The 72,089-nt window shown below is 43.5% G+C and overlaps 3 protein-coding genes and 1 long non-coding RNA gene across 6 annotated transcripts; 1 reads left to right on the plus strand and 3 right to left on the minus strand.

The window, feature by feature from the left end:
* Positions 1 to 3,332: 3,332 nt before the first annotated feature.
* Positions 3,333 to 41,608, minus strand: LOC147857752 (uncharacterized). The gene is made up of 2 exons (XR_015530527.1): positions 41,539 to 41,608; positions 3,333 to 3,629 (listed from the first exon to the last, which is right to left on the minus strand). It is a non-coding gene; the product is annotated as an uncharacterized LOC147857752 (long non-coding RNA).
* Positions 3,677 to 6,775, minus strand: LOC147857753 (NAD(P)-binding Rossmann-fold superfamily protein). Its single transcript, XM_087327799.1, has 6 exons — positions 6,631 to 6,775; positions 5,988 to 6,168; positions 5,312 to 5,424; positions 4,232 to 4,504; positions 3,909 to 4,068; positions 3,677 to 3,821 (listed from the first exon to the last, which is right to left on the minus strand). Exons 1-5 carry the CDS (start codon positions 6,724 to 6,726, stop codon positions 3,910 to 3,912), a joined length of 822 nt encoding a protein of 273 aa, XP_087183925.1. The 5' UTR covers positions 6,727 to 6,775; the 3' UTR covers positions 3,677 to 3,821; position 3,909.
* Positions 24,722 to 33,376, plus strand: LOC147857754 (protein-S-isoprenylcysteine O-methyltransferase B-like). The gene is made up of 5 exons (XM_087327781.1): positions 24,722 to 24,879; positions 31,754 to 31,997; positions 32,096 to 32,224; positions 32,351 to 32,466; positions 33,099 to 33,376. The coding sequence occupies exons 1-4, from the start codon at positions 24,777 to 24,779 to the stop codon at positions 32,439 to 32,441; spliced, it is 567 nt and encodes a 188-aa protein (XP_087183907.1). The 5' UTR covers positions 24,722 to 24,776; the 3' UTR covers positions 32,442 to 32,466; positions 33,099 to 33,376.
* On the minus strand, positions 33,848 to 40,233 carry LOC147857755 (WD repeat-containing protein slp1-like). Of its 3 annotated transcripts, none has more exons than XM_087327405.1 (12): positions 40,182 to 40,233; positions 39,934 to 40,015; positions 37,509 to 37,641; positions 37,278 to 37,417; positions 36,745 to 36,797; positions 36,527 to 36,632; positions 36,259 to 36,390; positions 36,081 to 36,143; positions 35,413 to 35,523; positions 35,062 to 35,092; positions 34,446 to 34,581; positions 33,848 to 34,245 (listed from the first exon to the last, which is right to left on the minus strand). In XM_087327405.1, the coding sequence occupies exons 1-11, from the start codon at positions 40,229 to 40,231 to the stop codon at positions 34,457 to 34,459; spliced, it is 1,026 nt and encodes a 341-aa protein (XP_087183531.1). In that variant the 5' UTR covers positions 40,232 to 40,233; the 3' UTR covers positions 33,848 to 34,245; positions 34,446 to 34,456. The 3 variants fall into 3 exon arrangements, with proteins under 3 accessions (XP_087183531.1, XP_087183532.1, XP_087183533.1); XM_087327406.1 differs by having other exon boundaries at positions 33,849 to 34,245; positions 39,934 to 40,010; positions 40,182 to 40,229; XM_087327407.1 differs by lacking the exons at positions 33,848 to 34,245; positions 34,446 to 34,581 and having other exon boundaries at positions 35,080 to 35,220.
* Positions 41,609 to 72,089: the final 30,481 nt, after the last annotated feature.

Consider the following 72,089-nt stretch of genomic DNA (forward strand, 5'->3'; position numbering starts at 1 on the left):
CCATAGGTCTTTGCATACGAGCATGTCTTTCATCTTTGACTTCCAGATTGAATAGTTGGAGCCGATTAGCTTGAACATCCCTCCGAAGGATTCATTATGGATGATAAAAATTCTAATTCTAATTCTAATCCATATCTCTACAACTTGGAGGTTATAAACCTCTACTTTGGTACCAGTTTGATATAATATGGAACTAGACACAACCAATTCTCATGCAAGAATAAGAAAGATAACAATTGAACACCCTCAAAAGACTCCAAGGAAGTACACAGAGACACGAGATATTTAACGTGGAAACCCTGAATGGGGAAAACCACGAGAGCTCACCAACTCCGAATAGAATCACTATATGGATGAGAATACATGAGACTCTAAGGCAACAACCTTGAGCTCACCTTCGTCTTCTAGACGGTTACAAAACTCTCACACTAACTGTACATACAATGATTACAACCTCACATAATGATTTGCCCTAGGTGTATTTATACTCATACACCTTATGGGTTATTTACAAAATGTGGCCTCTAATCAGTTACAGCCTAATCGGCATTCGGCTTTTAGCCGACCAACATCCAATTCGACTGTTATCCGATTCGGATTGGCATTCGAATCGACCCTCAAACTCATCCCATCCGAAGGGACTAGTTATCCCAATAGATCCTTTGTTATAAAGAAACTTGTAGCCTTGAGATACAACCTACTACTACCTAAAATGGTAGCTCTTTTGCGTTCATCTAGGATTGTAAAAACAATAACTTAGACAAGATGTTCCTTTTGACCTTTTCAAACCAACCCCATGTGTGGCATATAAGATAACATCTTGCATAACAAAGGGATCTTCAAATAATTTTGTAATATTCTCTATAAGAGAAAGCACATTCTCTGGTTCAACCTCTTACATGCCTCTAATAACAACATTATTCTTTCTTCTTTTAATTTGATATTGGTCTTTTGCATCTTGTACATTTGTTCTGTTAGAATTCATGGCAAGATTTGTATGCACCATGGTTTTTGGTGCTTCTCTTAAGAGAGCATCTTTCCACTTTGTCATGATTATATCTTCCTTTGCTACAACATTAATTATGTTTCCTTATAAGCATGTAATTTCACTTTGCAAATTCATAATTATTTCTTGCATCGGTATATACATGGTGCCATTTTCTTGATCGATAGATTATGCACATCCTTTATTTGGGCTTTTGTTTACATCATCAATAGCTCTTCCGTCCCTTGGCATATTTACTCCTAGTGTACAAACAAGTAAAACAGAATGTACCTTGTTGTTGTCAAACTAGGGTCACGAAAATCAACCTTTAGTTGTAGAAAAATGTGGAGTTGCGAGGACAACATAGAGAATCAATCATAACTTCTCATGACGGTAATAGAACACATTGTCTGAACATGCATTAGAAAACTCTTTGAAAGATCTTTGGCGAGCTAAAGAACACGAAAAATGGTGTATTAATAGAAGGTAGAGTCGCAAATAATTTTTATTAAATTGAGAAAACCTTCTCCGCACGGTTGGATCCCCATTCAAATGTAGCATCCTTATCGAGTTGTTGGGGATAAAGAAAATGGAGGTGAAGGGATGAAGCACGCACATCGATACATGCTAGAGCCCATACCATTATTTGCCATTCAAACCATTGCTTCCATGCAACTTAGCTCACATGCATTGCGATGTGAGACAAGGCGTTGGGGCAAAAGTGATGAGAGTGGCCGGCTATACACACTTTGCCCCAAACAAGTTCGCAAGCCTGAGTATCACACTTTGATACAATGCTCTGCCTTTGATCATATTCGACCATGCTTTCCACATCTTTGACCAAACCCAACCCTTGCATGAATTCCTCTCACAACCACAATGTGCACTCTCGATTGCAACATTCATTGGTAAAGTTCTTGAACATCGAGAGTGACTACTCACTTTCACATGTATCATGTGAAATGTAATATTTTTGGTCTCATAGGTCATATTTGACCTCCGAAGACGATAATATAATCTCTCTCTCTCTCTCTCTCTCTCTCTCTCTCTCCTTCTCTCTCTCTCTCCTTCTCTCTCTCTCTCTGCCTTTGAGAAGTGGGAGAGGGTGAACAACTACCCAAGCACTCGAAGGAAGGCTCTTGGTTTACGTGCGTACGTTCGCACGCCTTCTTCAAGGTTTGAAGGAAGGCTTGAGGTACATACTCTGAGCCTTCGAAGGTTGCAAGCATATAAGCTAATAACAATGGAAGGGTCATGAAATGGGGTTGCCTCTCACTCTCAAACTTTTGGATCACTCCCTTCACACCATCAGCAATTAGAGGATGTGTAGCTCAAGGCTCAATTGAACCTTGAAGAAATTAACTTGAGAATACACACTCGCTCCCATCTACAATGCTTGACTTTATTGATTTTTCCTCATACTCTCATGTCTTCTTAACATGCAAATCCCACTAGGCTAGTGTGGTGTCGATTTTTTCACCTCCCGCAATTCGTAAAACTTTTTTTTGTTCAGATGTTTTGTAGAGAGCTCCAATTCACAACTAAGAATTCCACAATGATTCTCGTAAAATTTGTGAGACATTCACATGAAGAAGAGCCAGCTTCAATATGAACAACCAAGTTTCTTAAAATGAGTCTCCAAAGTCCATCAAAGTGAGGGTTTGAAGTTTCAAGTAACCAACAAAGAGTTAAATGAGCATGGCAAAGCTAGCTAGGGACTTGAATGAGGCTCATCAAGAACTCCAATAAGGCTTGTGACAAGTTATGTCCAACCACTTGACTCCTATTGCATTTGTACAATTGTAGTTCTCAATTACATGAATTTTATTGTTTGCCTCATCTACATGCAAAATAGGTACATCCACATTGGTCCTAATCGTGATTATGTGGGTAGCAACATCAAAGGGAGTAAAATTGTGCAAGGGGAGACATTTGCAATGATTGAGTTAACATTTCCTATAATTTTCTTTAATGGGGTCTTCACACAACATAGGCCATTTAACAAAAGAAGGAAGCACCACAATGTCATACAAGGTCAAAATTTAAAGCAAAGCATTGAAATGTACATTACCCATAATTTGTAATTTATAAGGTGAATGCTGATTAAACAAGCAAAGTTGTTTGATTTTTTTGATCAATTATTTTACAATGTAGCCCTATCAATCTCACCTTATAATTACTATAATTACATTTTGAGAAGGCTGGTGAGTAATCAATGAACAAAATAGTCTAATTTTCCACTATGTTGTGACTTTCTCATATACAAATTATCTACAAATTACTTTGTGATTGATAATTAATTTGTTAATGCATCATCTAGCAATATCCATGTTATAAATTCTATAACGATGATTAATCTAGGATTTTATGTTATGTATGATCAAGCAATCTACTATGACCATGCTAAGATGTTTATTACATTTTGGTTCTCTTTTAGGAATCAAAACCTTTTATGCTAATGGTAACATTGGCCAACAACTTTGAATTATAGCTTATTTGACTCCCATAGCAAATTACTCATATGATCTAGATGCGTTTCATTCCGTCATTTTCTTCCAATAACTCTATTGCGCTAATAGTTATAAGCCATTGCTTGAGGTATCCTTTTGCCCATGTGTTGTAAAGATGAATGCCCCTATACTATCTTTACGACATATACAGACTTCAATATCTTGAAATTTTGGGAACCAAATGAACAAAAAACATTAACCATCTTCATGGAAAAAGAATAAAGGCATGGGAAAATTATCTGTACACAGTTTATTTGGCCCAAATTTAAGCATTTATCTTTTGTTTTCTTTCCCTTAATACATCAGCTTGAGTTACACACAAGATCCTGCAACATGATCAAGGTTATATATTTTCAATCGGCTTTAATTGATCTCGAACGGGATTTTTATTGAGAAAGAGTAAAGAGAAATACCTCATTTTACTGCACCAAAGAGTTCTTTGACAGATTTGGCCGGTGCATCTATGCGCGATACAATCTCCACAACTTTGAACGAAGCTTCCGGATACTTCAGAGCTTCGACAGCAACATGGGCAACAGAATCTCGTGAAATGGAGCCCTCGTAAAGTGTATCCTGGGAAACCAATGTGATTGAGATAATATTATGATAGCAAGCTTCCCAACTTCATCATTCAGAATCAAAGAGTTTGCCAACAATATCACCATGGAACTCTGCAAACCTCACTTTTTTTTTGTTAGTTCAAAGTATGTGTTGAAGTTACAGAAGTATTTGTTACCTCTGGTGACATAACAATGTTGCCTTTAGGTGGGTCATTCGTTAAACCTCCAGGTCTTATGATTGTATAATCAATGCCAGAACTTCGTATGTAATTCTCCGCTTGCAACTTGGCGATAAGTGTTAATCCAAGTAAATTGAGTACCACATATGCAGGATTCAAAATTTGGCCCATGGAAGCACCATTTACCAAGATTGAGCTAATCAAAATAAACCTTTTTATTCCATTCTTCTTGCAAGCATCAACCAGATTAACTGTTCCAAAGTTGTCAACCTGACGTATTGCATATACAAGGACCACCATGCATAGGTAAGCACAATATTTAACAAAACACAGAGAGAAGAGAAAACGTGAAAGTTGTCTCTCATGATAATATATTATGTGTATAACACTCTCACATAGATTCTAGTAGCAACTCAATCATGCACCTGTTTGCACACATACAGGAACATAGAAGATTGCATGCACATAGTCTTATAATACACGTGAATATCGGATCAAATAACAATAAGAAATCCAGTATAATGATGACAGAATACAAGCCACAAAACGCATAGAGAAGGAAAATATGAAAGTTATCTCCCATGATAGTAGTATGCCTAGAGCACTCACACAAATAGCTTCTAGTAAGCACTCAATCATACACTTGCTTGCACACATACAGGGTGTAGAAAAGTGCAACCATACATTCATGTATATATCAATCAAATAACAGTAAGAAATCCAGTATAATGATGATATAATACAAACCAAATTATTGGACACAGAATCATTCAGGGCTTTGATTACTCTCATATTTTCTCAAATGCCCTGAGACACCATACGGAAGATTTCAATGTTGTTGAGTACTTAGGCATGATGAACTTCCACAAAACAAAGAGTTTTGCCAAGAATGGCTTTCTCTTAAAACTTGAAGAATGTCGAATGCATTTAAATTCCTTCATATCAGCACAACACTATCCATGGGTTGCTATACATATCATTGAGGCAGACATGTACCTTCTTCAGGATCTCCTTGTTATCTATTATTTTATATTAACCTAGGCATAGAACATGGTGACAAAACAAAACAAATATCACCTTCCAAGGAGCAAATAGGTCAAGAGAACGATTATATCCAGTTGCACATATAACAGTCTCCACATTTCCAATTGCTAGTGCTAGTTTCTCAGCACCCTCTGTAACATCCGCTTCTACCTGTGCACATACATTGTAAAGCAACAAGAAGTATATGACACATATTTACTTATATGAAACACCTTTAAGTTGAGAATAATCTATATTTGTGATTTTCTTTCTGAAAAAACCTGATTTGCAAACAAATTTTCTGCTAGCCATCAATCGTGTTTCCATTTTCATGTGTAGAATAATACAAATTTATGGGAAAACAGGAGTTAACTGAGGATTTAAACACTATTAATTCAAAAGCGCCCAATAGATTTAAAAAAATACAAGCTTTGCTTCAAAAATCCTCGACAGTCCAATGCCTCTTCATTAGCTGGAATCTTAGTTGATGCCATTATAAAAATAAAATGGTAAACCTCTGAAACTTTACCTCATTTTGTGAGCAAGAAGCACACAATAGCGCCAAATCAAATGTTTAAAAATGAATATGATTATGATTACTTACACACATTATACACAATTTATATTGCACGGCATGCAAATTAGAATGAAGCAGAAAAATGTGATTGCTTGCAAATTCAACACAAATGTGGTTATATGCAAAGAAAAGGAAGGATTTGGATGTGGTAACTTACAAGTTCAACATTGGCATTGGTTGGAAGGATGTTAGAAGCGGTCTTGAGGTCTCGAACCCCTGCTCGCACTTTATATCCACAAGAAAGCAGCTCTTTCACGATACGTTTTCCGGTATTTCCACTCGCCCCTGCAACAAACACTCTTCTGGTACCTGTTTCTTCTTCTGGTGCATTGTCCTGGATGTACAGTTCAAGCGAAGTAATACAATGAAGGGCAATATGAAGCAAGAATGCATTCAGAGAGTCAAAAATACAAAGGGAGAAAGAAAGAAAGAAAAATACATTCAAGAAGCTAAAGAAAGATAATGCATACAAGAGAAGCTAAAGAGAGACAGGAAAACATGCTCTTGATTTTGTGTCTCCATATCGTTCACTGTAGCCCCCCAACTAGAGAGAGAGAGAGAGAGAGAGAGAGAGAGAGAGAGATTGAGATAAGCTAAAGAATATAGAAATACATGCATTAAGAGAACATATGGAGCATGAAAATTCCGGTGAGCCAGAACGAAGACAGGACGAAAACGAATGAATAAAAGAAGAAAGAAGAAAGGGCAGAAGCACAGAAAGACATAGATTCACAAGAGAAGGTGAATGTTAAGGAAAGACAGAAAAGGGAAGAGCCAGTGAGCTTTAGTAGAATACCTTGACAGAGGCTCTTGCAAAAGCAGATTGCCGAGGAATGAATGCAGAAGAGGTGTAGAAGGTTCCATGGAATGGCAGGAGCAAAGACTTCATCATCACCACTATCTCATCTCCGAGGCTCCTCTGTGTTCTTTCTGTTTCTTTTATATATATATATATATATGAAATGAATCTGAGGTGAGAAAGAAGGAAAGAAGAAGAGTGTAGAGTAGAAGGAATGGCACTCAAGACAAAAATTATGGAGACCAAAGAAAGGCTCTTCTGAGTTCACCGATCCGGGAGTTCTCGAATGGACAGGCAAGGCAGGGCGATTAATCTACACTTGACTTCACATATGGACAGGCAAGGCAAGGCGATGTTGAGAGACCAAAGAAAGACTCTTGTGAGTTCACCGATTCGGAGTTCAGGAATGGATAGGCAAGGCAGGGCGATGAATCTACACTTGACTTCACATATGGACAGGCAAGGCAGAGCGATGAATCTACACTAACTTCACATATGGCTAGGCAGGGTCATGATGAGTCCATGATCTCATCGTCTTGCCTATCATGTCCATTCGAGACGGAAAGCTCAATCAGCTATGCACACGAACTTCATGTCCTACTCGAAATTCACCGATTTTATACCACATTATTGAGTTGCCCCTACGAGCTCAACTCCAAATCCACCTTTCCTTGTAACGGGTGTAGCGTCCATGGGAACTATAGATTCCTTGAGCCCGACGATGACCTCCATCTCTCCGATTGTCATGGAATGTGTCGGTGCCGAGATATTGAAATGTGAATGTTATACCCAATATGCAGTCATTATGGGAGTAACAGATTCTTTGTTGACATTGAATCAACAGGCATTCAACCTAATGAATACTTTACCGAATATTCTGGAACCAATGTTATGACCTGAAATATGCACTATTAGTTGGCCCTTGGATGGATGGTGGAAGGAGAGAATGCATAGTTGTTTGCCACAAGGATAAACCATCATTATTACACATAGTTTTGGAACTAGCAGTTATAGACAATAAGACTTTTTTTACCAAGGTTAAGAAAATGAGAGCATCTACATGAAAACATGCTCTATCTTGCAAAGTTCTTAATGTTATCTCATACAATACACGACATTTCTTGCATATCCTTGAGAAAATTTTGTGTTCTCTCTATTTCATCTTGATGAATAATCAATATTGATAAGGGCTTGTGGCTAAAAACCGTACATCAACATAAAAGAGTTATATCTAGTTGGAGTATGTTTAGAACGATTACAAGGTAACTCTAACAAGTGGAGACATTTCTCCCATTTTGTCAGCTTCTTTCCACATAGGCTTGAAGCGTATTGTTAATAATTAGGTGATTAACTACGGGTTAATTAGTACCTAAATATGTGATTAGTTGATAAGCGGAAGATTAAGTGATATGTGTGTCTATGTGTGTGAGAGGAAGAGAGAGAGAGAGAGAGAGAGAGAGAGAGAGAGAGAGAGAGAGACACACACACACACACACACACACTTATGAACAACACAAGATGGGGGATGAGTAAGTATATTAAATTAGCATTATCATCATCCCCCATCTTGTGTTATTCATAAGTGTATCTCTCTCTCTCTCTCTCTCTCTCTCTCTCTCTCTCTCTCACACACACACACACACACACACACACACATATCACTTAATCTTCCGCTTATCAACTAATCATATAATTAGGTACTAATTAACCCATAGTTAATCACCTAATTATTAACATGGTATCAGAGCGTGTGGTTTAGAAAATCCACTAAGCCCACCCGACTCTGTGATTGTGTGTTCAAGACGCCGACGACAAAATCCAGCTATCAGCTACCGTAGTGCCGCTACGTAGCACGTGTACGTGATCGAAGGAAGAAAAGCAAAAGAAGAGAAGACACTACAATCAACATGAACACACAAATGGGTAGCTCGCTCCCTAGTGAAAAGCTAGACCGGAGCAATTATTCATCTTGGGAGTACAAGATGACCCAATACCTCGTCAACCAAGGGTATTGGAGCTACCTCAACAACGCACAAGAAAATCGACCCGACCCAAAGAATGCCGACTACGCAACATGGGAGCAAGCGGCTAGTCGAGTCATGTATTGCTTGGCAACATGTGTCCAAGACCACATGCTTAGCAATATTCGAGACGCCAAAACGCCTAAAGAAGCATGGGTGAACTTAAAGAAAATGTTCGCCGCCAACACAACTGCCCGAAAGCTTCAACTCCGACAAGAGTTGAACAACATTCGGCAAAAAGACATGTTTGTGTCGGACTACACCACCAAGATCAAGAGCATTTGTGACTCGCTTGGCTCCATCAAAATAAACGTCGACGAAGACGAGATGAATCGGAAAAACAAACCGGTTTCATCCATATTGTAAGCATTGTTAGGATCATACTCATTGACTATAGCATAAAGCTTTTCCAAAGAAGCCAACAATTCAAGGTCATTTCTATCAACTACCCCTCCTTCCCCATATAAATTAATAGTATTCAAACATTGACGATGACGAAATTTCCTAAACCAGCCCCAAGTTGCTTTGAAGTCATTGTCAGAAATATTCATTTCTGATGCCAATCATCGAGCCTTCTCCATAATAACGGATGGAGGAATGCAATTGACAATCGATGAGATGCATCAATCCTAGCATACAAGTATTCCTCTAATTCAGGATATGTTCCTTTTGATCCTCTAAAAGTTGTTTTTCTTGCATTGTGATCTTTTTGTTGAGCACGCAATCGTATCTCATCTTTCTTCTTGATCAAACTTCTAATACCGGATTCACTTACACCAAATTGTCTACCTATGTTACGAAGAGAAGGAAATGATGGTTGTTCCAATAACTCCAAATTTTGTAGCCTTTGTTCATCATTCAAACGAAGTCCAACACCTCGCTTATGGGTTAAATTCATCTCTGTAATATGCAATGCTAATTAGCTAAATTCACCTCAATATTTCGTTCCCTATATGCTTGGGTGGCCTCGCACAATGATTCGACTCGTTGAGGATGGCAATCTTGGCTAGGGAAAACCCTCCTTCATTCTTTGACCTCCAATCAATGCTATTGGTCGAAGAGAACCACGTCCGAACCAAAAGAAAGACGTCGAAAGGACAAATGTTCTTCTCGAATTCGGACGGTGGCTGACGAGGAGGTCACAGCGGTAGAAGAGGTCAATTCGACCCATCACACGAAGGGAACTCAAACCTTCACGGAAGCCATCGAGGAACCTTCAGAAGAAGGGGGGAGCTTCCACACCGAACATGGTCGGCAAACGAGGCCCGCAACTTGCAATTATTGCGGCAAAATCGGCCACTACGAGTCAGAGTGTCGGAAAAAGAGAAGTGAGTCGACTTCAACAAGTCGACAACTCACAAACTACGCATCGAACTCCAACTACGAAAATCGTAGTGGAATGTTCACGAATCACGCATCGAATTCCGACTACGACGATCATAGTGAAATGTTTACAAAGTACGCCACAAATTCCGACTACGGCAACCGTGGTGGAATGTTCGTAATGAGGCATAGAACGAACTCTATGACGGCCTCCAACTCCACAAGCACCTCCAACTTGGAAGACGTGTGGTTCGTCAATTCCGGCGCCTCACATCACATGACATCTCACAAAGAGTGGTTTCGTGGTTTATGAACGCTGGATCGACCTGACTACATAGAGATGGGAGACGACACCACGCATCCCATTCGGCACATCGGAACCGTTCCATTCGGCAACGATGGCAAGAACAATTGCATCAAGAATGTCTTGCATGTGCCCACGATAACGACGAATTTGGTCTCGGTAGGCCAAATCATGGAGCAAGGAATGGAAGTTCGCTTCAACAAAGAAAGATGCTTCATCGAGAAAGATGGCCAACTCATAGCGAAGGGGCGGAGAGACGGTCGAATGTTCATCCTTGATTCAAACGAGGTGAAATCGGCAATGTATGCTAAAGGTCTCAAAACTGAGACAAGTATCGAGTTGTGGCACAAGAGAATCAACCACATAAACTTCCAATGGCTCCGAGCAATGCAAACCAAGGGAGTCGTCATCGGACTTCTAACATTCGAGTCAAAACGAGTTGACCGAGTATGCGAAGCGTGTCAACTCGGCAAACAACTTCGACTCCCATTCCCGAAGGAGAGCCACGCGAGCAAAGGCCTCCTCAACGTTGTCGTAGTGTATTTCGTACACTACGTGAAAAAGTAAAAATAATATAACCGATTTAATTACATATAAATAAATAAAATAATATATCAAGATATTTATCACGTACATAGGGCAAGATTCGAACCCTATACCTCCACATAGCCAAACCTCAACTTTACCATTATGCTACCTTATCTTTAATGTTCTACAAATAGATTTAATAACTATAAGTGCTTTATTTGCGCCTACCTTTATTAAAAGGTAAATCATGCATTTTTAGAGTGCGTGAATATTTTATAGAAAAACGCAAGCAACCAAAAAGTGACTCATGCACATCTAGCGTGCATGAGCACTATATTTAGCAAATAAAAGCAAGGATTAGAAAAGCATCACATGCACATTTAGTGTGCATGAACATATTAGAAAAAAGCATGTAGCTATGCTTAGTCTCTCCCATCACTATATAAGGATGGGGAGCACAATGTAATAGGCGTGTGAAATATTTGGAAATTGGATATATTTCCGAAAACACCAACCGATTAATATAATCGTGGGATTCACGAAAATAATATAATCTATACTTGTGGGATTCACAAGTTTCTTATATCTTTCTTTCAATCTAAATACATATTCTTATCTAAATATTGATTAATCGAATAAAATACACTCGTGGGATTCACGAAATTTCTATCTCTCTTTCTAATAATCTATACATTACTAGCCTCATCTCATATTCTTCTTTCTCCTAGTCCAAAACCTCGGTGGTTCCCACCCGACTCACGCAAACGATCCGGAGCCGAAAGGCACGACAACGTCATACACTTGGATGTATGGGGACCAGCTCAAACGCCGACGATCGGCGGATGCCGATACTACGTAACCTTCATCGACGACTACTCCCGCTACATGTGGATCTACCCGATGAAGAAGAAAAGCGAAGTGCTCTCCCACTTCCAAAAGCTCAAGCGTCAAGTCGAAAAAGAAACCGGTCGGCACATTCAATGCCTACGATCGGATGGAGGAAAGGAGTACTTCTTTGACGAATTCACCTCCTACCTCCAAAGTGAAGGCATTCAAAGAGAATTCTCGTGCCGACACACACCCCAACAAAATGGAGTCGCCAAAAGGAAGAATCGACAAATGCTCGAGGTCGCACGTGCCATGATGCATGAAAAGCACATGCCGAATTTCTATTGGGTCGAAGCAGCATCCACGACCGTCTATCTCATGAATCGATGCACCACCAATGGACTCCATGAGCTAACTCCCTACGAGCTCCTTGTCGGAAGGAAGTTGATCCTGTCGCACCTCAAGGTGTTTGAAAGCATTGCGAATGTACGCATCCCGAACCAACACCGAGGGAAGCCTGATGCGAAGTAAGAGGAATGTATCCTCATAGGATACTCATCCGCGAAGAAGGCATACAAGTGCTACAACCCTTCTACCCGAGCGGTTCGAGTAAGTCAAGATGTAGTCTTCAACGAGTCCGCATCTTGGTACGCACCAGAGACAACTTCGACTCCGACTCTACTCGACCCGGAATCCACCGAACAAGAGGTAGAAGATGGAGATCGCTTCGAACACATGTTCGAAGAAAGTTCGATTACGGCAAGGCCTAGTGGGCCACAAGAGCCCCCTCGCGGCCCAGGCACGTCGTGGCCAAGTACGAACTTGGACAAAGGCAAAGGTAAGATGCTCGAATACGAAGTCGACCACCCTGACGACAATGATTCGGATGGATCGGCTCCCTCATTAGACAGTGAGTTTGGTGTACCCATCATGCGTACACCCGGAGTAAAGAAGGCGCTCACATCGGCGAGCGAAAAACTTCGACACTCTTCTAGAGAGAAGAATCTCGTCACTCGGCTCAGCTACAATGAGTATATGGCCCATCATTACACCTTCGCAATGAAGGTAGCGGTTGAACAAGAGCCTGAGAGCTCTACAGAAGTAGTTTGTAACCCGTGATGGGTGAAAGCACTCGGCCAATTTTGCACAAGCCTTCACCACAGGCTTGAGGGGGAGGAACCGAAACTGCCACAAAGAAGTCAACGCTGAAAGAAACAATACCGACCATCCAAAGCCGAAGCCGATTCAACCGAATCGACGATCGTGCTTGAGCTTGAGGGGGCGTGTTGAGAGATCAAGCTCGTCAACATTTCTAACTAGATTCTATCTAGGTAACTACGAAGTTACACGGTTGACTAACTAACTAAACTAAGTTGAGCTTGATCTCTCAACACATATCTTCAATTATTTGGTTAACACATTTATTTTGTCCATTACATTACTAATAATATGAGGAACTTGTGCTCAAAGTGGTTTCCGCCTTTTGAAAGACTTGGGTTCAAATCAAATAGTATACTGACTACATCCATCGGTAACATGTAAAATTGGAATATCTTGACAAAAAACTTGTAAGCCAATTCATGAGTTGTTATTGTGATTTTAGTTGGTATAAACCTCACTAGTTTTGTAAGTTGATTGATAACAATTCATGTAGAGTCATGACATCTTTTTGTTCAATGTAGGTTAACAATAATAACAATAAACCCCATACATTAACTTTACGCCACTCAACCCTAATAGTTGTTACTTTGTTAAAGCTTTGCTTTATGATTTTATATAGAAAAACAAACAAAGATGCTAAGGATAATGTAAAACAGAATGTTGTGGAGGTGGTGATGGAGACCAAGTCCATGTTGGCAACATTTCACTGGTTTTATAGATTGCGGAGTTAATTTGTATTTCACTAGTAAACTTCCTTTGGTATTAAGGATTAAGCAATGGTTGAATTCATTCATAATGCCTAATTGTGTTGATCATGTACATGTGAACCCAAAGAGGTTTCTATGATGTGTTTTTTCGATCATTAGAACATTGTATTGCTTTGATGGGAAAGGTACCAATCCTTTTTTATAAAAGGTTAGTGCATATGATTAAATGGGTTCTTGTGGTCAATTAAAAAGATTTATTGAAATAACAATGTGCAAATTGGTAATTCTTGATTATAGTAATACATTTTTTTTAGAATTGTTACAAGAATTGATGCCTCAAATTGGTAAACTTTTGGTTGATCCCCATTTTAATTATTTAAAGAAATGTAGATTTTGCATGTCATGGGACACAAGTTGCAAGCTTCATAAGGAGAATTTTGCAAGACATTGTTAAAAATGTGGTCAATTGGGGCATTTTATGGTTATCATGGCAAACCATACCAAAAAAATATATGTTAGAGAAAAAGATAACGAATATGTTTAGAATAATATTATCTTATCAATGGTTTATACGGTCATGGATGAGGGACATGTCATGGGTTAGAGTGAGATTCTTAAGTTCAAGGTCATGGAGGTGTTGGTGAGGATAGTAGAGTACATACTAGTGTAGAACCAAATGTTGTTGAAGAACAATAGTGGCATTAAGTGCAATATAATATAAAAGGGAAGGGTGTTGCCAAACAAAGGGACAGAATAAGTACTAATGGTAATGCATTACCAAAAGGTAATGGGAGAATGAAGGAGGGGTTTAAGAGAAATTTGTGGCAAAAACAAGTGTGAAATTAGAGATTGTCTAACTAATTAAAGTTTGATTCTTTAGAAGGGTGATGCAACTCAATTTAATAAAGGATTTCATACTCATGGGGCTAGACAACAAAATTCTATGATTGATGTAGTACACACAAATCCTTATGCAGTTCTTAAACAAGTAGTTACTACATTTATGCATACGTTTGCTCGTAAAGAGCAAATTCTTACTAAAGGTGTTCAGTAAGCGTGGTATCATGGAATGTGCGAGGGGCATCTTCTCCTCATAAGAAATATATATCATATAAAAAATATTTATTAACGAATGGGATATTTTATGTGTAGTTGGCCATAAGTTTCATGATTTAGTAAGATCTCTGATACATTTGCATGGATATATCCACATATTATGCAAGCCAATTATCACATCATTATTTGGGTGTAGCCATGATTATTCATGATTTGTTTTGTCCACATATAGTGCATATATGATCCATAGTGATCAAAGTCAAAACCTTTCAATGTTTTGATATGATTTGTAAGAACTTATGCACCCAACATTGCTAATCAACGCATCGAGTTGAGTTTTCTATGTATCCAAGGTTATCAATGGGTCGGACTGGTTTGTTGATGGGTGATTTTAACATGTGATTGCTGAGTTCTTTTGAACAAGTTGTTTGGGACAAGCTTGCATTAGAGGTTTTGAAGTTGGATGTATGGAAATGGTTGCATCAAGATAAGTGTGGATTTATATTTTAAGTCTATATAATATACAGAAACACAAAGTAGGTTGGACCAAATGTATGTTATACACGATGAGTCCTTTTTGCCAGAGATGCTTAATATGTCAATTGTGCAAGAGGTTGTATCCTCAAGATCATTTTTCCATAGGTTTCGTGTTTAATAAATATGTTGTATATATGTACAAAACATTGTTTGATAGGGTCCCTTTGAAGTTTAACTCTTATTTATTGTTTCATTCCTTGTTTGATGCTTGTGTGTGACAAATGTTCTATAGGTTTTCAGAACATGTTAATTCAAGGGGATGGCATGCATGGGATACAATATTTAAAAACATCGAGATATTTAAAAACAGACAGGACACCTAGCTAAGGAGTGTCCTTGTAAGATTGGAAAGGGAAGCTCGGGACCACGACCCTCGGGCAAAGTCGGGACAACCAAGGGTGAAGAAGCTCCTTGGCTACCCGTTAAGAAGAAGGGGAAACTTGGAGGCCTAGGTGCCTCCTCTCCCGCCCTTTTTCATGACCACCCCCTTGAAAGAAGTCCTGCCACCTTGTCACCAGCAAGCGTGGACGAGCAACCCTTGAAACGAGTAAAGATCCTCTCCGGGAGTGCCAAGGCACCCGACCTACAGGTGAGAGCTACCAACAGATTTACACTTCTTCAAGGGTTAGGGGATGGCGACCCAGCAGCGCTGGCAGCAATGTTGTCCCCGTGCGACTCCTCACGCCTTCCCCCGCGGGAGCCCGAACTCGTGTTCTCCACCCCGATGGAGATGCAACCCCAACTTGTACCGTCCACCCCGGAAGAGAAGTTGGCACAGCCCCCCCCTCCCGTTGGAACGTGAATGTGGTAGTGGCCTCAGATTAGTGAAATCGTGGATCCGGACGGGCAAGCTCAAGGACAAAGAAAAGGGTAAGATAGGAAGACCAACACCTGGTTTGGCAACGACTCTGTTAGATAGAAGGGTGCAAGTTGTGCCACCGCTTCGGAGCACAAATGTATCGCGGGATCTATTTGAAGCGGGTCGGGAACGACCGGCTGAGAATCTTGTAGGGGATTTGCAGCCTGCAGTGGAGACCATACCCCCCGAAACAGGTGTTAGTTTGCCCCATGACATGGGGATCGGCCCGAACATGGGCGCCAACGTCACCGTTTTCGGATGAGGATCCTAACGTGGAATGTACAGGGCCTTGGTGGAGGCCGACAACACCAAGAGTGTAGAAGACTTCAGGAGGAGTTGAATCCCCTTAATATAGGGGGCCATATTGACATATTGCTTTTGCAGGAACACCACCTCTCGCAAGAGCGAACTCAGAGCTTAGTAAACCCCTTGTCGGGTGGGTGGACCACATGGTGGTCGGCTGCGCAGGGTGACCTCCACCGAAGAGGAGGGGTCTGCATCTTGATCAGCGATAAGGCCCGATACGAAGTAACATCATCTGGCACGCTGGTGGAGGGTCGGGCCTTATACGTGCTTTTGAAATGGAATCGCCTACAGATTGGGGTGCTAAACATTTATGCCCCTAACTCAGCCCCCGAGAGAGCAATCTTTTGGAGGATGCTAGCAACAACATTACCTAATGTCGAGGCTTGGGTAATGGCAGGTGATTTCAACATGACTGAACACATGGGAGATAGGAAAGGAGGGACCTAGAGGCCTATTTATGGTGCGGAGCTGGATTCATGGGCTTTCCTAATTGGCAAAATCGGGGTGAAGGATACATGGGGCTCTTCCCTTAGGCGAAGCTCACATTCGCTGCACTTTTCTAGAGCCGCCGGGAATGCTAGGGGCGGTAGTCTTGCACGGCTAGACCGCATATACATCAGCTCATCCCTCGAAGAGCTCGGGGGCTCCTTTGCTATCTTGGCAGGCCTTACCTTTTCAGATCATCAGCCGGTGAGACTAGACCTTAACCCACCCAACGATAGCAAGGGCAGTCTCAATGTAAAGATCCCCATAAAGATCATGAAGAGTGAAGAGGTGAAGGCCGGTTTACAGAGTATATGGCAGGACACCATGGGCAGTAAATCAGCCAGCGAAGATCTGCAGAAAAAATTGGCCCTCTCCTCCTCCTTTTTACAACAAGAGACCAAGCGCGCCCTCCAACAGGTTAGAGCCATTGAAACAAAATTAAGGAAGGCCGTTGCGCTGTTACAGGTAGACCCTGGTTGCAAATGGTCTAGAGCTAAACTAGAGGAAGCAAAGATGAAGGTACATGAAAGGACTTTGGAGAAGAACCGAATGTTGTTTCGAAGAAACGCAGCATGGTGGGCTAGAAAAGACGACAAGGCCAACCGACATTTCTTTCACTACAAGGCACCCAAGGGTGGTGGTGGACGTATACACGGGCTGCGAAAACCAGACGGCTCAATAACGGAGGACAAGACTGAGGTTCTGGAAATGGCAACACAATACTATCGTGACCTCCTCGCACCTATGCATGTGCGGCAAAACTCGGAGTTGGCTGATCGAGTGATGTCTTGCATTCACCCCAAGGTAACCCAAGAGATGGAAGTTGTGCTCGATAGTCCCATTTCTCGTTTAGAGCTCTCGGAGGCACTTAGGGGATTGCGAAGGGGTGCATGCTCCGGTCCCGATGGTCTCTCACGAGATTTCTTCGAGATTCATTGGGAATGTGTTATCCCGTCCTTGGAAGCCGGGTTCCAAGAGATTTGGTCCTCAGGAAAGATGCCGATTGGTCTGGCTGAGGGGATGATATATCTCATCCCCAAATCCCAAGAGCGAAGCCTAGAGTTGCGCCAATGGCGTCCAATCACAATCCTTAACACGGCATACAAGATACTCGCTAAAGTCCTAGCTCAGTGATTAGCAAGCTTCTTACCGGACATCATACACGACAATCAAACTGGGTTTGTCAAGAACAGGTGTATCTTTGATAATGTGTTGCTTCTTTGGGAAGCTATGGCATTGGCCGGTCGCTCCGTATCGAGCTCGACTATTCTGATGCTAGACTTCGAGAAGGCCTACGATAGGGTGTTATGGCCCTTTTTGGAAAATGTGATGAGAGCTTTGGGCCTACCTCAAAAATGGAGGAATTGCACTTCTGCACTCTATCGGACAGCTACGAGTAGCGTGCTGATGGCTGGATCTAGGGGACCCGCCTTCCAACTACAACGCTCAGTGAGGCAAGGTTGTCCCCTAGCCCCATATCTCTATCTCTTTATAACCGAGGCTTTCTCCGCCTACTTACAAGCACCAACTAGCGGGCTGCGGGGATTGCCCATCCCCAATGCGACTGAAGATTTGCTGTTATCTGAATATGCCGACGATACGGTTCTTTTCTTGCAAGGTGATGAGGAGAATTTACAACGGGCTGAACATCTTGTCGAGGACTTTTGTCAGGCGGCTGGTGCCAAGATCAATTGGAATAAAACCCAAGGTCTATGGTTCAGCGAACAGGAGACACCAAGATGGCAACCCCATGCCGATTTTACGTGGGTCCCTAGTGGGACGACTTTCAAGTACCTTGGATTTACGATGGGGAGGTCAATCCCCAAGGGAGCGCAATTGGCCCACGTACAAGCCAAAATAAGTAAGAAGCTGAACCAGTGGAGTAGATCAAAATTGTCCTTCGCTGGTAGGGTCCTTGTGGCGAACCAAGTGCTGCTCGCTACCATGTGGCACTCAGTCTCATGCTGGATTATGGACCCTGCAGGTTTGCACGCGATTAAGGCTGCCATTAGGGGGTTTATATGGTCAGGTAAGGACAACCCACGGGCTGCCGCCAGAGTCTCATGGTGTTGGTTAACGCAACCGCGGGTGTTATACATTTTAGGGTTAGGGTTAAGGACGATGATGATTATCAATGACAAAGATAGACATGGCGTAATAGCGAAGATAATGGAGAGTATGATGGTAAGAGAGATTGGCATGAAGATGTTGAGAATCGTTGAGAAGCATTGTGGGGTGGGGGGTGGTGCCTAGAATGGCTCCACCCCCCTCCCAAGGGGGTTCAACGTTGAGGGAGAGAGATAGGAAGAGAGATGACAAGAGAGAGAGAGAGAGATGATTCCCTTTTCATTCATTCCCCATAAGGGGGTTAAATAGTACAAGAGGGGGTAGATACAAAGGGGTGTAAGCCCCCTAGAGCATTCATACTGGACACTCACTCATACCTCCTCGTATCCATCCACATGCACACACGTGTGCATGTGTTCACATATGTATCGACTCACAATTACATTTATGCCCCCTACACATACACAACATTATGATAACATTCGACCCTCGCTCATCACACTTGACTCTCCGTACATCTCGTACGAGGTAACAACGGGCCAAAGGGGGGCTTGGCCTCATAGACCCCTTAATGCAGAGTCGTGCATTGCTGGCTAAAATGGTGGTTCGCTGCCTCCTGCCAGGTAAGGGGTGCTGGAAGGTACTTCTTCGCAACAGGCTGCAAGTAGGGACTCCCAAGTATGGTAGGCCTTGGCCCGACTCCTTGAATTGGTGCTGCACGAGTGGAGTCCCACCCAGGCTGGCTTGCCATCCGGAGGATAGGGTCACGAACTCCATCTTGCGGGCATGGTGCCATATACGACAGCATTTGGTCAAGCACACCCCGGAGACATTGACCGAATGGACTAGACAGCCACTATTCTGGAATCCTCATGTGCAAACGAATGACAACGCGATGCTAGGGCAACTTAAGGGCCTAGCATGGGGAAAGTTGGCACAAACAGGCCTCCTATCTATAGACGATTGGAGACGCATGGCTGATTCAGGAAGAGCCCAAGAGGACCTTTTCCCTCCCCTCAAGGGAGCTACGAAAATGCGGAGACTGATAGCTGAGGCAGTTGACAGGGTTCTGATGGGGGAGGCGAGAGAACATGCATGGTTCGGTCTCTTTGACGAGGCTGGAATGGTCAAGTCGCTAAAGGGCATGAGCGGATCGGGGAGTGATACAGTTTTTGGGGACAGCCAGAGCAGCGGCTCTTGGCACCCAATCCGAGTGGTGGCACAGATTGATAACATCTGGAAGACAGACCCGGATGTTGCTAAGGTGGAACCCCATTGGAGGTTAAGGGTATACGGTTGTCGTCCCCTTGTCGATCTGGATTGGGACCCCGGGGATTTCAGATGGAAACATGACGATAGACTCCACCACTTCTTCGGTTACACCACTAAATTGGGTCGGACTTTGCAACTGCAGCGAGGCGGCCCCCTTCGCAACGGCTAGCGAACATTGGGCATCCCCGATGAGGCGCTCATTGCCTTTTGGAAGGGTCTTTGGCGTCTCCACATGCATGAAAAGATCAAGCTCTTTTGGTGGCAGATCGGTCATAATGTGGTGCCCGTTGGCGAATGGTTAGATAAACGTGGTGGCCCGTTAGGCTGCCCACTGTGCTCTCTACCTATTGAGTCTCTGAGACATTGTTTGTGGGATTGCCCTCAAGCTCAAAAGGTATGGGATAGAGTGACTCGCCTCCTTGTGGCATGTGACGTTGAAGGAACAGCCTCGTGGAGCGCTGCGGCATGGATTGATCACTCGGTCGAAGGGTGGACGGACGCCGTCAATGCGGATAGTTGGTGCTATGTATGCACGAGAGGCAAAATCGTCAAGATCCATTTTGAAAGAGGCTTGCAGCCCGCATCCCCTAGGTTTCCGGAAATCTGGATGTTGATCGCAGGTTTCACCTTGTGGTATATATGGAAAGCGCGTTGCCTCAAGGTCTTCCAAGGTACGGTACGACCCTCGGAGGAAGTGATCATGGACATATGGTTCGCGCTTATCAGCTGCCTACGAGGGCAACTAGAAGAGGTTTGCAGCCACTCCAACGACGTGACCACTGCCCGTTTGCGCTTTTGGCAGAAATGGCGGAACACACCTATGGTGATGCAAGGCGGGAGTGGCCCGAGGTGGAACTACCAGCCCCCACGTTGGTTGTTTCCTATTCACCTGCCACCCTCTCTTCGGTGTAGGCCCCAAGAGCCGACTCGTACGAGGCCACATTGAAGGGCATTGCCTTGGATATAGGTAGCTTCTTACATTAAGTTAGGCCGCAAGGCAATGTAAGTGGCTCATCTTCTTTGGCTTGATCGGAGGAAGTCTCCCCGATGTGTGTATAAATCTCCTTATAGACTCTATGTAATAATCCTTCCTAACTAATGGGAAAGTAGCTTTACTTTGAAAAAAAAAGAAAAAAAAGAAAAAAAACATCGAGATATTCACTATATGCATGGTTTGACTCATAGTATGAACCATACGCACCATACGTGCATTCGCATTCGCATAAGAAAAACACCCTCAAAGAAGGATAAATACCATACTTTTGGATTAACTATTTATTATGAGGTAAATAAGCCAAAAAAATGGAAAATAACAAAAAAAAACATTTTAAAAATGGGAAAAAAACACAAGAATGTTTGAATAACATTCGCATACGAACACGAATTTTACGTACTATGGTTTGACTAATGCTAAAAGATATGTTTTCACATATTCTTATGCGATGCAATGTATTATTGATGTATAATCCACGTGATGAAGAGATTTTGGATCTTTAAGTTCAATTATAGGACATTGTGAAGAAATTGTATTATTAAAGTTAACAGAAGGCAAGACCACGTTAGTTGCTAGAGGGGTTTATGAATAATCAATCTCATATGTTTTTTCAAGGATTAAGACCATCATATGCTCGTTCAAATGTGGTGCAAATTAAGCTAGGAGATGACATTGTTGTGAACACAATCATGGTTATTGAGGTATATATTTCTCATTTTAAGGTTTTGATTAGGCTAGAGTTGATTATTAATGAGGATGTGTTGAAAGAAAGACAAGAGTTTAATAATGTAGTTGGATGTATTGTGAATACATATATTTGTCAAGAGTTGGATAAATTTAAAGAAGTTGAAGTAGAAAAGGTATTGTTATACCTTTCAAATGGTAAAAGTCTTGGTTGGGATGGTATTGCAAATGAAGTCTTTAATAAAATGCTTGTATTCTTAAGAGACCATTCACACAAATGTGTCAACATGTTGGGTTTCTAGTTTCATGCTTGAGAGTTGGAATGTGGGTATAGTAAAATTGATACCAAAGGTACCATCACTTGAGTCATTTCATCAATGGAGGCCTATGTAATTGATGTGAGGGTTGTACAAAGTGTTTGCAAATAAATTATCCAATAAACTTAAGAAATTCTTACCTCACTTTATTCACCCATCTCAATATGGTTTTATTGTGGGCAAAAATATATTAATGTATAGAATGTTCATATGCCTACTGTGAAGTCAATTTTTGTTGTAAGAAAAGACCATGGCAAATACATCGAATATTAAGCTCTATAAGAATAAAGCACAATGTGAAAGGCTCAAGAGTTAAGAGAAGAAGAAAATTGAAGGGATATGAAGTTAGAGGCGTCTTCCAAAAGTAGAAAAAGCAAGAGAAAAGATAGAAGGAAAAAAATGCATAATAAGGCAGAGAAAGTAGGGCAGAGAAAAAAGCTCATAACTTCTGAAACTCTTATCCAAATTTTAAAAAAAATAAATTATAAGAGAGCTTTCTTTATGATAAATTTAGAAACATAAAATAGAAATAATGATACGAAAAATGCATCACATAAACTCGAGCATATGTAAAAGAAAAAAAAGAAAGAAAAAAGCAAGAATAACGCAACTAGAAACCTATAAATATGAGGGTATTCTTAGTAATAGGGGAGAGGATAGATTATCTGCAAGAAGAAGGGAGAAAGAATAAGAGGGTTATAAGAAGTTTAGTAGAAGAAAGGGTGAAGAAGGAAAGACTTTTTTGTCTAATATTATATTTAAGTAGTTATTTGGTTTTTGTTATTGTTAGAGTATAAGAGTATTGTATTCTTTTCTTATTAGTATATTGAAGCCTTCTTGTTTCCTCCTCCTCTCTTCTCTATCATTTTTCTCTATCTCTTCATCACCTACTAATTATGCATCCACATCAAGAAATGATTATGGTTCAATTAGATTTGGAAAAAGCGCATGTTAACTTGCATTTTCTCTCAATATGGGTTTTAGTTCTTGTATGTGTCAACTTATTTTTTTGCTAAGGCAAAATGCAACATCCTTGTGTGATTGTGTGATGCTTAATGGTGGAATTACTCCCAATGTTTATCTTATTAGATCGGTGTAGCAAGGATGTTCATGAAGTCCATTGTTATTTGTTATGGCTACACATCCTCTATTAGTAATGTTATCCAATATTGCAGCTCATGTGATATTGTGGGTTTGCATATTCCTTTAAGAGGACAATGAGTGGCAGAAGCCTTGGTTAGTGATTCTTTTTTGTTTTTAAAATAAAATTTTGAAAGGAGTATGCAAGTTTGGGATCATTTTCCCTTAGCTTCAAGGTTGCATATAAATTGGAGGAAGTCTCACCTTATTTCTTGTACAAAGGGTGGCTTGGAATGTTTGGGATGACAAGGGTTAGCGATTACATGAAGGATCGATTTATCAACATTTGGGGTATCCATTAGGCATCGATGTTGCAAATGCTCAACTAATTGATTGGATTGATAGTAAATTGAAGGACACCATTATGTATTGGAAGTCTCAATTATGGCCATTTCATGTATGATTGAAAGTGGTGCAGTGTATCATGTTACAACAAAATGGGATGTGTACCCAATCATCAAAAATAAAAATAAAATAAAACATAGACAAAAGAGTTATAGTATTGTACAAAAGGTGTTATGGCGTGACATATTCTATAAAGGAAATGACTATGTCCTAGGCCTAGTTTCATTCCCATCTAAGTCTCTTGAAAAGGATCACGAGGTCAAAGGGTTTCGATGTGGGTGTGGCTCGTGGTTCCGATTTAAAAGGTACCTCAACCATAGCTTTTAGGTGGTGCAACTCACATTCTCGTATCTTCTTAATTGCTTCTACACAATGAGTGACTTTGAGGAGGCCTGACATCTGAGAGTGTTTGGTTGTTATTTATTTATTTGCTTCAATGAGGGTGAGGGCGAGTGGTGCAGGTGTGTTGATGCTCATCGTGCCCTCTTGTCCCATGTTGATGAATATTAGAAAGGTTATGGTTAGCATTTTGTAGCTTGTTCTCTTTATGTTGTTTTAGCTCTAAGATACATCTACCTAATTTCTTTATATTTCAGGTATCTAATAGTTTGGAGAGGGTGGGAAGGGTCCTAGCATGTCTTGGTGTTATGCCATTATCACGACGCAAGTTGGACACTTGCATGTAAAGTGATACTCATCGTCTATCTCTATATGGCATAATTTACATATCCGTTCCTCTCATGGGACTCCATTAGCACGACTATTCTCAACGTCAAGTTGGTGAGAAGATACTCTAAGTTGTCCAAATGGCAACCCTTAGTGCATTTGATAAGAACGTATCCACAATATTCTAGCCGTGTAATAAAACTAGACTTAGAGAAGTGCATGAAGTGTTCCTTATATATAGTACAACATTTTAGATCGGAGTGGCCCTAAAAAATCAGGTTAAGATCCATTATGTGGAGCGTAAAAATTGCCACATTTCTTCTTGGCGTTAGTATTTACTTTGATTAGAGTACCTCATGAGAGATTAAAGTTTAATCGGTCTCCTTCCCTTCTCCTTCTCCTTCTCAAAAAAAAAGTGTGTGGAACTAACTATGTACACTAACTTCTAAGTAGTCGGGGAGAGATTACACAGAAGAAGAAGAAGAAGAAGACACAGAGAGTTACATAATAAACAGAGAGCCAAAGGAGGCAGGCAGGCAGCGATGGCCTACCTTCTCACCTTCTCCCTGTCGCTTCTCTTCTTCCACACCTCCGAGTTCTTTCTCGCTCTCCTCTTCCATGGACCCAGCAAGGTCTCCACCAGATGTGAGTATTCTTCTCCCTCCATTCCTCTATTCGTCTCTCTCCTCCTTCTCTCCTTCTCAATTCTGTTCCTTTTTCTACAATATTTCTTTTCCCTTTTGATTTCTTTTCTCTCCTTACACCTCGTTTCGTTTTTGTAACATTTTGTGACCTCTTTCTTCACCTCTTGCTTTCTATATCTCCCATTTACCTTGATTACTTATTCTATACTTCTGTTTTGTTTGGTACACAGAGAAAACATGTATCCCCCCAAATACATCCCTTATTTGAATTTGTGGAGTGTAAATGCTTTCTGTTTGTATAGTTTGGAGATCGTTTCATAAAGATCTCTTGCTCCCATTTTCTCAAAAGAAACATTGTATTTATTTATTTCTTGAATTCATTGTTTGTTGAGTTATTGTCATGGTTTTGTCTTCTTTCCATTTGTATCTTCTTCTTCTTCTTCTTCTTCTTCAAGGATTATACCTTTGATAAGTCCAATGACGTATTCTTTTCATCTGTGTAGCTAGTTTTTATATCAAAACTCTATGGGAGTTATTAGACAAAAACCATCTGCAAAACATCTAAAAATATAATTGTTTTGAGATATCCGCTACCTATTGGTCCGTTTTACACCAACGTCAATGAGAGTTATCAGGACTACATCACTTCCAATGTAGGTAGGTCAAGATTGTCGCAACTTGCAAAACATCACAAACAGTATTCTTTTGTGTCAGTCTACTGATTGTTGTTTTTGTATCGTAAAGACCAATCTTCCTTCTTTCCACTTATCACATGTTTGAATTTCAGGGAGACATTTATTAGACTCATGTCAAGTTTTAGGGATAACCCTTTATATTCTCCTTTTCATGATTTATTTGATCGTAGTGGCCGTGTACATGTAGACATTGTCTATGTTTTCTTTTAATGTGCATTATTTGTGTTACACAATAGATGATATAAAGACCAGTGCACTTCTTTTATGTTTTCGTAATACTCTTATGTTTTCAAATAATAAATTGATACATGAGTGTATGTTTTTGTTAGAATAGATCTCAAAGAACTCCAAACTATCTGATCTCGTACTTGGTTAATAATAGCAAGTTTGGAACTCTTCATTGTTACACCTTGATTATGGGTTTTCATCCTATCCGGGCTTCTTGCAACATGATATAAAAGATATTATAGAAATAGATCATGTTCTAGTTTTATATTTGAAATCATCATTTGATGAGAAGGTTAAATAATCATACAAAACAGAATGAATAGAAAAGACAAGATATAGATAAGCTGGAAACTCCTGACAAGAGAATAATGTAGTGGTTAAGAGCACAAGACTGATAACAACAGCCAAGAAAGCTCTCAGCTACAAATGGCCAATAAGATGGAACATAGGATTGAGAATGAATAGTGGCTGAAGGAGAAGACTACTCACAGGATTTTAGATTAATGGAGAAGGATGTGATTTGGATCCTTTTATAGCGCCACAACAAACTGATTTGGCCGGAAAACTAGATGAGGATTTGTAGAAAAAGATGGGAGGGGAATTTTATGTCACAACTTGAAATCTCTTGGAATATGCAAAATATTTGAATGGCGATGATTTTGTAGAGGGTTACACACTAACTATTATCTTTGCTGAAGTTGGATAATTTGAATGAATGTAATCTCAAACTAGAATAACAGATATCATTTACATCATCTCTTATCTCCTGATTTGCAAGTTTAATTTTTGTATATTTGGTGATCATAAAGAAAAGGGAAATTTTATGAAATACTTTGAGTTTTGTTTATTTCCACAAATGCCCTTAATTAATTGCCCAAAATAACAGAAAGGAATGAAATCATCCTATAATTTCTCAAACAGCACATTCGATTGAGGAAATGGTGTTGAAGTGACAACATTATTGCTCAAGATGGGGCTGACCGAGGACATTCAGGGAATGAATGGAACACTTGGGGATATGTGGAGAAATAAAAAAATTTCTGGGTATTTCTGATTGTTTTCTTTCTTCTCCTTCAAGAGATCGGGCAATAGCAATTCGTCGTGCATGTAGGGCTTGGCCCCATGGATCACGATCTCACCACCCTTGTCATCGACAGATAAAGGCCATTATCTCCCGCCATCGCAGGTGTTTCCCTTGCTTTGGAGACCTCTCCATTCTAGATTGACCAATGCTAGAGATCTTTTGAAGACAAAAGTTACAATATATCTAGCTTGAGAATCTTACATTTTGGCATCCTAAAAGACATTAATATATCTTTCTTCTCTCTCTCTCTCTCTCTCTCTCTCTCTCTGTCCATCCTCTTCGTTTTATGCAATGCATTATCTGAAACGTCTACCTTCTTTGCCATTTGCATTTCTCTGACCATACTCTGTACTTGTTGTCCTAGTTATAGAACACCATGGATTCCGAATCAGACAATAATGAAAGATATGGATTTCAACACCCACGAAGATATGAATCAGACCCCAATAAGATACCATTGAAGAAAAGGATGGGATGGGAGCACTTTGGGTGGCGCCAAAAGGATGCACAAGCAAGATCCAAGTTCGATTCGATGTCGAACAAGGGAAATATGATCTCTTACGTGATTTGATTATACAAGAGATCAGTCTTAGGAAAGAGGGTATAGAAAGAGCTTTAAAGGAGGAAATACGAAAGGAGATTGAGAAACCAAAAACAAATTTGTATGCCTCTCTCAAGATGGAGTTATTAGAAGCCATACGAAAAGAGATCACAAATATTGTCAAGAAATTAAACTCAAGAGTTCAAGGATGTCATGGAACAATACCTAAAGGATGGAATATCCTCAAATAAGGTTGAATTAGTGGCACATCAAGCTCAAGTAGCACATCACAAAGAAAACATGCCACAAGTGCATGACACAAGAAAGGAAGGAAAATTTATTGTATATAGAGATGGTAAGGTCATTATTTCAGAGTAGAGAGCCACATGATAGTGCATGGCCTGCCAAACCTTACACATGACTATATAGAATTGCAATGGCTCTCTAAGGACAGATGTTGAGTGTTTATTTTGAAGACTTCAAGAACACAGATATTGCTATGTATATAGAAACCCATCAATGCATGGCTAGTAAACTACAGTATGTCATCCCCAAACATGTTCACCAAGAGGCACTAGAGGTTCAGGAGGAATGGCTTTGTACACAAAGGAGCTCCATGATAGAGTGCATGTTGTGCATAAGGATGTAGGTGTGCATTATATGTGGATACGAATCAAAAGAGGGGATCTTAGGGAACTATATATTGCAAAATGCTACTTTCCATGTGCCTACTCAAGGTTTGCAGCTTTGGAGAATGACCGTATCTACTATTATAATGATATCATAATATTTGCTACTATGGGGGACGTAGTACTATTATGGGACTCCAATGCACGAACTAAGGATGAACAAACAAGTTTGACGCCAATGAGGCTGTGTATGAGAAGTTATGGCAAAAGAGGTTGGTCTAAATTGGCAAGCTCAAGATGTGAGTGAAATAATGGAATATGGCAAATACTTCCTAGCCTTGGGAAGTGCCTATGGATTTGTGATATATAATGGATGTCACAATGGCCCAAATCAACCCAAAAGGAGGTGCAAGCACGATCAATTACTTGATGGGATATCCATCTCTTATACTTGAAATAACAGAGTTCACTATATATGGTAGACCTATTGCCTTGGCAGCAGATAATGCATATCTATGCATTGAGGTGGTGAATGGATGCTAAGAAGGATAGTGGGCTGGGTAAATACCAATTTATTTGGGAGACAATTGATGTGTATAGTTGTGGAGTATGTAATGGCATGCTAGATCCCTAGAGGAAGTTACACAAAGATTGTCAAAGTCATTCCATAAAGCAACTAGAAATTCTTTCCCCCCACAACATAGTGAGTATGATGAGGAATGTCTGATACAAGGAGATGCTTATGCTTGCAGTGTTAAGGAACTTGGGGTATTTATACACACAAATAAGCAATCTTCTAATGGCTCATGAGTAAAAAGAAGAGATGGTATTTAGTTTCAACATGTCTATCACTTGTTCCTAGGACAAGAAAGTAAAAAAAACATGGAAAATGTTTAATGAGAGGCAATCTATCACACAAATGACCTTATCTCAGGTGGCATGAATGTGCAAAGGTACTCTAATATATCCATGGGCTAGCACAATTGGAATAAAACAACAATGCTCTCTATCACCCACCCTCTTTGGTCTTTATATAGATGAGGTATCACACTATATAGAGAGATTCAGGGGTTCAAAAGCATGCATAACGGGCATAGAACGTAATATTCGTGTTCGTGCAACCATTCAAATGATTGAAAACGTTTGAAAAGGGAAAAATACGTGCTCCTTTTTTTTTCTTTTTTTTTCATGCTTTTATCACAAATTCAGGTCATCCTAGTGGTAACGAGACATGCTATTGTTGTCTATGTCTTGGGTTCGAGTCCCAATTTTCTCCTCTCTTGTTAGTACCATAGCAAAATTTTATATTAGTTTTTTCGTTTTTCATTTTTTTTTCATTTTTTGTTATTAGAAATGAGCTTAACCTAGTGGTAAGTTGCCATGCTACTATTGCTTGTGTCTTGAGTTAAATTCCCAACTTTCTCATATCCTCTTATTATTGTCATGTTACTTTTTTTTTGTTTGTTTGTTATTAGAAATTAGCTCACCCTAATGGTACAATTTTTATTCTACTACTGCCTATGTCATGTTTTCTTCATATTCTCGAATATACGTTTTATGAGTTTTTGATCGTTTCTTTTTTCTTCTTTTTCTTTCTTTCTTTGTTATTAGAAATTAGCTCACCCTAGTGATAAGTTATGTTACTATTGCCTATGTCATGTTTTCTTCATATTCTCGAATGTACGTTTTATGAGTTTTTGAACATTTGATTATAATTTATAATGACATATTTTGATTCAATCTCTATAGTTCATACTCCTTTTTTTGTAAAGTTCTAAAGTGAGGATGATAGAGATGTCTTGATTCTTAAGAAGCATCCCAAAAGTATGCATGTGATACAATGCAAATATTGCAACCATACTTATGTTGGTGGTTCACAATGGATTAGAGTCCACTTATTGGGATTGAGAGTGAATCAATATATAATATAGACCATAGTCAATCCAATCCAACTTTGAGATGATTTACCATACACGTTTGATTGAATCATTCTCGAATGCGAATGCACATATGATACGCATGGTTCATTCTATGATAGCGGGTATAGCCATGCACATATTACTATATGCTGCTAATAATATGCTAATCTTTGACTCTCCAGAGGGAATACAAAGACATTTAAACACCCAAGAGTATTTTTTACAAACAAAGGTTTGTCGATAGACATGGATAAAACTATAGTGATGGTGTTTAATACCACTCAAGTATGGGAAACAAGATTAGAACCAGAATTCTTCTTGATAGAGGAAAAGGTGGCATACACACTCTCCTACACTCACTTAGGAGTAACATTCACAAGGCCTAGGTTGTCCTTATGGAAGGCTGCTTGTGCTCGATTTTCTTGGGAATACTAGTCACACCAACTCTTCTCTATGGAGCTGAAACATGGGAACCAAATCTTCACAAAGCAAGTAACTGGAAAGATTTAGAGAGATCTTTAGTCTCAATAATTTCCCACATGGAGCAGGCCCTATAATCATCGAGGCATTACTGCAATTACTGACTTGTATCCAATGGCCTTTGGGAGCTCCCTAAATGAAGGTACTTAAGGTTGGCATTTACATCATCAAAACAACATGCTGAACATGGAGATATTCATTGTTGGTATGTTGAAATGCAGCAATGGTTTGAGTCACATGGCATAAACGTAAATGCACACCCCCATTCCAATATAGCTTGGATTTTCCCCATCTAAACATGACCAAAATGGTGAAGAATAGAGTGATTTGAATTGATATCTTTAACTTGGAAAACAAGGTAACATGGATCAGCCCCAAAATATCACTTGGTAGGAAGATGCCCCACTACGAGAGATACTTTTTATACACATGGTAAGATGGAATCATCATCAGGCTATTATAGATGGACATGCACCTATCCTATCAGCCCCGCAGTGTGGTAATGCAGCTGGGAACTTCATCACATCAGTTAGAGATCGAGGTAGTAAAAAATGCAAGAATACCACTAGAAGGAAGAATTTCCCAATTGTGTCATCAGGGAGTGGAATTTGAAGAACACTGTGTCAATGTAGTGTTTTATATGAAGTAAGGGAGATATCATTGCCTCTTTAAGGAAGGCTTTGGCCCACTAGGCAAGGTAATGGAATATGACTACCAATAGTGCTTGGAGCTTTCTTACTAGTAGTCAAGAGTCACAGGGAAATGTTGTTGGACAACAATCCAGCCACACAAGCTCATCAGCAATGAACAATCACAACTTTCTTTTAAGCCCATCACTCCTACTCATGCTACAACGCAATCAAGGGCTACACAAATGTACAATACATCGGGCAATAGCAATTTGCCGTGCGTGTAGTCCCCGGCCTCATGGACCACAATCTCACCACCCTTGTCATCAACTGATAAAAGTCATTATCTCCCACCAACAAAGGTGCTTTGATTGCTTCAAAGACATCTCCATTTTGGTGACATAAGCTGGATATTTAGAAGATGAAAATTGCAGTATATTTGACTTGAGAATCTTACATATACTGATAACAAGATTCTATATTCACTTTTATGCTATTTCCCTTTTTACTTAGTAACAATTATTTTTGTTTGTTCTCAAAGATGAGACAACACTTAAGATGCAATCTCTTGTTTGGTCTTATAGGCCATTTTGGCCTCTTAAAAGACATTAATATATCTTTCTTTCTTGCTACAAACATATCTCTAATAGGATGCTAATTTTCAATGCAGCGTTTCTTGTTAGCAAGCCATATGTGGTTGCAATGGTGTCTGGAATAATAGAGTATGCAATTGAGGGCTTTCTTCTACCAGAGCTAAAATCAAAGGCATGGGTTAGCTACATAGGCCTTTCACTTGTTATTCTTGGTGAGATGATTCGCAAGACTGCCATAATTACAGCACAAAAGAACTTCACTCATGATATAAAGTTGTATCATGATGAAAGTCATAAGCTAGTGGTCCATGGAGTCTATGGGTATTAATCTAGATCCTCTCTTGGTTTTATGAAACTGAACACCTTTCTCATAATTAATTTTTTCAAGGGGAATATTGTAACTTTCAATTGTTTTCTAGATTTGTTCGACATCCAAGCTACTTGGGTTTCTTTATATGGTCTGTTGGAACTCAAATCCTACTTATGAATCCAATATGTTCCATTGGGTATGCTTTGGTGACATGGCGTTTCTTTGCAGATCGGGTTAAGTATCCTCATTGATATTGTGCAAATTACACTGTGGAATATCATCGTGCACTATGGGGTTTAGGAGCGCGCTCATATACTGACTTGGTTTAATAATTGTGAGGTTTTCTTAATGAACTAAATAACAGATATGAAGAATACTTCTTGTACCAATTTTTCGGAAAGCAATATGCAGATTATGCCAACAGAGTTTGGTCTGGTATACCATTTGTTAGATGATAATCAACGAAAAAGTCATTATAAGGTTAGCCTCAGCACTTACTTACCCTTATCTGTTTCAAAATAAAATTTTGCATAGATATATTAAGTAAAGAAGAATTGTTGGCCTTTTACTATTTTCTGTTATCATATTCCTCAGTTCAAATAGATGTGCTTGGGTCAGAGAATCCATATATATTGTTATGGATTGTGCTATAGTTTATCATCAGGGCTTTAATGGAAGTAAGAAACTTTGCAACATCAGTAAAAGGATGCAGCACAATTGCTCTTGAAATCCCCTAACCTAAAATTCTATGTTCGGTGGAGAGACCTGAAAACTTTCTATCCCTTTGTTTTTGTTGTATGGATATAAGGGAACTAGGTGCATGTTTAAAACGTTTCTTGCGATTCTATAATTCTATTTACTAGATTTTTCTGCATGTCAATAAAGAAATGTTTATATCTCAATGTAGCAATTTTTACTGGACGTACAGTTCAGTACTGTATATCATCTCATAAAACTTTCCTCATATAGGCATGACATTGAATGCCAAGTTAGTTCTGTTTGTTTTATCAAAGACTATTCCAGTATGCTGCGGGAACCATTGAAATCTAAAATCTACCTATTTGATTATGATGTGCAGGAGGTTTAATATTTGTGTATTTGTTTTCTTTTAGGGACCATCAAAACATTTTTGCTCAGTATTTTTGGAATGTTGTAATGTTCAAGTCGCTACAGACAATTGCAACTTTCAAAATCCTGCCCGTGTCCAGTGTGAAAGCATTATCGTTTAAGCTTAGTTGTACCATGAGTCTCTGTTGCTACTTAGTGGATGAATAAAATTTTGGATATATGTAACCTTGTATATTTTGCAGCGTTCCACTATTAATGGCAGTTTGCAGCCATCATGCAATGTCAATGATGGGATGGCTGTTTACACAGAACAATATAATGCTGATGCTGGACTATGTATAAATTGATTGGTGTCATTGTATTAACCCTTGGGCCAGTGGTTCAAAACCATTGCATTAAATGGAACATTTTATTCATAGAAGTGGAAAGGAGAAACAAAATCCATAACGTTGATCAGTGTCTGTATGATTATATATTTTTTATCTTTCAGGACAGCAACTCTTGATAAACACTGCTATTGATAAACTCTGTTTGTTTTTCATTGAAATGGAATGTAGAAAAATGTCTTAGATTTGTCAGTTACCATGTACGTGATTGCCTGATTTGCCTTTCATCTTTTTCAAATATGTTCATGAAAGTTCTTTTATAATACGTGCATAAGTGCACTGGAGGCAAAAGGAACTTCTGCATATGATTATATTCAGTACTTTCAAAGTTGCCAAATTTAGTTATTATTTCCATTTGCTAATTGAGGATACACAATTGTGATGCCAAATTGTTTTTATAACCAGATGCACAATTGATTTATGTGGATGCGAATGTAGATGGCGATATGTGGATTACGTATAAAACTCCAAATGCATGTGAAGACTTGTTCATGGGTTTGTTTTAAGCCTTGCCATTGGTATCATGTGGTTGGAGGATGATAAATGAAAGTCTGAATATCAATATGCTTTTTCTTGGTTTGTTTTAAACCAATCCTTTTGTATGACAAATGGTCTGTTGCTTATAATACAAGTGTATGAAGTCTTGTTCTTGGGTTTTTGCTTTAGACCTAGCCATTCACACTGTCAATTCATTCATCATTAACATGCTCAATGAAGTAAGCTGCAACTGTTGGAGAAATGAAGAGGTTGAAACCTTCATAAATGATGGTTATGTCATGAGAGGGGAAAGCCATGATGACATCAGCTGCAAAAGCAAAAGAATATGTTCAATGACCATGGAGGTAAGGATGCCAATTGAACTTTACAATGTAGAACTACTCATGCTTTAACCATGCTCATGTTTTACTTATGTTATACGTTATCGGAAAGGCCATATTGAAGCTAGATTGAAAAAACAAAAGAGAATACTTCAAGAACATCGAAGTAAGAGGATGTGGACTTTACACTGTAAAAGGTTATGGTTTTTTCAGCATGCTTCTGAAACTGTGCAGATATTTCTTCATATGTACTATGTGAATTTGATTTGATGAGATGATGCACATGTGCTTGCCAGTAGGGTCAAATGCCACACAAACCACTCCTGCAATCAAGGTAAAATTATATATGGAAAACGTTTTTTTTATCAATATTTCAAAACAAACTCGAAAACAGAGAATCACTGATACTGTCAAAATATCCTGAAATTGTGCCATGATAGAACTTCAGAAAAATAAGACATTCTATGTTGATGGAAAACATCAGACACATTAGATGTTTGATTTGTAAGCTCTAGAAAATTTCTGCACTCATTTCATTGAGAACAATATGATATATATGGAATAAGAATTTTCATTCCCAAACTTATTTCTGCGATGTTCCATGCTGAACCTCAGACAAACTTATGTCTAATATAAGAACATCGATAGGTTAATAAAACCCAAACGTCATATTTTTTTAATTCCTCTTTAAAGATGAGAATGGAGATACCCAAGTGATGTACAGAAATTGTTCCTTAAACCTGTTTCTGTTTATCATATTTCAATCCACAAGAAGAACAGAACGTAGGTGTGTCGAAACTTACCTTTTTGCATATCATACATGCCAGCAACAAGCTTCAGGAGACAGCAAAATGGCAGGTCTTTAGTGTTTCTCTTGTTGAACGTTACTAGAGAGTAGACTACATAAGAAGAGGGGAAAACTCCCAAATATGCCCCTAAGTTTCCGCTATCTCCTAATGCCCCTGGTAAAATCCCAAAATAGAGAAAAGTGGGATGAATTGATCATATAATTGCTCGAAGGGGGATTGCCAAGAGCATTTGAGGAGATGATGAAAATTTTATGGGGCACATGAGGAAATAATGGGTAAACTTGGGCATCATTTGGCGTTTTTCCCTCAACAAATGTTACTTGCATAACAAGATATTTTATATACCTGTCCACTTCCAGTGTGAAAAATGGATGCTTCATTTGAAGCACTTCCACCTGCTGCAAGAAAATCATGTGACACTTTCTTTCCATAGCATGCCGAGTAGATATGGCACTCCTGCACAGGGACAGAAATCTCAATGTCACCTTAAATTCACAAGAAAAAACACCATACATATCTTATATCTGAACTTACTTTGACAATAAGGAAAAATACATGATGGTTTTTATCCTACGAAGAGGTCACAGTTGAAAAATATCAAAAGTTAGCATAATAAACCTACCACGAACTTTTATCCTGACATTTAACCATGCAGACAAAATTTACCAAAACTTCATTACATCCATGTACCACATTACAATCTTCAAAATCTAAAGATCATCCAGATGCTCACTTACAATTACAAATGGTTCTCAGGGCATTTATTTATCAGGCAATGTCATAGAATAAATTTGTATAATTATATAGCCCCATGTCCGGCCATGGATCCACAAGGCAATCAAAGGATGATGTCTTTCTATTGTCATAAAACATTTGCAAAAGAATAGACACATTTTTATAGCTATAAATAGAAAAGTTGATGATAGTCTTAGTTATATCCACAGAATGCAAAAGAATTAAGAACAAGAAATAAATTTGAAATATCTTTATCAGGATAGCACGGGTGTTCATACCTTATTCATTGTTTGAGGCCATACAAATGTGCGAACAAGGTTTCCAGTACCATAGTCCCACTCCTACGCGAGACAAAAAAAACTATTCAGCATTGATGCTCTGATAACGATCTACAAGGTATTTAGGACATCACATACACACATAACGAAGTAAGAAAATTTTGTTTTAAGAACCAACCTGTAACTGATCAGTTTCTCTCCATGATCCAGTTAGGACTCTACTTGAATTACCATCAAAGTCGATGGACGCTCCACAAAGATAGGGTCCAAAAATACTTCTCACTGACTTTCCAACCCTCAAGTCCCATATCTATTGAAAAAATAACCTTTTTTAACCTTTCCTGGGTATGCATCACCTAACTATCTTACCTTTAATGAAAAATATTCTACAAAATATAGATCTTCTGTTGTTCATACATCAAGTGATGACTATGGATGATTCTCACCTGAACAGTGCTGTCCCAACCACCACTAAGAACTGTATTTGTATCCTCGGGATTCCACTTTAGAGAAAATATTCTATTGGTATGACCAACCGTAGTAGATCCATTGCTGCTCTTATACAGACACAAAAGCTTTACTCAGAATATTCTTTACTCTATTATTCATTCAATGTGTAGAGAAATTGTGGTTGAAATATGTTCCACTCATACTCCACTCATACCCTTCTTCCAAAACATTGCAAAGCTTCATTGTTAGCCCATCATATACCCGTACCTGAAAACTTTTTAACCAATCAATTAGAACCCCCTTTGTAGAAGAAGACAAAAAGAAAAACCACTGTTAAATATTTTAGAAATAGGAGGATATAAACATATTTTAAAATTATAGGGATTTGTGAGGTAAACAAGAAGTTACAAATAGCAAGCATTTCATATTGATAGAAGGGAATTCCTCAATGTCTTGCATTCAGCTATGATTTCATCATATAATTCTCGACATGTGATAATCAATGGGAATGAGAGCAGCAAAGGTTTGCATGAAAGTGTAAGCATAAAAACCACTATAATAAGAGCAAACAAAAAGAGCATCAAATGTAATACAATAGAAATAGGAGTGCAAACCCATTACAAATTCATCACAAGGAGAAAAAATTCTTATCTACTACATGAAAGACTACCAAAACGGATATATATAATAATATGAAATATGTACATTTCTCAGTACTTAGCACAAAATAAAGGATCAGAGTCACACCTTAGCATCTAGTCCAGCTGCGGCAAAGAGGGCACCTTCTTCCTGGTGAGCCACGGTAAAGACCTCATTACCCAGTTCATCAATGGTATTTATGAGTTTCCCAGACGTAATGTGCCAGTGATAGACCTTTCCACCCACATCTTCATAATATATAGTGAAAGAAGTTAGTGAGGTATAAACCTGTGAATGCATCAAAAACCTGCAAAAATCAAGAGCCTGACAGAGAAGTACCACATGAGATCAGCACATTTTTTGTTGAGAAGAGTTCCCCTGTAGGCCGAAAACATACAGATACATTGGGATATTTTGTGGCACTATTTTGATTTAGTGTAAAACAATGGCTTCCATCTGTAACCTTGTAGACCTGTCTTATGGGAAATGATAAAAATCACAAGATTAAAGTATCTTTATAGAAGATTATCAACAAACAAAATCATATTCATATACATGTTCATATTAAAGATTAGCCCAAATAAACTATGGTCTAAGCTTCTATCATTTCAGTAGAGGTGTTGAACATAATCTGTGGTTATTGGAGGTTCAATTTCAACAGTAGAAAAAATCAAATAAAAAACTGTGCTCTGAAAGGCAAAGCAAAGGCAATTTATATACTTGTGATGCTTAACAAATAGATATTTGAAACTTAAGTGTCAGGATGTAGTGATTATGCTCATGGTTAAGATAAATTTGCAGAAAGTATTTAATTGCTAGAGCCGATATCCTTATCAGTGTCTAAATCTTCGGAATCATTAACAATCACAAACCAATGGTTGTTTTCTACTTTTTCTAACTTTACCTCAATTCTTACATCTTTAATAGTTATATCGCAAGAGAAATCATTTTCCATAGTTTATAATATTCTTTTGTTGAGGGTCCCATAAGACTAGATTAATGTCATGGCAAAAAAAGACATTTTCTACTGTTTCAAGCATTCTTTTGCTGGAAGTACCAATCAGGTTAACTATCTTTACATAGCAAGAATATGCCTAACAACAAACATATGCATACATTACAAGAGATAGCACATTGGCAAGGATAGAAGGTCATAAGAAAAATAAATATGAAGGCAAGAAAATGCACTAAACAAATGGAGAGGCCTGCTGTATGAACATTGACTAGAAGTAGAGAATTTTGCAGTACAGTGAGTTAAAGCATTATATAGAAAACATGGAAACATGCAAATGGATATACAAACGAACTGCGAATCTTTTCATAACCTCATTTAAATATAAGACCTAAATTCTTTCTAAACCTCCATAAAGTTGTTATATAGTGCATATATACATAAACGATCTTCCATATGAACTGTACTGAGGGTTCCATTATCAACATATTTATGCCTAGATTCAGATGGTCAAGGATACCTAACCTTCATTATTCAAAAGACAGCTACATGAACATTAGTTAATAATGATACACTTACATGAACACATACATGGGAACATAGAAAACGGTACAACTAAGCAAATGGATAAACAAAAGCATGCTTTCTATGATCCGCAACAGATTGTCAAGTTCTTCATAATTAGAAATTTAAATAAAGGATCTAGAAACATTATGGCTCAATAACGAAAATATACAAAATATGTGTTTTCTATACATGCATACATACATACATGTATACTTCTTCTTTTGGTGGTGATTAGTGGTTGGAAGGGGGAGGGGGGGTAAATACATTATATAAGAGATGGGAAACCTCAAGGATAGGTGAAGACCCACAACTAGTGGATAAAAGGTAGGTTATGTAGAGGTCTCCTACAACCCATAGGGTAAAGGCATTAAAAAAAAAGAGCACAGAGATGCCCTGGAATATCCTGGGAGGTATAGCAAGCCTTCAGATACAATCCAAGTGATCTCCAAAAGGTAAGTAACCAAAACTCCAAAAGAACTTGCTAAAACTATGACCAACAAACCTTACTTGTGAGAGAAATGCTATAATTGTAGGAGAAATCTTTGTGTGGTGTGGAAGTTCCACCTGAAATGTAGCATATTTTCCCTGGTGTGTCCATCATATGTAGGTGGTGTACTCCAAGAAAACACCTCCACAAGAAGACACATTCCATAAGAGGCAAAAAATTCTTCTGAATACATTTTAACATTTGATTTCCACTAAGCCAATGGTTCATGCATATTTGATATACAGCAATGCTATGCACATCTCGTCATTATTCTGGTTGTTGATGCCTGAATAGATTTCAGTAACTTAATGGAATACCAATCCAATGGGTTTGCGCATATTTAATATATGGCATTGCAATGCATATCCCACCATGGTTCTGGTTGTATGCCTGCATAGACTGTACTAACTAACATGGACAAGAAGGTCATCCACGTTTGGCGACTAGTTGCCAATCTTGAAGGAGATCTTGTTAATCTAAGTGTGGCACAGGGACAGCCAAATTTCAAGGAGCTTTCGTAATGCTTACCAAATAGCCTGATCGTGCACACCCACGCCATATATCTTCTTCTGGCTTCCAAAGAGTTGATACATTTCTATCAAAGTTGGTGACATTTTGAATGGTGCATATGCAAAATTGTGACAGGAAAGTTGGATTTTTTGTGTGGATGAGACAATATACACACAGTCACATATAGATACAAATTGGAAAGCGTAGGATATTTTAAGCCCACATTCTAATATTGACGGATAACGAACCTCGATCATCCCAAGGTTATAAGAAACTGCGAGCCAGGACCCATCTTCGGAAAAGCACGCAGAAGTAGCTTCTTTATCTTCGCTACAAAGAAGAAGCAAAAAGAAGAAGAAGAAAGGAGCGAGAGAAGGAAGACCAGGATTAAAGAACGAACAGAGGGGACTGTGAAGATCAAAGTTAATAAGAGAATGAATAAAAATGGACGAACGAACGAATGAATGAATGGGTGAGTGAATGGAATTGTGATTACAGGAGGATAGAGACGGTGGGATCAATGGCGACAACGTCGAAGCTGGCCATGTCTTCTCTCTGTGCTCTCTGTTCTGTTCTGCTCTGTTCTGCTCTGCTTGTTGTGTGATTGTGTGTAAGAAAGGAAGCCAAGAAAGAAAGAAAGTAAGAAAGAAAAGAAGAAAGAAAGAAAGAAAGAAAGAAAGATATATTAACGTCTTTTCTAAGGCCAAAATTGCTTATAAACCTTCTTTATATTTTACGTGCACAAGAAGCCTATATATGTATACTTTTCAAAATCTCCAAAAATACCCCTCTCCCTCTCCTTAGAAATCCTTCACCTTTCATCGACACACACCACGATTCTAACTCTCTCTCTCTCTCTTTAGGTCATATTTGACCTCCTCCAAAGACGATATAATATAATCTATCTCTCTCTCTCTCACGCCAAGAAATATGGCAAATCTACACTCGATACAAATGGATCACCCCACGAGAGCCACTCCCATCTAAAATGGTGTACTATAAGGAACACTTCTTGCACTTCTCTAAGTTAGGGTTTATTACACGACCAAGATACCTAGATACTTTCTTATCAAATGCACTAAGGGTGGCCATTGGACAACTTAGGATATCATCTCACCAACTTGAGATTGAGAATGGTCGAGCTAATAGAGTCCCTAGAGAGGAAAGGCTATGTAGGTTATGCCACATAGAGATAGAGGATGAGTATCACTTCACATGCAAGTGCCCAACTTATGCCGAGATACGGGCGGAATACCAAGACATACTAGGACCCTCTCCCACCCTCTCCAAACTATTAGATACCCCGAGTGTAAAGAGACTAGGTAGGTATATCTTAGAGCTAAAACAACATAGGGAGGATAAATTACAAAGTGTTAATCATAACCCTTTTACTACTCATCAACATGTATCTAGTGTAATTTTTCAGGAACATGGGGAGACGATGAATGTGGATACACTTATGCCGCTCGGCCTCTCCCTTGAGGAAGCAGAAATACAAAGAGCAACCAAACGTCCTCGGATGTTGGGCTTCAACACAAGTCAACGTGGAGTAGAAAAGATTAAGAAGATAAGGGAACGTGAGCTACGTCGACTCGAAGCTATGGTTGGGGTACCTCTTACATGGGGACCACGGGCCACATCCACATGGCAACCCTTTGACCCCCCGCTTCTCTTCGAGAGACTTGGATGGAAATGAAATTAGGCCTAGTATAGAATCATTCTCATTGTAGAACATGTTTTTTATATAGAACATGTTTGTTGTTTTCTTAGAACTATTTAGCTTAAACTCTATTTTATCTTATTTTTATTTTTACTTTCGATGAATGGGTAAATATCCCATTTTTGTTGTACACCATTTGTCTCATGGGCCAATTTTGGCCTTAGAAGACGTTAATATATCTTTCTTTCTTTCTTTCTTTCTTTCTCTCTCTCTCCCTTTAATCATGATCTTGCTCACATGGCTACGACAAGATTAGGGCTAATTATACCCAATTATACCACAAGGTTCAGATGAAGACCCCAAACTCTCGTCTTCTTACAAGAAAAACTACATTTATAGAATGGTGTTCACATTTTGATTACACAATAATCACAGTAGTGATTTTGAGAAGTGTTTAAAATGGTATATATAACAAAGAAGCTAAGGTAGATTAAGCTAACTTTCGACTTCTCTCCACCATGCTCGCCCAACACATTGTGATAGCTTATTGAAGGAGGAGAAGGTTACAAAATAGAAATAGATGAAGATGAAGGAGAGGTGCCCCAAACTCCACTCCCACACTCTACACTCTCCCAACCCTAAACCCCAAGTAAAGAGAAGGAAATGAAACCCTAAAAACTCCACAAAAAAGAGATCCTCTAAAGGTTGTTAACATCCAAAATAACATTAAACCCCAAATAAGCAACCTAAAGTGAACTCTGCTCTCCTCTTTTTTTATAGTGAGAGAGGTGCCTACCAAGTACATTTAATGCTCAAATAGACCCCTTTTCATAAAGGATAGTCTATAGCCTGAACTGTTTGGCTATAAGAATGGTTTTATAAATACATTTTTACATTTTTGTGGTTGTCCCTTCCCCCTTTTTTCTCTATCTTCAAACTTTGGACCCCACCCACCATATCATGGCATCCACCCCCACTAAAGCCCACATACTCTATGTTGAGCAAGCAAGCTCAACTAGATCCGGATCGGTTGAATAAGCCTGAGCCAAATCGGCATCCGGAAGGATGAACCGAATCAGTATCTGGAAACAACCGTCCGGATCAAGGAGCCGGATTGGAGAGCCGGATTCGAGCGGGAACCGGAAGCCTAGTAGTAGCCTAGACTACTAGGTAATCATTGTCTCGTAGTTAGTGTCAGTTGCATGTATGAGCATTGAAGTACTTGTCAGTCCTTTATGAACTTGTATAAATAGTGATGTTTAGCACGTTGTATGTACAAAGTTTTATGTTCTGCTCTCTCTGTCTCCTTTATGTTTGAAGCTTTTCCATTAAATCTTCATCTCATTTTCTATGCTATCCGGGTGAGCCGGTTCTGTCTGACGCTTCCACGCATTAACATTCACATGGTATCAGAGCGCGAGGGTTGAGAACCTCTGCAACCGATACTTGCTTTCGTAGACGAACCTTAGAACTCGGAAACTAGACGAACCTTAGAACCCGGAAACAACAAACAGAGAGAATATATGGACAGAGGAATGGCGAGTTCACTTCCAACAGAGAAGCTCGATCGGAGCAACTACACGTCTTGGTCATATAAAATGCACCAATACCTGCTGGGGCATGGATATTGGAGCTTCGTGGAAGGAACAAATGAAGTAGCACCAGAGCCGTCACACAAAGACTTCCCGGTATGGGAGCAAGGAGCGAGTTGGGTACTGTACTGTCTCACGTTCAGTGTGCATGATCAAATGCTCAGCTACATCAAGGATGCAAAGATGCCGAAGGAGGCCTGGGAAAATCTACGGAAGATTTTTGCCGCAAGTACCACAACTCGGAAGTTGTAGCTCCGGCAAGAGCTGAACAACATCCAACAAAGAGACATGCATGTCGGTTATGGATTACACCACCAAGATAAAGGAGATTTGTGACGCACTCGGGTCCATCAACGTGACGGTGGACGAAGACAAGATGGTACAAATCTGCCTCGGTGGTCTAGTGTAGGGGTACGGGCCAATCCGGACAACAATCTGCAGCTGGGAGAAACCACCATCTTTCTTCGACTTGCAATCGATGCTGATGGTCAAAGAAAACCACGCGAGTGGGTCAAGGACCACTCAATCGAACGTTTGGATGCTATACACGGAGACAGATCGGCCCCATGGTCGTGGTGGACGAGGTGGGTTAGCACGCAATGGAGGTGGCCGTCTAGAGTAGGACCGGAGGCACAGAGGAGGTGCCGACAGTAGTTCCGGACCCTCCACAAGCAGGGGGAGTCAAAGCGACACCGGGAGCCAGCAAGGAAAGGCCGACATGGAATGTTGGTACCATAGTACGTAAAATTCGTGTTCGTCAGGCTTATCATTCGTTTTCCTACGTTGGAAAACGAACACGAATGATATTAAAAAGTTCGTGTGTTTTTTTTTTCCTTTTTTTTCATTTTTTCCTTTTTTTTTCGTTTTTTCCCTCTTTCTCCCTCTTCTTCTCTGCACGTAACGTTACGCTCTCCTCTCCTCTCCCACCTAGCCTCCAACGATCTGCATAGTGCACACTGCTTACCAAGTTTCAACAACTCACGACATTTAGGTATGATTAGAATTTAGGTTTAATAATCGCTATTAGGGTTTAAATTTCCAAAACGAAATTTCAGAAATTTCTCTAATGAAATTTCTGAAATTTTAAAGATGAAATGTCTGAAATTTCAAAGATTTCATGTCTGAAATTTCCAAAATGAAATTTCTATGATGAAATTTCTGAAATTTCAGACATGAAATCTCTAAATTTTCATGGCTGAAATTTCTGAAATTTCAGAGATGATCAGACATGAAATTTCTGAAATTTCAGAGATTTCATGTCTAATCATCTCTGAAATTTCAGACATTTCATGGCTGAAATTTCTGAAATTTTTGCAATTTCTGAAATTTCTGAAATGTTTTTTTTTTGCAATTTTTAAATTTTTTTTACCTTGAAAAAATATTTATCTTATAGTAAATAGTTTAACCAAAAGTATGGTATTTATCATTCTTCAAGGGTGTTTACCCTTCTCAAATGATTGAATCATTCTTGAACACAAATGCACGAATGGTGCGCATGGTTCATACTATGTTGGTACTGTGGCAAAAAGGGCCACAGGGAAAGCGAGTGCTGGAAGAAGCGTGCCGATTCGGACAAATCCGAACCCGGCAAAACTGGTCGGGAGAACTGGCAAAGCTCGCACTACGCGGAAGGATCCGGAACTGGGAAAACCGGTAAAGGGCCAGCCTTCGTGATGAAACACAAGGATAACTCGATGAAGAAGACTACTTCCAAATCGGAGGAAGTATGGTACGTTGATTCCGGAACATCCAACCACATGACAAGCCATGAAGAGTGGTTCTCCTTTTTGGAGAAGCTGGAACAATCAGGGATTGTCGAAATTGGAGACGACACCCCTCACCTGATTGTGCATGTCGGAGAAGTCCCTTTAAGCCATGTCGGACAAAAGGGGAAGCAGATGAACGTACTACACGTTCCGACTATCACAAAGAACCTGGTGTCAGTTGGGAAAATCGTCGACCAGGGGATGCCAGTGCGTTTTACGCACCTAGGGTGCTTCATCGAGGAAGAGGGCTGGATAATTGCGCAAGGGCGCAAAGACGGGAGGATGTTCATCCTCAACACTAATGATGTCGGCACCGCTATGTTTGCAAATGGGCAGAAGGTCGAATTGGACATCGACCTGTGGCACAAGCGGATCAGCCACATCACTTATCGGAGGCTTCAAGACCTGCAATTGAAATAAGTCGTTTTCGGTTTGCCGAAATTTAGTGGCCAGAAGGCTGAAATTTGTGAAGCCTGCCAACTTGGGAAGCAACATCGGCTTCCATTTCCCACCGATCGAAACCGGAGCCATAACAAGCTCGATTTAATCCATTTGGATGTATGGGGACCGACACAAAACGTTAGTCTTGGTGGGAGTCAGTATTTTGTCTCCTTCATCGACGACTACAGCCGATACACATGGATCTACCTCATCAAGAGGAAGAGTGAAGTCTTCAAGTGTTTCCGGAAACTTCAAAGCTTGGTTGAATGGGAAACGGAGAGGAAGATCAAGTGCTTGCGGTCGGATGGCGGGAAAGAATACTTTTCCGGCCAATTCAATAGTTATCTGCAGCAGAACGGAATTCAGAGAGAATTTAGCTGCAGGTACACATTGGAGCAAAACGGTGTGGCCGAAAGAAAGAACCGGTCGATTATCGACGTGGCAAGGGCAATGCTGGAGGAGAAGAGTATGCCCCATTTCTTTTGGGCCGAGGTGGTCCGGACGACTGTCTACATCCAAAACTGGATCGGTGACAAGGTGTCAACACATGAGTTGTATTTCGGGCGAAAGCCGAATTTGAGACACCTTCGAATATTCGGTAGCATAGCATATGTGCATGTACCGGATGAGAAGCGGAGGAAGCTGGATCTGAAGTCGGAGAAATGCATTCTAGTCAGTTACTCACATGAGCAAAAGGGGCATAAGTGCTTTAACCCCCGGACTAAGCAAATCCGAGTAAGCCGAGATGTTGAGTTTGATGAGACGACATCATGGTACTCCTTATTGACTCTAACTCCCAAACCGGGTGATACCAAGTTGCGCCGGTCTTCCCGCCTGAAGAACCCCGTTACACGGTGTCGTAGTGTAGGTTGCACACTATGTGGAAATTATATTTTTGTCCCTCCGGATAGAGAATGGAGTGCTCGGTGAGAACCGGAAGAAAACGGCATACCGGCAAGGAGGAAAAACGGCATACCGGCAAGGAGGGAAAACGGCATACCGGCAAGGAAGAAAACGGCATACCGGCAAGGAAGAGCCGGATAAAGAGACATAAATGTAAAAAGAAAGGAAATACTCACTACTGCGCAAGGCGTGATTCAAACTCTGCACCTCCACGTTGACAAACCCCAACCTTACCATTACATTAACTTATCTTAAGTGTTTTAAATATAGATTTAATACGTATAAGACCTTTATTTATGCATACCTTTATTAAAAGGTAAATCGTGTATTTTTTTAATATATGAAAAAGAAAAACACGAGACACTAAAAATAACTCATGCACATCTAGCGTGCATGAGCCCTATACTTAGGAAATAAAAAAGCATCACATGCACATTTTAGTGGACATGAACACTTTTTGTAAAAGAAAAAAAAAGCATGAAGCCATGCTTAGCTCTTCCTTCCTTATATAAGGAGGAGAGAAATATATAAAGGGTTGTTGATTATTTGGATTAAGGATTAATCAATACAAAAATTATTCGTGGGATTCACGATTTATACATCTACTTCTCTCTTAACACCCTAAGTACCAATTAATATAGTATACTCGTGTGATTCACGAGTTTCTTATCTTTCTCTTCGCTATTTATTCATAATTAATCTTTATCTCACGAACTTCTTTCTCCTAGTCCAAGACCTCTGTGGTTCCCACCCGACTCACGCAACGATCCGGAGCCGAAAGGCACGACACAGTTGGTGAACCCGACGTGAAAACGGGTGGCAAGGAGATGGAGGCTCAACAAGCTAACAATATGATGGCGATGTTCGAACGGATGCTTCAAGAACAACGCACGATGTCGGAGATTTCGGCATCAGTAGAGCGGCTCGTGCAACGCAACGGGCAATTTAATGGTAAGGATGTGTCGCGATATTTGCAGGACTACAAGGCGGAGATGCTCCGGTGCCGGGCTTCGGAAGGACTGCAAGTGACATCCTTTAACCGGGTGGCGACCGACGGGCTTCAAGGGAGTATCCACGGGTTGCAACAACAAAATCCGACGTGGGAAGCATTCGAAGAGGCGTTAAAGACCACGTTTGCCATCGAGGACTCCTCCAAGGCAACGCGGAGGGGATTCGAGGATTGGGTGGAAACGTCAGGTAAGGGGCTGAAGGTCCTCGAAGTGTTTTCGACATTCGAAAGTCGGTTCGGGAGGTTGTCCGCGAGAGATCAAACTATTCTTGCACCGGACAAAGTCATCATGTTTTTGCGAGTTGTGGACGTCCGGGACCGGAAAGATCTCGGAGTGCTTCTTGAGGACACGACCACCGAAAGCGGCCTCACCGAAACATGGGAAAGCGTGCGGGATATCGTCGCGCGGTACATGAAGAGGGGGCAATGGCTTGCCAACGAAGAAAAGAGGGTTTCGGAACCGATTCCGAAACCGAGAATGGGACTGGAAGACCATCAACCGAGGGCTCGGGAGATTACGGCCGAGAAGGGAGTCGATGCGTCTACGGTGGAGCAGCTGCTGAAGGAGATGGAGAATCTAAAGATCGCGATGGTGAAGAAGTCGGATGACCGCCCCACAAGCTCCAAATATACGGATCGACGGTGCATATGGTGCGATAGCGCCGAACACGATCGGAGGGATTGCGACGACCATAAGGAGGCGCTACGACGGGATCTCATCTACTACGAGGGAAACCGGATTCATTCGATGGACTCTCGGAAGCCACTCCGACCGAACTTCCGGAAAGGCGGCATGAAGAAGGTGCTCGAGGAGGAGTTAGCGGCAAGAAGCAACTATGCGACAACCGCGGGAATATGTGTCGGGGAGTCATCGGGAGCGAAGGCGTCTTTCTGGCCGGAGGTGCTAGGAAACACCGAGAAAACCGACTCCAACGATATCTGAAACACCGCGGAAGGCGTCCGGGAAGCTACGGGATGGGAGTGCCCTGTCGACAAGAATAGCATATACGCCCTGTGTCAATTACATGAGGTGTATGTGGACGAGAAATGACGGCGCACGGAGGATGCGGCCGGACCATCGAAGATACCGGAAAGCTGGAACTCCGGAGGTAAGGGAAAAGAAAAGGCGACTCCGGCATTCAAGCTCGCCTCGGACATAGAACAACAAACCGACTTGAAAAGAGTGTTCGAGGAAAGAATCTTGGATAGCCGGGTAGATTTTTCGTTGCGGGAACTACTCGGAATAGCGAAGAAGGAGTTTCACGATCTTCTCGTGGATCTCGTGAAAAGGAAGAGACAAAGTACGGAGGAAAATGCTCCAAGGGTGAATGCAAATACCGTTTCAACGAACGACACCGAAGTGGAAGGCGAAATTCCGAACTCCCACTATACAAGGCCACACTGGGCCCGTGCGACTACGGAGACTCCGGTCCGAATCGGCAACATCAAAGAACCCGTGCTAGCATTGATTGATCACGGATCGGAGATCAACTTGATGTCCAAGGAGTTCTACCGAAAGGGGAAGTGGCCTATAAACACCAACCATGGATGGAAGATTCGGGCAGCCACGAAAACGACAGAAGACCTATTTGCGGCTTGTCCGGATGTGACGGTAAAGATCGGGGATGTCGAAATTGACCAAAATTTCTTTGTGCAGGATGAGGTTTCACATTCTGTCATCCTCGGCCAACCCTTTATCACGGCTTCACGGATGGAGACGAAGGTGCTCGATAGTGGTGCGGCTTTTGCGCGAATTCGGAGCCAAAACGGAGGGAAATCCGTCCAATTCCTAACGGTGCCGGCAAATCACGAAAGGAACAAGAGGGAACTCTTGCCCCAAGTGAGAATGGATTTTTAAAGCGGACTGTTGCGGAGTGGGGAAGTGATAGTCCGAGAAGCCCTGATACCCCACACAGGAAGAAAACTCTCGGAGCAAAACAAGTACGAATCGGCCCGGATGGGGCATCTACGTACACGGCCGTAACCGGAGGAATGAAGAAACAATACCGACAAGTGGAGGATAAGTTACGGTCGGCATCAATAATAAAAGAAGACGAAGAAATCGTGGGAGTGATCGAGGAAGTGTTCTATGGGAATACACTACAACGGCTTGAAGAGCTTGCGGAAGATAAAAGCCAAGGGAACCGGGTAGTCCCGGTGGAATCGGTCGAGATGTACGTAGATGCCCGGATGGGGCATCTACGTACACGGCCGTAACCGGAGGAATGAAGAAACAATACCGACAAGTGGAGGATAAGTTACGGTCGGCATCAATAATAAAAGAAGACGAAGAAATCGTGGGAGTGATCGAGGAAGTGTTCTATGGGAATACACTACAACGGCTTGAAGAGCTTGCGGAAGATAAAAGCCAAGGGAACCGGGTAGTCCCGGTGGAATCGGTCGAGATGTACGAGATTGTTGCGAAAATGGGGCCGGATGCGCTCCGCAAAGAAGAAGCAATGGTAAGTACGAAATACAAGACCGTGGAGAAGAAGGTGAAACCGGCCGCGGGACCACTACCCGCCGATAGCGAACAAAAGAGGAAAGAAGTCTCGGGAGATCCGACACTTCGGAAGACCGTGGATATCGGACATGCCTTCACAGATGAGACCCGGAAGAAACTTCGGATCGGTGGAGGTGGGTTCCTCTTACAAGAAGAAGAAAAACGGTTTCGAGAGATGTTGGAGCAACACGGCAAAGCATTCGCGTTCACATCGAGGGAGATCGGATGCATTGATCCAAAGATAGTGGAGCCGATGGTGATCTTCACGATTGATCATGTACCGTGGAACCTGAAGCCGATTCCGGTGCCACGGGCGCATATTCCGAAAGTCATCGACTTGCTCAAGGAGAAGGTGGCGATGGGGATTCTAGAGCCATCAAGTGCTCCGTACTCAAATCGATGGTTTACGGTTCCGAAGAAGAATGGGTCACTCCGATTCATCCAAGACTTGCAACCGGTGAACAAGGTCACGATCCGGAACTCGGGAGTCGGTCCGATAGTGGACGAATTCGCGGAAGCTTTTGCCGGACGTGCGATATACTCCATCGGGGACCTATACTCGGGGTATGACCAATTCCAACTAGCCGTGGAGAGCCGAGACATCACTACCATGCGGACACCGATAGGACTAGTTCGAATGTGCACACTACCACAAGGAGCGACAAACTCGGTTGCACATATGATGAACGCGATGAACAAGGTGCTTCGAGATTGCATCCCGGAGATAACGATGCCGTTTCTAGATGACATTCCGATGAAAGGATGCGCGGTGGAAGAAAAAGATGAGACTATGGATGATCGGGGATGCCGAAAGTTCGTGGTCGACCATATTCATGATTGCGAGAAAGTGTTGCGAAAGCTAGAAGATGTGCACCTAACACTTTCCGGGGAGAAATCGGCATTCGGGCAAGAAGAAATATTGGTGGTCGGACATCTATGTGGACCCTACGGCCGAAGACCGTCACCAACAAAGATCGATGCGATTCAAGCTATGAAGGAAGTATGTGAGTCAACATCGGAAGTCCGAAGGTTTCTGGGTGCGTGTGCATTCTATCACATATGGATTCCGCACTATGCACATATAGCGGACCCGCTCTATCACTTGTTGCGGAAAGGTAAGAAATTCGAGTGGAAACCGGAACACACTAAAGCCATGAGGAAGCTCAAGAAGACACTATGGAGGGCGGAATCACTTAAGAAGCCAAGCTACGAGCGGCCAATCATAGTAACGGTTGATACAAGTCCAACCGGTATCGGGTGGGTCATCAATCAAGCCGACTCGGATGGTTCGCGGTATCCGATCCGATTTGGGGCAAAGGTCCTCAACGAAAGGCAACGCGGATATGCACAAGTCAAAAGAGAATTGTGGGGAGTCGTGTCGGCGATAAAATCGGATCGGGATTATTTGATCGGAGCTGAAGTGGTGATCGAGACGGATTGTCTTCCGATACTCGGGATGATGCGGTGTTGTACGATACCGGATGTGGCTATGCTAAGGTGGATTGCATATGTCAAGTCACTTAATCCGGAGGTTCGACACATCTCGGGGAAGGACAACGCGGTAGCGGACATGTTATCGAGGGCGCGGTTTGAAGACGACATAACCGAATCAGATAATGAAGAAGTTTCCGAAGACTACTTCACGTCAGAACACATATGCCGAGTGAACGTGATCCGAGAATTCCGGGAAGAAGAATACGAGGGGGAAACCTTGATGATCGGGAAGATGCTACAAGAGGTCGAGGATTCAACCAATGATAAAGAAAGGAGAGCCGAGATCCGAAGGAAGAAGAGGCAAGTCCAAAAGTTCTTCTTGGAAAACGGTTTAATATGGAGGACGCCGAAAAGACCGGATGGGATACCACTTCGAGTAGTCGGGACGAAAGAGCAACGAAACCGGATAATGTCCGAGTTCCACGAATCCGATTGGGCTGGACATCGAGGAACATGGGCAACTTTTGTGAAAATCAAGCAAAGATATTGGTGGAAGAACATGTATAAAGATGTCGCGGAGTTCACAGAAAGCTGCGAGAAATGTCAAGTCTACTCCGGGGTCCGACACCGAGATGAGCTGCATCCGACATTCTCACCGACAATCAACTTCAAGTGGATGGTCGACATTGTAGCTATGCCGACCGGGATTGGACAAAAGAAATACTTGGTGTTAGCTCGAGAAGATCTCACAAACCAAGTTGAAGGTCGAGCGCTTCGGAGGAAAACGTGTGCCGCGGTGTGCCAATTTCTTTTGGAAGAAGTGTTTTGTAGGTACGGCTGCGTAGGACAAGTGATTGCGGACCGGGGAGAACTCGACTCGGACAAAGCTAGGGGATTCTTCGCCAAACATGGAGTTCGGTTAACGTTGACAACGGCCTACAATCCGGAGGCCAACGGGAAGATCGAACGAGGACATAGTCCGATCGTGAAAGCACTTGCGAAGGCATGCGACGGAAGGGTGAAGGATTGGCCACAAATGCTTCCGTATGCACTATGGGCGGATCGGACGACGCATAGCTCCGTGACCGGTTACATGCCGGCAGAACTCATGACCGGACAAGCACCGGTAATGCCAACGGAAACCGCAATCGCGACATGGACAATACTACCGTGGAAGGAAGAGATGAGCCGGGAAGAACTACTAGCGGTCCGGATACGACAACTGGAGGGAAGACCGAAAGATGTAGCGGAAGCGTCACGCCGACAACAAGAAGCACGGTTCCGGAACAAAAGCCGGTTCGACACAAAGCACCGACTACGACCGAGGAGGATTGAAGAAGGAGATTGGGTGATCGTCTATGATAGTAGCTTGGACCATCAACATACAACGATGCGGAAATTCGCGAAAAGGTGGTTCGGGCCGTACGAGGTTCGGAAGGTCTTCGACAACGGGACGTACCGACTGTCCGAGTTGGATGGAACAATACTACGAGTGCCTATAGCCGGGAAGCGGGTGAAGATTTTCAAGAAGCGGACCGACGACAAACCTTATGTGATCCAAGTCGAGGCCGACAACGAGGAGCAATCGGACGAAGACCACAATGATGCGGGAAGCGAAGAAAGTGGATTACAACTCATAATCGACATAAGGGGAGAATCGGAGGAAGCTTCGGATGAAGACGGATACGAAGAATCAAGAACTTCGGCACATACCGGAGGATGTGCGGGTTTGGAGGGGGCGAGTGTCGTAGTGTAGGTTGCACACTATGTGGAAATTATATTTTTGTCCCTCCGGATAGAGAATGGAGTGCTCGGTGAGAACCGGAAGAAAACGGCATACCGGCAAGGAGGGAAAACGGCATACCGGCAAGGAGGGAAAACGGCATACCGGCAAGGAGGAAAACGGCATACCGGCAAGGAAGAAAACGGCATACCGGCAAGGAAGAGCCGGATAAAGAGACATAAATGTAAAAAGAAAGGAAATACTCACTACTGCGCAAGGCGTGATTCAAACTCTGCACCTCCACGTTGACAAACCCCAACCTTACCATTACATTAACTTATCTTAAGTGTTTTAAATAAAGATTTAATACGTATAAGACCTTTATTTATGCATACCTTTATTAAAAGGTAAATCGTGTATTTTTTTAATATATGAAAAAGAAAAACACGAGACACTAAAAATAACTCATGCACATCTAGCGTGCATGAGCCCTATACTTAGGAAATAAAAAAGCATCACATGCACATTTTAGTGGACATGAACACTTTTTGTAAAAGAAAAAAAAAGCATGAAGCCATGCTTAGCTCTTCCTTCCTTATATAAGGAGGAGAGAAATATATAAAGGGTTGTTGATTATTTGGATTAAGGATTAATCAATACAAAAATTATTCGTGGGATTCACGATTTATACATCTACTTCTCTCTTAACACCCTAAGTACCAATTAATATAGTATACTCGTGTGATTCACGAGTTTCTTATCTTTCTCTTCGCTATTTATTCATAATTAATCTTTATCTCACGAACTTCTTTCTCCTAGTCCAAGACCTCTGTGGTTCCCACCCGACTCACGCAACGATCCGGAGCCGAAAGGCACGACAACGGTACGGGTATAATGAGTACATGGCGCATCATTATGCGTTCATGACTAAGGTGGCGGAAGCGCGTGAGCCGGAGAGCTACGCAGAAGCGGCAAAGGATGCAAATTGGCGTGCCGCTATGGAGGAAGAAATGCGGGCACTAGATGCCAACAACACATGGGACCTCGTTGACCCTCCCTGACACTATAAACCGATCGGTTGCAAATGGGTGTACAAGGTAAAGTACAATGTTGACGGTTCGGTTAACAAGTACAGATCCGGATGCACCTCGATGACTAGGAGAAAATGGCTTTCGTCACCGAATGGGGAGTGTTTGTTACCGTAGTAATGATGTTCGGACTAAAAATGGCACCGGCAACGTTCCAGAGGATCATCATGGAAATATTCGGAGAATTCATACCGGCATTCATGTAGGTGTTTCTGGATGACTTCGCCGTCTATAGTTGGGAAGGAGATCACTTTCAGCACCTCCGACTGTGTCTAGAGAAATGTCGGGCTTACCGGCTAAGCTTGAATCCGGCAAAATGTGTATTCGGAGTGTCAAGCGGGGCGCTATTAGGACACATTGTGAGCAAGGAAGGAATTGTCATGGACCCGGACAAAGTAAAAGCAATCTTGGAGGCATCGGCACCAACAACAACCCAAGCATTAAGCCGTTTCTTAGGCCAAATCCGGTGGCATAGCCGAATGCTCTGGTATTTCACGGACCTAGCTACATCACTGCATGCTGCGGTACACCGAACATCGTTCTAGTGGACCGACACCGAAGACAAGGCGTATCGGGCACTCAAAGTACTATTGTCGAAAAGCGCCGGTAATGCAACCACCGGATTGGGCTAAGGAGTTTCATGTGTTCGTGGATGTGTCCGACATTGCAATCGGAAGTGCACTGATGCAACTTACAGAGCCAAGGTGGTATTGGCCCGTATATTACGCAAGCCGAAAGTTATCCCAAGCCGAGCGAAATTATTCCACCACGGAGAGGGAAGCTTTGGGCATGATCTACAGCGTGACAAAATTCAGACATTATTTGTTGGGAAGGAAATTTTCCTTCCACGTTGTCGTGCCTTTCGGCGCCGGATCGTTTGTGTGAGTCGGGTGGGAACCACCGAGGTTTTGGACTAGGAGAAAAGAAAATTGTAAGGCAATGAAGAATATGAAATATGTTGTAAGAAAGAAAGATATGAAAAACTCGTGAATCCCACGAGTATAGTGTATTAGTGAGTACTCAAATTAAGAGACGAAAATAGTTAGCAAACTCGTGGATCCCACGATTATATTATATTAATCAACCCTTGTAAAAATAATCAACAACCTCTATACATCTTTCTCTCTTCCTTATATAGTGTTGGAAGAGTCTAAGTTTATCACATGCAAGCATCATGCTTTTCCTATTTTTAGTTTTCATGCACACTGCATGTGCATGATTAGCTTTCTATCTCATCTTTTCTTTTAACTCGAGTGTCTATGCATGAATAACTTTTTGTACCACGCATGTCTAGAAATTTTACATGGGATAAAGTTTAGTATAACTTTAAAATTCATAATACGCTAGTATAATGATAAGGCTTAACATTATTAACATGGAGGTGCAAGGTTCGATTCTTGCCCTATGCATGTAATTTATAATTTTATACTTTCTTCTATTTACAAATATGTCTCTTCATTTGGTGAGAGACTCTCACCGGCCTTCTTCATCCGGCTCTTGCCGGTTCTGCTTCATCCGGTTCTCGCCGGTTTTCTTTATCCGGTTCTTACCAGTCCTCTTCGTCCGTTTCTTACCGACTCTCACCGGCCTTCTTCATCCGGCTCTCGCTGGTCTCCTTACCGGTTTCGGTCCTCACCGGTTCTTCCTTCCGGTTCTCACTGGGTACTGGATATCATATCCGGAGAAACCAAAAATGTAAATTTTCACGTAGTGTGCGAATTACACTACGACACTCGCCCCCTCCGAACCCGCACATCCTCCGGTATGTGTCGAAGTCCGCGATGCTTGCTATTCACCTTCATCCGAAGCTTCCTCCAATTCTCCCCTTAAGTCGACTATGAGTTGTAATCCACTTTCCTCGCTTTTCGCATCACCGCGATCTTCGTCCGATTGCTCCTTGTCGGTCTTGTCTAGGATCACATAGGGTTCTTCTTTAGTTCGCTTCTTGAAAATCTTCACCCGTTTCCTGGCTATAGGCACTCGTAGCGTCGTTCCATCCAACTCGCATAGTCGGTAAGTTCCGTTATCGAAAACTTTCCGAACCTCATATGGCCCGAACCACCTTTTCGCGAACTTCCGCATCGTTGTATGTTGATGATCCAAACTACTGTCGTAGACAATCACCCAATCTCCTTCTTCAATCTTCCGCGGTTGTAGTCGGTGCTTTGTGTCGAACCGGCTTTTATTCCGGAATCGCGCTTCTTGTTGTCGGCGTATTGCTTCCGCTATGTCATCCGGTCTTCCCTCCAGTTGTTGTATCCGGACCGCTAGTAGTTCTTCCCGGCTCATCTCTTCCTTCCATGGTAGCATTGTCCATGTCGCGATTGCGGTTTCCGTCAGCATTACCGGTGCTTGTCCGGTCATAAGTTTTGCCGGCATGTAACCGGTTACGGAGCTATGTGTCGTCCGATCCTCCCGTAGTGCATACGGAAGCATTTGCGGCTAATCCTTCACCCTTTCATCGCATGCCTTCGCAAGTGCTTTGACAATCGGACTATGTCCTCGTTTGATCTTCCCGTTGGCTTCCGGATTGTATGCCGTTGTCAGTGTTAACCGAACTCCATGTTTAGTGAAGAATTCCTTAGCTTTATCAGAGTCGAGTTCTCCCTGATCCGCAATCACTTGTCCTACGCACCCGTACCTACAAAACACTTCTTCCAAAACAAATTGACATACTGCAGAACACGTTTCCTTCGTAGCGCCCGACCTTCTACTTGGTTTGTGAGATCTTCCCGAGCTAACACCAAGTACTTTTGATGTCTGATCCTGGTTGGCATGGCTACAATATCGACCATCCATTTGAAGTTGATTGTCGGTGAGAATGTCAGATGTAACTCATCTCGGTGTTGAACTCCGGAGTAGATTTGACACTTCTCGCAGCTTTCCGTGAACTCCGCGACATCTTTGTACATATTTATCCACCAATATCTTTGCTTGATCTTCCCAAATGTTGCCCATGTTCCCCGATGTCCAGCCCAATCAGATTCGTAAAATTCGGACATTACCTGGTTTTGTTGCTCTTTTGTCCCGACTACTCGAAGTGGTATGCCACCCGGTCTTTTCGGCTCCCTCCATAAAAATCCATTTTTCAAGAAGAACTTTCAGACTTGCCGTTTCTTACTTCGGATCTCGGCTCTCTTCTCTTTATTGTCCGATGATTCCTCGATTTTTCGTAGCATTTTCCCGATCAACAAGCTTTCTCCCTCGTACTCTTCTTCCCGGAATTCTTCGATTACGTCCACCCGGCATATGTGCTCCGAAGCAAAGTAGTCTTCGGAAACTTCTTCATTATCGGATTCGGTTATGTCATCTCCGAACCGCGCCCTTGATAGCATATCCGCTACAACGTTGTCTTTTCCGGAGATGTGTCTTACCTCCGGATTAAATGACTTAACATATGCAATCCATCTTAGCATAGCCACATCCGGTATCGTGCAACACCGCATCATCCTGAGTATCGGAAGACAATCCGTTTCGATCACAATCCATTTCGATCACTACTTCGGCTCCAATCAAATAATCTCAATCCGATTTGATTGCCAACACGACTCCCCATAATTCTCTTTTAACTTGTGCATATCCGCATTGCCTTTCGTTGAGAACCTTCGCTCCAAATCGGATCGGATATCGCGAACCTTCCGGATCGGCTTGATTGATGACCCATCCGATTCCAGTTGGACTTGTGTCAACCGTTACTATGATCAGTTGGTCATAGTTCGGCTTCTTTAGTGCTTCTGCCCTCCGTAGTGATTTCTTGAGCTTCTTCACGGCTTTGGTATGCTCCGGTTTCCATTCAAACTTCTTACCCTTCCGCAACAAGTGATAGAGTGGGTCCGCTATATGTGCATAGTGCGGAATCCATATGTGGTAGAATGCACATGTTCCAAGAAACCTTCGAACTTCGGATTGTGACTGGCATACTTCTTTCATAGCTTGAATCGCATCGATCTTGGTTGGTGACGGTGTCGAGATATTACGCAAGTGCGTGCGGAATAGAGGCGGGACCGCGGGGGTCTCGAACCAAAGAGCAAGCGAGGGAGGAGAAAGAGAGAGAACCGGCTACGCAGGACCGGGGATACACAGGGACACGGCCCTTCAGCACGGAGAACGCGAACAGACACCGACACAGACGGATGCGAATGACTAAATATGTGTATTAACAAAATGGCTAACACGACTACAACCCCCGATGGGGCACAGGTTGGTTGCAACCGAACAGGCCGGCGAACAGATGCCGATGCCTGTTCGCTTTGACGCACAAACGGGGAAATGGGGGGGGGTAGCAGGTCGGAGGTGCTGCCGGAAGCACTCGGGCGTTCCTCGAAACAGCGCGAGCCTCCCCGGAACCCTGCACAGAAAGCTTTGGAGCTCAAGAAGGAAGGAAACGGAGAGAGCGAAGCGTCCAGAAACGGTTCGACAGCACTTCGTCCTCTCCGCGCCCGATCCCTGCAACAGCTCTTTCCCGCTCCTTATATAGGCCGACGAACAGGCCGTCGTGTCAGCTTTATTCCCTGTCCCTTTTGGACAGGGATCCGCTCCGTTTTTCACAGATCCGCGTAGTTACGCCGCCGACTCGTACAGTTCGCGCGCGCGACCGAAAAGACTGTTCGCGCGGTCTTTGTCTCCACTTGAGTTAGGGCCCGTTCCTGCCGATTATCCTCTCAATTCGTTTCTATGTACAACTCGGAGCGTGCGCGCGTGAAGAACCGGTTCCCACGCCTTGGTGCGCCGATTCCGCCTATGGACGGTTTTCTTCACGACAACGGTCTTCGGCCGTAGGGCCCACATAGATGTTCGGCTACCAATATTTCTTCTTGTCCGAATGCCGATTTCTCTCCGGAAAGTATTAGATGCACATCTTCTAACTTCCGTAACACTTTCTCACAATCACGGATATGGTTGACTACAAACCTTCGGCATCCCCGTTCATCCATAGCTTCATCTTTTTCTTCCACCGCACACCCTTTCATCGGAATGTCATCTAGGAACGGCATCGTTATCTCCAGTATGCAATCCCGGAGCACCTTGTTCATCGCATTCATCATATGTGCGACTGAGTTCGTCGCACCTTGTGGTAGCATACACATCCGGACTAATCCTATCGGTGTCCACATGGTAGTGATGTCTCGGCTCTCGACGGCTAGTTGGAATTGGTCATATCCGGAGTATAGGTCTCCGATGGAGTATATCGCACGAACGGCAAATGCTTCCGCGAATTCGTCCACTATCGGACCGACTCCGGAGTTCCGGATCGTGAACTTGTTCACCGGTTGCAAATCTTGAATAAATTGGAGTGACCCATTCTTCTTCGGAACCGTAAACCATCGATTTGAGTACGGTGCATTTGATGGCTCTAGAATCCCCATCGCCACCTTCTCCTTGAGCAAGTCGATGATTTTCGGAATATGCGCCCGTGGCACCGGAATCGGCTTCAGGTTCCATGGCACATGGTCAATCGTGAAGATCACCATCGGCTCCACTATCTTCGGGTCAGCGCATCCTATTTCTTTCGATGTAAATGCAAATGCTCTCCCATGTCGCTCTAGCATCCCACGGAATCGTTCTTCTTCATTCTTTAATAGGAACCCACCTCCACCGATCCGAAGTTTCTTCCGGGTCTCATCCGTGAAGGCATGTCCGATATCCATGGACTTCCGAAGTGTCGGATCCCCCGAGACTTCTTGTTATTCGCTTAGCCGGACAAGGCCTAACACAAGGTGTCACGGAGACACTTCACCAAAGGGTGATTACGGCATAGGATTAAGATTCAACGATTACACCGACTTACGTAGGTTACACGATTAGATTGCTTGGTTAATTACACGCGTAAGATATAACAGTGATTACAGAACGGAAATCAAGACAGAAGTACAAACATCATAAGCTCTATTAATTATCCGCTGTCATTACAATAGGGTCCGGGCCTTTAAATAGGTTTCCGGCCCGTAGTACAAAACGGTGCCTCTCGCACCTATTCGGGATCCGTCCGGATCTGGAACGGCATACCGTTTCCAGTCCGTCCGTCCACACTATCCTCATTTACAACCATATATAATTAATTCCGTATTTTGGACTCCTTGCCGGCCGGTAACACATGGCACGCCCGTGGGACAGTACCTTGTACGTCGAACCCTTCTCGGCCCCTTCATTGTTCACCCGAATTGTCCAAAATACTTGGTTCAAGAATTTCCGCTTGTTCTTTCGGTTGTGGTTGTTGCGGCTGTGCTTGCTGCTGCTGCTGTGATTGCGGTTGTGACTGAGGTTGCTCCGGCTGCTCAGTTTGTCTCTCTGGCTCCTGCATCTCCGTTTGACTGCTTCCGGTCCGGTCTCCTTCCAGTAATGGTTCCTCATCACTGAGGTTGACCGTAACTGGTTCTCGTTCTTTCTCTCCCCGGATCCGGGACCTCTCGTAGCTTTCAAACTGGATCTGCGCCTCCAGCCTGTCGTCGTCCAGCTGAGCTACAAGTTGCCGGACTTGCTCTAATTGGTCTTCTGCCAAGGCTTGAAAGTCTTCGGCCAGCTCATCTCTTATGCCGGTGAAGTCTTCGGAAGTCAGCATATAGCAATCATCTCCCTCCTTCCGCCGGTTCTCTACGTCAGCCCGGAGCAATTGGAGTTCCGCCGCGTTCGTGGCCCACTTGGTCCACCATTTGACGGAGCCGTTGTCAATCAAGCTCTTGGTCTGGTTCAACCAGGCCCGCATTATATCTTGGATGCGACTTGCTCCCATTTGTGCTCTGCTTTCCACCACTTGTCGCTCCTCCTTCAACTGCTTGATGAGATTTGCCGTATCCTCCGCCTGCTCCCTGTAGCGCGTCAGCTGTCCTTGATATGTCGTTTGCAGCCTCTGCAGTACCTCCGCCGCTCTTTCTTTTTCCGCCTGCTGTTGCCTGAGGAGCTCTGTCCGAACCTTCTCCGCCTCTTCCAACCGTCTTCTGTTTTCCGCTTGTTCCTTGGCGAATGCGGTTGCGGTCCGATCAACTGCTTGCCGGAGCTCATCCGTCCGTTCCTTGTGCTCCGTTTGCAACCGTTTATACTCCCGGTGCAATTGCTCAAATTCCTCCGTTTTTTGTTTGAGCTTGCCGTTGATCTGGCGATTGTTCCGGTCCTCCCGGTCCTTTACCTGCCGGAGTTCCTCTTTCAGGCGCTCTACTTCTGTTTCGGCGTTCCTCCGGAGCTTGTCCTTCTCTTGCAGCATTTTCTCCTTTTCCTCCTTGAGCCGGTCGTAAGCTTGGTGGCCTTTCCGTAAGCTCTCCTCGGCCCGGCGTAGATTCTCAGCAGTCTTTTTGAGTTCTGCCTCCGCTGCCGTCTTCAATTCTCTTTCGCGGCTCCTCAGCGCTTCTTGGGCAGCAAGCTCATCCTTTAAATCCGCAAGCTCTTGGGCTTGTGCCGCATTTCTCTCCGGAACGGTTTCCGTTGCCGGGGTCTGATTGCTATGTAAAGGTTGATTTGATACTTTATTCTGTACATTGCCCGGAGTCACCGGTGCTTGGACTTGTGTTTCCCTTGTGACCCTGTCCAAGTCTTCTTCAAGGCTCCGGATTCTGGACCGGGCCGTCTCTAGATCTACGGTTGTGACGAGCAACCGTTCCTGGTGCGTTCTCTCTTCCGCCTCTATATACTCGACCACTCCGGCGATTTGCTCGCCTACCCACCGTAGCCACATGCTACTGGTGCCCTGTTGCTGTACTGGTCGAGTCGCCTCATTCACCGTGGAATTGTCTGGCCTGATTGCCTGCATATGCCATTCTGGTTCTACTCCTTGGCCGCCGTGTGCTCTGGCTGGGCTCGCCGGCTGTTGAGTTCCGGTTCTCGCCGTCTCCGGAGCCGTTGGACTGACTTCTTCTATAGAAGTCGACAAGACCGGTTCCCTACGTACCGGTTCCGGTTCTTCCCTTGTGGTTTGCTCAGGTTGAGTTGGGGGCGTCTCTGCCTCTCGCGGGTACAACCGCTCCCCTCCTGCCTCGGCGATCCTACTTCTTGACCGTCGTTGGAGGTGCTCTTCTGGCTCCTCCGTTTCCTCTTCCTGTGTCACGGCATGTTTCGGTGCCGTCAAGGGTTCCGGTTCCTTCTGTCCCGGTCTCCGTAAGGTTATCTTGACGGGTCGGACCGGTGACACCTCCTCCGGTTCTGGGGCCCGTTTCTTTCCTTTCGTCGCCTTCGACGCCAGCAGCTGCTGTCGTTTGGACGCCGGCTTCGAGGTGCTCCCTTCCGATACTCTTGGCCGCTTCTTTGGCTGGACGGTCTCCACCGGCGGCACGAGCAATGTTATCCATTGAGCTACGGCGTGCCACAGCTTCCGGCCCTCCTTGCCGTCCTTCCCTCGTACCATGTCGATTGCCATGCACAGCCCGTCTGCAATCAGCACCGGCCAGTCCACCTTGACCCCTTCATAGGTGGCTATGATCATCCCTGCCCGATTTTTTGGCATGACAGGGGGTCGGGGGTACACGTGACCGTACTCATGCAGCACTCGAGCTATCTCCCTGAATAGCGGATCTTCGCCGCCCTGCGTCCGATAGCCTTTGCCGGCAACAGAGTACTCACCGAAATATCGGGTGAGTTGCTCCGAGGTTGGGTTATCGATCTGAAAGATTCCTCCCTCCGGAAGGCCTGTTAGCGCGCGGATCGCTTCCTCGGTGATGACCTCTGTGGCGAGCTCCTTGATGACCCGGTCGGCTTCTCTGTGCGGCGGTGCCTCCATGATGGCCAAGAACCCCTCCAGTCCGTTTTGCCTGAACCATTTCCTGGCCGCTTCCGACAGCGTTTGGGGTTCCATGTCTGCTTCAAGGTCGAGGGAAGATGGCGAGGTAGAGTGGTGATGAGAGTGAGAGCGAGAGAGAGAGCGTTCTGAGCGCGGAGGTTCTCTGCGTGCAGGTTCGCGTTTGCTCAGCTTCCACTGTCTTGGTGCTTCTGTGCTTCTTGGCTCGCGAAATGAAAAGGTCTCCATGCGTTCTGCTTCTTCTTTGTGCGTTTTGGCGCCTTTTTCGAGCATGCACACGTCGTGTACCCATTTAGTATTAAGTAGCGTGGCGTCTCTTAAATGCCCACTACGTACCTTTTCGCGCCTCGCTTTCACACCCGTTCATACCTCGATTTTTAATGATGTTTTTTTTTTTTTTTTTTTTTTTTTTCAGTCTTTAATGACGGTGTGTGACCTTACACATCCGTAGGTCCCTTCGGACCCTGACCGTTTTCCTTCCGGGTTGCCGTGTCTTCCTTTGTCTCTGCTACGGGTTCCCCGTCGTCTTTTTCTTCCGGATCGATCCGTACCGATCCCGGACAGGTTCCTGGTGTAGTGCCGGTGAGCTGCATAAACGGGTTCTTTGGCATCGGTCCTTTATAGGGTTTTAGTCGAAATCCGTTTACCCACTTGCCTAGTACTTCACCGGCAAGTGTCCCTATCTGATAGGACCCGTTGTATTCCCGTGTCAGCCAATACGGGCCTGTCCATCTGAACCGGAGTTTACCCGGCATTTTGCCCATCCTCGTTTGGAAGACTAGAACCGGCTTTCCGATTTCGAACATCTTTTCGTTACCTTTTCGGTGACGGTCAACGAACGCTTTCCGTCGTCGTTGCTCCAGTTCCATGTGGAGGATGCTGGCCAGCCGTTGCTCCTCCAGTTCGCATAGTGCTGCTAGCCGCATTTCCTCCGACTTCTTTTCATTCAGGCGTTCCCGTAGTTGGATCCGTAAGCTTGGTACCTGAAACTCGACCGGCATGACCGCTTCCAAGCCGAATGCTAACCGGAACGGTGTTGTCCGGATACTTGTTTTGTATGCCGTTCTGTACGCCCATAGCGCGCTATTGAGCTTTGTATCCCAGTCCGTCCGGTTTTCGTTGACGATTTTGCGGAGAATGTTCTGCAGCGTTTTGTTGGTGGATTCCGCCAACCCGTTCGCCTGTGGGTAGTACGGTGTGCTTCTTTTATGCACCACGGCATAGAACGTTGTTAAGCTTTCCACTACCTGGCCGAGGAAATGCCCTCCTTGGTCGCTGATCAGTTCAATCGGACATCCATATCGGCACCAAATGTTTTCGTATAGGAATTTTGCTGTGGATGACGCGGTGTTGTCTCTCAGGGCCTTAGCTTCCACCCATTTCGTGCAATAATCCGTTGCCACGATGACATAACGATTACCCGTTCTCATTGCCGGTGGCTTGAACGGTCCGACAAAATCCAACCCCCACTTCTGGAATGGCTCTAGTGGAAGTACCGGTTGGTGTGGCATTCGTGCTTGCTCCGTAGGCTGGCCCATTCGTTGGCATAGGTCACATTCCTTAGCATACTTGACGGCGTCTTTTAACGTCGTGGGCCACCACAAGCCGCTCTGCCATACTTTCCTCGCCGTCGCTTCCCCGGCATAGTGTCCTCCGGCAACCCCACAGTGTGCTTCCCGTAAAATTACTTCTTTCTCGTCACTACGGACTGCCCGTCGCCATATTCCATCTGCTCCTTTGTGGTAGAGAGTGTCCCGTAACAGACAGAAATTGCGGCTCTGCACCGCCAGTCGTTTCCTCTCGTCCCGGTTCATTTCCTCCGGTGGCAGGCCCGTGCTTAGGAACTGGTGCATGTTTGTCAGCCATTTATCTTCTGATGCCACCGTGTCGTCCGCTGCCGTTTCCGGGGTGATACGGAATAACTCCGCGTCCGGGAATTCATCCGCTACTCCGTCGCCTGGTTCTCCGGACTCTAACCGGCTCAGGTAGTCTGCTACGGCATGCTGGATACCGGGCCGGTGGAAAATCTCGAATTCGAACTCCTGCAACAGCAAGGTCCAACGGGCCAACTTACCGGTCAGGGACGCCTTGGAAACTAAGTAGAGGAGCGCCGAGTGATCCACATGGAAGGAGAACTTCCTTCCCAATAGGTAGTGACGAAACTTTGTGACACTGTAGATCATGCCGAGGGCCTCCCGTTCCGTCGTTGAATAGTTCTTCTCCGCTTGGGACAGCTTCCGGCTGGCGTAATATACCGGCCGGTACCATTTGGGCTCCGTAAGCTGCATTAAGGCGCTGCCAATCGCGATGTCGGACGCGTCCACGAACACGTGAAATTCCTTGCTCCAATCCGGAGGCTGTACGACGGGTGCTTGCGATAAAAGTACCTTCAGGGCATTGTATGCCTTATCCTCCGTCTCCGTCCATTGGAACGGTGTCCGATGTACCGCGGTGTGTAATGGTGTCGCCAAGTCCGCCAAGTGACGGAGCATCCGGCTATGCCACCGGATTTGTCCTAAAAATCGGCTTAGTGCTTTGGCCGTTTTCGGCGCCGGTGCCCCTAGTATGGCGTTTACTTTGTCCGGGTCGACCGCAATGCCCTCCTTACTTACGATGTGTCCCAGCAATATTCCACTTGAAACCCCAAAGATGCATTTTGCTGGGTTTAAGCTTAGCCGGTATAACCTGCACTTTTCAAGGCATAACCGTAGGTGCTGCAAATGGTCTTTTCCCCGGCTATAGACTGCAAAATCATCTAGGAAAACTTGCATGAAGGCAGGAATGTATTCGCCGAAGATCTCCATGATGATTCGCTGGAACGTTGCTGGTGCCGTTTTTAGGCCGAACATCATGACTTCGGCCACAAACACCCCCCATTCGGTGACGAACGCTGTCTTTTCCTGGTCGTCCGGGTGCATCCGGATTTGATTGTACCCGCTGAACCCGTCTAAAAAGCTATAAACTTCATGACCGGCGACGGCATCCAGTACTCCGTCCGTGAACGGAAGAGGGAATGCATCCGTAATTGTGGCGGCATTTAGTTTCCTGTAATCAACACACACACGGATTTTACCGTTTTTCTTGGGGACGACGACGATGGGGCTTAGCCACGTCGCTTTCTTTACTGGCCGGATGAAGCCCACTCTTAGGAGTTTGTCGATTTCCTCCTTCACTTTGGCGGCGTAGTTGGGGTTCATTCGGTATCGTCTTTGCGCCACTGGTTTCGCGTCCTTGCCTAAGTGGATCTGATGCTGATATAATTGAGGGTCCAGCCCTCGCATGTCTTCGTATGACCAGGCGAATACGTCGCGAAACTCCGTGAGAAGTTTGATCATCGCCGCTTTATCTTCCGGCTTCATTTCTTTGGCGATGTGAACCGGCTTTGATTCGTCCTTGCTTCCTAGGTTCACTTCGTCGAGCTGGGATGCTTTTACCCGTTGGGAAACGGCCATTTCCCGTTCCAACGCTTCCTGTGCTTGCCGTAATTCCCGAATCGCATCTTTGTCTGGTTCGGCTTCGGTGTCGTCCCGCTGCGGAAAGTATGCGGCTACGGCTTCAGCTACGTCAATCTCGAAGAGTGGTACGATCTTCGGATGTTCCTCCAAGTACTGGGCTTCTTCGTCGTCTGCCAATCCTTCAAGCATGTTCACACATTCCGCATACAGCGGTGTGCATTCCTTACCGTTGCTCGTCCGTGGTTGTGTCGGTACCCGGACCTTGGCTTTTCCGCGCCGGAAGGTAATCATATTTTTTCGCCAATTTTGCTTGATGTGTGCTGTTTTCAACCATGGTCTGCCCAGCAATAGTGGGTACGCGCCTTGCGCCTGTAGCTGCAGCACGACAGCCGAGATGTGAAATGTGTGGCCTCCTATGGTGACTTCCAATTTCCGTATTAAGCCCGTCGGCCGTACAGAGCTCGTATCCGCCATCCGTAGCCAGAACGGGCATGGCTCCCATTCATGTATACCCAAGGCATCACACGTACGGAGGCTTATTACGTTCACCCCGGAACCTCCATCGATTACGGTGCCGGGAAGTTCGTGCCCTTTGACAATAGCTGTAATCACCGGACTGCTAGTGTCCACTACCGTTGGTCCCTCCTCCGGGTTTGAGAAGAGGACTGGTGCCGGTGGGGCTATGCCGTCTGACATGCCCGTTTTTAGCCCTTCCGTAAATCGCGGCACGAGCTGTAAGAGTCTTCCTAGCGGCAACGTGATCTGACATTCTTGCAGTGCTTGCCATGTCTCGTTTTCTGGGTGGCTACCGCCGGCACTCCCTATGCTATTTGCCTTTTGCCGTTCTGCGTCAGCGACGTTCTTTTCATTGGCTTCCTTCACCCATTCCGTCGCTTGTTTTCGTATGACCTCTTGTTTTTCCCACTCTTTGGCCATGCCCCTCGACCGTGTGGTTACTTGCTGTAAATCCGCCACTTCTGGAACCACCATATTAACTGCTGGTCGTTTCTCGTAGCTCTTTACCGGGCACTGGTTACTGTAGTGGCCTTCCTGCCTGCAGTAGTAGCAGTACTCTTTACGGGTATTGCTGGATTCAGCATTGCTGGTAGCCGGCGTCGGTCCCGTAGCGAGCGGTGCGTTCTGTGCCGGTTGGCTCCTTGGTGTTCCATGTTCCGGGTCCCTGGGGTGACCACCTTTCTTGAAATTACGTTTCTTATTATTCTTATTCTTATTTCGGTAGTCCGGTCGTGGTGGATCGTAAAATCGGCCATAGTCCTCCTGGTGCCGTCGGTAACTAGGCGAATGGTCTCTGTCGTATTGCTCGTGTCGCCTGTTGGGCTCTCGATAACGGTCCGATCGCTCATACCGGTCGTAGTTATCACGCCGATTCCCGTACCGGCCATCATTCTCTTGCCTGTCTCCGTACCGGACATCTTGTGCCGGTGGGTACCGGTTCCCTCTTTGCCAACGATCGTCATCTTCGTCTCGGCTGCTTCTTGGCTCGATCCGTCGGACGGGTGGTGCTTGTCGATTTAACAGGTTGTACTCGCACCGGTCCGTTGTATGACTCTTGGATTGACAAATCACACACTGAGTGCGCATGGTGCACTCTACTGCCGAGTGTCCGGCATTCAAGCAGATTGTGCATTGAATTGCCTGCCGGAACCGGAGATCTTCCTCGGTGGGTAACGCCCGTTGTAGTGTTCCCAGCGTAAGCCATGAGCTTGTCTTTTCCATTTCCCTGACCCGGTCAATGACCTGATCGATGGTGCATCCTCGAAAGTCGATCACCGTACACACCGTGCGTAACGGTTCCCGGAGTGCGTTTAAAAATATCGTCCGTAATTCCTCCTCCGGGGGTGCACGAGCAAGCTGGCTATGCATCCGTTGGAAACGGATGACGAATTGGGGAATGCTTTCCCCTGCCTCCTGCCGGATCGTATAAAACAGGCCCACCATTGTCGTCTGGTCGACCTCCTTGTGGAAAAAATGCAAGAATTTTGCTTTTAATTCTGCAAATGTTGTGATGGTCGCCGGGTCCTGCGACCGCCGCCATCGTGTCGCTGGTCCCTCCAACGTGACTCCGAATTCCGCTATCTTCGAGCGTTCTTCTTCCTCCGGTGTCATTCGCTGGGACGTGTGATTTGCTTCCCATGTCTGCTCGAAGTCATCCACATGCGCTTCCGCATCCGGATCATCGCGGTACTTTGAATATTGGAACGGCATGTCGTCGTCCAGTATTAAGCCGCGGTTTAGTGGCGTTTGTTGATATTTTTCCGGTTCTTTCTCCGGTTCCACTTCCGGTACCTTTGCCGGTCCGTTCGTCGGTGTTGGTGGCTTTGCTTCTTCCACTTCCGGTGTTGGTGGGTTGACGGCTTCCGTTTGCGGTTCCGGATAGCCCTGGTTGAGCGGTTCCGGTTCTGGAGTCGGCACGGTATCCGACCCGTCGTCTTCCGGGCCGCCGGGGGTATCGTTGCTGCTCCGGTAGTTCGTGTGCACGCTGTATCCCCCTTCGGAATCTGATTCGTAGGCTGAAAAGGCTTCTGCCTCGTTTTCTCCGCTTGCCAGCGCCTCCAGGAGTCGTTCGGTTTCCCGGAGACTACTTAGACTGCTTCCGTCGTCCTGGTTGCGAGTTTGCCGTAACCGGAGAGATTCCTCCGCGACTCTCCGGATCTCGTTGGAGAACGAACGATCCGAGCGAATTTCCTGCGCTGCTTGCTGGAAAGTCTCACGCCGTCTTTGCCGTTCGGCGATGCGTCGAGCTCGGTCTGTAACCAAGTCGTGCGTTGGTCTAGTCATCCATTACCGTCGTTCGCTGCGAGAAAGCAGGAATCGTGGTCGCCAAAACTGTGTTATTCGCTTAGCCGGACAAGGCCTAACACAAGGTGTCACGGAGACACTTCACCAAAGGGTGATTACGGCATAGGATTAAGATTCAACGATTACACCGACTTACGTAGGTTACACGATTAGATTGCTTGGTTAATTACACGCGTAAGATATAACAGTGATTACAGAACGGAAATCAAGACAGAAGTACAAACATCATAAGCTCTATTAATTATCCGCTGTCATTACAATAGGGTCCGGGCCTTTAAATAGGTTTCCGGCCCGTAGTACAAAACGGTGCCTCTCGCACCTATTCGGGATCCGTCCGGATCTGGAACGGCATACCGTTTCCAGTCCGTCCGTCCACACTATCCTCATTTACAACCATATATAATTAATTCCGTATTTTGGACTCCTTGCCGGCCGGTAACACTTCTTTCCTCTTTTGTTCACTATCTGTGGGTAACGGTCCCGCGGCCGGTTTCACTTTCTTCTCCACGGTCTTGTATTTCGTACTTACCATTGCTTCTTCTTTGCGGAGCGCATCCGGCCCCATTTTCACAATGATCTCGTACATCTCGACCGACTCCACCGGAATTACCCGGTTTCCCTGGCTTGTATCTTCCGCGAGCTCTTTCAAGCCGTTGTAGTGTGCTCCCATAGAACACCTCTTCGATTATTCCCACGATTTCTTCGTCTTCTTTTATTATTGATGCCGACCGTAACTTATCCTCTACTTTTCGGTATTCTTTCTTCATTTCTCCGGTTACGGCCGTGTACGTGGATGCCCCATCCGGACCGATTCGTACTTGTTTTGCACAGAGAGGTTTCTTCCTGTGTGGGGTATCAGGGCTTTTTGGACTATCACTTCCCCACTCCGCAACAATCCGCTCTAAAAATCCATTCTTGTTTGGGACAAGAGCTCTCTCTTGTTCCTTTCATGATTTGCCGGCACCATTAGGAATTGGACGGATTTCCCTCCATTTTGGCTCCGAATTCGCGCAAAAGCTGCACTGCTATCGAGAACCTTCGTCTCCATCCGTGATGCCGTGATAAAAGGTTGCCCGAGGATCACGAAGTGTGAGATCTCGTCTTGTACGAAGAAATTTTGGTCGATCTAGACATCCTCGATCTTCACCGTCACATCCGGACAAGCCGCAAATAGATCTTCCGTTGCTTTAGTGGCCGCCCGGATCTTCCACCCATGATTCGTGTTAATAGGCCACTTACCCTTCCGGTAGAATTCCTTGGACATCAAGTTGATCTCCGATCCGTGATCAATCAATCCTAGCACAGGTTCTTTGATGTTACCGATTCGGACCGGAGTCTCTGTAGTTGCGCGTGCCCAGTGTGGCTTTGTGTAGTGAGAATTCGGTATTTCGTCCTCCAATTCGGTGTCATTCTCCTCCGTACTTTGCCTTTTTTTCTTCACGAGATCCACAAGAAGATCGTGGAACTCCTTCTTCGCTATTCCGAGTAATTTTCTCGAAGCGAAAAATCTACCCGGCTATCGAGGATTCTCTCCTCAAACACCTTTTTCAAGTTCGTTTGTTGTTCGATGTCTGAGGCGAGTTTGAATGCCGGAATCATCTTTTCTTTTCCCTTACCTCCGTAGTTCCAGCTTCCCAGTGTCTTCGATGGACCGGCCGCCTCATCCGTGCGCTGTCGCTTCTCATCTACATACACTTCATGCAATTGGCATAAAGCGAACACACTATTCTTATCGACGGGGCAATCCCATCCCGTAGCTTCCCGGATGCTTTCCGCGGTGCTTCGGATCTCGTTAGAGTCGGTTTTCTCGGTGTTTTCTAGCACTTGCGGCCAAAAAGACGCCTTTGCTCCCGATGACTCCTCGACACGTATTCCCGCGGTTGTCGCGTAATTGTTCTTCGCCACTATTTCCTCCTCTAGGACCTTCTTCATGCCGCCTTTTCGGAAGTTCAGTCGGAGCGGCTTCCGAGAGTCCATCGAATGAATCTGATTTCCCTCGTAGTAGATAAGATCCTGTCGTAGCGCTTCCTTGTGCTCGTCGCAATCCCTCCGATCATGTTCGGTGCTATCACACCATATGTATCGACGGTCCATATACTTGGAACTTGTCGGACGGTCATCCGACTTCTTCACCATCGCGATTTTGAGATTCTCCATCTCCTTCAGCAATTGCTCCACTGTAGTTGTGTCGATTCCCTTCTCAGTTGTAGCTTCCCGAGCCCGCGGTTGATGGTCTTCCGATCCGGATCTCGGTTTCGGAATCGGTTCCGAAACCCTCTTTTCTTCGTTGGCAAGCCATTGCCCCCTCTTTGTGTATCGTATGCCGATATCCCGCACGCTTTCCCATGTTTCGGTGAGGCCGCTCTCGGTAGTCGTGTCCTCTAGAAGCACTCCAAGATCCTTCCGGTCCCGGATGTCTACGACTCGTAAGAACATGATAACTTTGTCCGGTGCGAGGATAGCTTGATCTCTCGCAGACAACCTCCCGAACCAACTTTCGAATGCCGAAAACACATCGAGGACCTTCATCCCCTTGTCCGACGTTTCTACCCAATCCTCGAATCCTCTCCGCGTTGCCTTGGAGGCGTCCTCGATAGCGAACGTGGTCTTTAGCGCCTCTTCAAACGCTTCCCACGTCGGATTTTGTTGTCATAGCCCGTGGATACTTGCTTGAAGCCCGTCGGTAGCCACCCGGTTGAAGGATGCCACTTGCAGTCCTTCCGAAATCCCGCACCGTAGCATTTCCACTTTGTAGTCCCGAAGATAGCGTGATACGTCCTTTCCGTTGAATTGCCCGATCCGTTGCACGAGCCTCTCTACTGCCGCCGCTATCTCCAACATTGCACGTTGTTCCTGAAGCATCAGCTCGAACATCATCATCATGTTGTTAGCCTCCGGTTGATTTTCCATCTCCTTGCCACCCGTTTTCACGTCGGGTTCACCACTTGTGTTGTGCCTTTCGGCACCGGATCGTTTGCGTGAGTCGGGTGGGAACCACCGAGGTTTTGGACTAGGAGAAAAGAAAATTGTAAGGCAATGAAGAATATGAAATATGTTGTAAGAAAGAAAGATATGAAAAACTCGTGAATCCCACGAGTATAGTGTATTAGTGAGTACTCAAATTAAGAGACGAAAATAGTTAGCAAACTCGTGGATCCCACGATTATATTATATTAATCAACCCTTGTAAAAATAATCAACAACCTCTATACATCTTTCTCTCTTCCTTATATAGTGTTGGAAGAGTCTAAGTTTATCACATGCAAGCATCATGCTTTTCCTATTTTT

The sequence above is a fragment of the Azolla caroliniana genome, unplaced genomic scaffold (genome assembly GCF_043228905.1).
Source record: "Azolla caroliniana isolate FFs.n. ecotype wild unplaced genomic scaffold, voAzoCaro1.0.p SCAF_11, whole genome shotgun sequence".
Lineage (NCBI taxonomy): Eukaryota > Viridiplantae > Streptophyta > Polypodiopsida > Salviniales > Salviniaceae > Azolla > Azolla caroliniana.

Excerpts from the sequence above, each read along its gene's own strand:
- LOC147857753 (XM_087327799.1), bottom strand. The coding sequence starts at position 6,726 with ATGATGAAGTCTTTGCTCCTGCCATTCCATGGAACCTTCTACACCTCT. Across the intron at positions 6,169-6,630 it reads TTGCAAGAGCCTCTGTCAAG|GACAATGCACCAGAAGAAGA; the intron begins GTATTCTACTAA and ends CTGTACATCCAG. Across the intron at positions 4,069-4,231 it reads ACATTGTTATGTCACCAGAG|GATACACTTTACGAGGGCTC; the intron begins GTAACAAATACT and ends TTGGTTTCCCAG.
- LOC147857754 (XM_087327781.1), top strand. The coding sequence starts at position 24,777 with ATGGCCTACCTTCTCACCTTCTCCCTGTCGCTTCTCTTCTTCCACACC. Across the intron at positions 24,880-31,753 it reads CAGCAAGGTCTCCACCAGAT|CGTTTCTTGTTAGCAAGCCA; the intron begins GTGAGTATTCTT and ends TTTTCAATGCAG. Across the intron at positions 32,225-32,350 it reads TTCTTTGCAGATCGGGTTAA|ATATGAAGAATACTTCTTGT; the intron begins GTATCCTCATTG and ends ACTAAATAACAG.
- LOC147857755 (XM_087327405.1), bottom strand. The coding sequence starts at position 40,231 with ATGGCCAGCTTCGACGTTGTCGCCATTGATCCCACCGTCTCTATCCTC. Across the intron at positions 36,633-36,744 it reads TGCAATGTTTTGGAAGAAGG|CAATGGATCTACTACGGTTG; the intron begins GTATGAGTGGAG and ends GTATAAGAGCAG. Across the intron at positions 34,582-35,061 it reads CATGTATGATATGCAAAAAG|GAGTGGTTTGTGTGGCATTT; the intron begins GTAAGTTTCGAC and ends CCTTGATTGCAG.